The 72089-nt window shown below is 34.9% G+C and overlaps 7 protein-coding genes, 1 long non-coding RNA gene and 1 other non-coding gene across 9 annotated transcripts; 3 read left to right on the top strand and 6 right to left on the bottom strand.

Moving 5' to 3' along the window:
• The first annotated feature begins 1245 nt into the window (after positions 1–1245).
• BNAC06G22970D lies at positions 1246–1949 on the top strand. The gene is made up of 3 exons (XM_013827048.3): positions 1246–1485; positions 1561–1622; positions 1733–1949. Exons 1-3 carry the CDS (start codon positions 1392–1394, stop codon positions 1862–1864), a joined length of 288 nt encoding a protein of 95 aa, XP_013682502.1. The 5' UTR covers positions 1246–1391; the 3' UTR covers positions 1865–1949.
• Positions 1950–2138: 189 nt separating this feature from the next.
• LOC106387227 (GDSL esterase/lipase At1g74460) lies at positions 2139–4239 on the bottom strand. Its single transcript, XM_013827046.3, has 5 exons — positions 3896–4239; positions 3680–3810; positions 3350–3589; positions 3016–3265; positions 2139–2596 (listed from the first exon to the last, which is right to left on the bottom strand). Exons 1-5 carry the CDS (start codon positions 4131–4133, stop codon positions 2343–2345), a joined length of 1113 nt encoding a protein of 370 aa, XP_013682500.2. The 5' UTR covers positions 4134–4239; the 3' UTR covers positions 2139–2342.
• Positions 4240–6945: 2706 nt separating this feature from the next.
• LOC106385364 (probable serine/threonine-protein kinase PBL3) lies at positions 6946–10353 on the bottom strand. Its single transcript, XM_022701083.2, has 5 exons — positions 8854–10353; positions 8119–8441; positions 7785–7920; positions 7438–7698; positions 6946–7341 (listed from the first exon to the last, which is right to left on the bottom strand). Exons 1-5 carry the CDS (start codon positions 8939–8941, stop codon positions 6962–6964), a joined length of 1188 nt encoding a protein of 395 aa, XP_022556804.2. The 5' UTR covers positions 8942–10353; the 3' UTR covers positions 6946–6961.
• A 1402-nt stretch (positions 10354–11755) lies between these two features.
• On the bottom strand, positions 11756–12528 carry LOC106386447 (transcription factor PRE3). Its single transcript, XM_013826300.3, has 2 exons — positions 12180–12528; positions 11756–12093 (listed from the first exon to the last, which is right to left on the bottom strand). The coding sequence occupies exons 1-2, from the start codon at positions 12309–12311 to the stop codon at positions 11944–11946; spliced, it is 282 nt and encodes a 93-aa protein (XP_013681754.1). The 5' UTR covers positions 12312–12528; the 3' UTR covers positions 11756–11943.
• A 15673-nt stretch (positions 12529–28201) lies between these two features.
• LOC106406331 (F-box/kelch-repeat protein At1g74510) lies at positions 28202–30452 on the top strand. Its single transcript, XM_013846961.3, has 3 exons — positions 28202–28432; positions 28531–28578; positions 28979–30452. The coding sequence occupies exon 3, from the start codon at positions 28991–28993 to the stop codon at positions 30272–30274; it is 1284 nt and encodes a 427-aa protein (XP_013702415.1). The 5' UTR covers positions 28202–28432; positions 28531–28578; positions 28979–28990; the 3' UTR covers positions 30275–30452.
• A 171-nt stretch (positions 30453–30623) lies between these two features.
• LOC111210950 lies at positions 30624–32355 on the bottom strand. The gene is made up of 3 exons (XR_002662198.2): positions 31201–32355; positions 30999–31077; positions 30624–30911 (listed from the first exon to the last, which is right to left on the bottom strand). It is a non-coding gene; the product is annotated as an uncharacterized LOC111210950 (long non-coding RNA).
• A 115-nt stretch (positions 32356–32470) lies between these two features.
• On the top strand, positions 32471–34202 carry LOC106405584 (cytochrome P450 98A8). The gene has a single exon (XM_022711753.2). It carries the CDS (start codon positions 32523–32525, stop codon positions 34017–34019), a length of 1497 nt encoding a protein of 498 aa, XP_022567474.1. The 5' UTR covers positions 32471–32522; the 3' UTR covers positions 34020–34202.
• Positions 34203–36408: 2206 nt separating this feature from the next.
• LOC106383613 (F-box/kelch-repeat protein At2g22050) lies at positions 36409–52397 on the bottom strand. Its single transcript, XM_048760015.1, is given in 3 exon segments — positions 36409–36904; positions 36907–37171; positions 51329–52397. Coding segments are annotated over 3 exon segments (1029 nt in total). The 5' UTR covers positions 51814–52397; the 3' UTR covers positions 36409–36625.
• LOC125589463 lies at positions 41081–41188 on the bottom strand. The gene has a single exon (XR_007325650.1). It is a non-coding gene; the product is annotated as a small nucleolar RNA R71 (small nucleolar RNA).
• Positions 52398–72089: the final 19692 nt, after the last annotated feature.

Here is a 72089-nt window from a genome sequence, read left to right as displayed (position 1 = left end):
ATTCCTAATAAATGCTGGAGGAAGCTCTTTTGTACCAAAGTTTAATTTTGAAGGTGAGGCATAGCTAAGATTTACACTGTTTCTGTTGCCATCAATTCCAAAATCTTCTAAAACAGCCACAATCAAATCATTGTAGCTGATATCTTCATGAATCATACTAAGAGAGGATCCTCGTTGATCATCCACTATGAAATCCCAGTGAATTCCATTTATTAGTTTCCATTCTCCACATATTGAACATATTTCGATCATCATAACCTGATTATAAGAACATGAGGATTAAAGAAGGAATGATCAACAAGATATATCAAAAAGAAAAATACATAACACTATGTTCCTCATAATAAAAATTTATAAGGGTTTTATAAATCTGAGATTTGAAAACTTCATGAGAAAAACTTCGTCTCCTTTCCAGAAACCGATCGATTTTGAGAAACCAAGCAAAAATTACAGAAAAGAGACGAAAATCACTATCTATTATCCTCTGACCTTTGTTACGCGTTCGTGAAGAGAGATTGTTCTATTCGTTTAAGCTTGTAGTCTTCGCTAAATCTCGTCGGACGTCAACGTCGTCGGAATAATCAAATCTCGTCAGGAAAATCGCCGGAGTCGTCGAATCTCTCGCCGGAATCGTCGAATCTCTCGCCGGAATCGTCGAATCTCTCGTCGGAATCGTTGAATCTCTCGCCGAAATCGTCGAAGCCGGAATCGTCTAATTTCTCTCGCTGGATTCGTCGATCGATTTGGAGAATTTGAAAATTCTTGTTGGAAAAGACATAGGTTTATGTTTGATTAGATAATGGTATAATGGTACATTACCCATTAAAATTTTAATGGTAAAGTTGAAAAGTGTAAAGTTGAAAAGTGGTATTAGAAAAGTGGTATTAGTGGCAATTCTCCATGTTCATCTCATGCAAAAAGCGGATCTTAATCTAGTGTTTCTCACCAACCAGAATAACTCGAAAGAGGCCATTTAGTATGTTCTGATCAGACATTAATTTGAATCACTGTAGCAATACATACAAGTTTATGTATACACATGTCTAGGTATGTTGTGTGTACATACATGATATTCAGCAGATCTGTATATATTCTTGTGTGTCAGTGTGAGTATTGTATAATACAACACTAGTACTTAAAATAAGAAGAGCTTTTATTTTGATGAGCATCATGTGATGTCTCCAACACAAAAGGCTTGTTTCCACAATCAACGGTAGATATCAAAAGAAAGTGATAAAATTTCCACAATCTCCTCTACTTTAATATCTATATCTTCTTCCACGATAAACCCTGATCTTTAAAGAAAGATCACATATGCTTGTTATATATATCGGACAAAGATTTGCTTGAAGAAACAGAGCAGAAACAGAACACGTCTTCGGTTTTTTAAGATGGCGAGAAGACAACTCTTAAAACTTCGAACATTCTTGGTTTTAGCTGTTCTGTCTCTTGTGATCGTATTGAAGCCTGTCCTAGTTACTCCAAGTCTGTAATATTTCTCTTTTAGTCTCTCTAACCTCCTCAAGTTTCTTTCTTGCTTTAACTTCTTGCTTATTACAGAAACTGAGACACAGATCGGCTATGGAACCAAAGGACAAGAATTGAATGAGACTACCCACCTGGTAAGAAACCACTCCACACATATACACGAACGCATACAAAGACCGTATCTCTTCTGTGTTTTGACTCTTGTTCTTGATTTTTTGTTTGTTTGTCTGAATGGTTTCATTAGAGACGAATTGAGATCGATCCCAAGAGAAGAACAAGGACACGGAGGTTGATGGATGTTGAGGAGATTAACGATTATCCAGGGTCAGGTGCTAATAACCGTCACACTCCAAGATCACATTGCCCTGACTGCTAATTTATTATAATGTAGAGCACCTACAAAAATTGTACTAATAATCACAATTTTATATGCTACGTATCAAAGATTTAACATTATGGAATCCTAATCTAAAAGGCTATGCGAAGATATCAAATATTCTTTTAAGACTCCAACTTTATGAACCCATGTCTAGAAAGGTCACTTTTCGGTTTATGTAATTAAACAATTTGGCAATTAACTTTTAGCTAACGTTATGTCATCCACTGAGCTACTGTTGTTTTAGTTTTATTTGGTGGAGATTGGAGTGGAGGACACAACAACCACCTCAACGCATGATGATATCTTTACTATTATAAGACACACAACAGAATATGAAGATATTACAGAAACAGAACATTATTTTACCCAACAAAAATGGTAATTAAAAATTTAGGACAAACGAGATTCTCCACAACATGATCAACAAAATATACATAAACCGAAAATCATTATATATAATTAAGACATCAATCAGTTAGTTATCGTCGGGAGAAGGAGCAAGATCCGGGGCGGGAGAAGGAGAGTCGGAAGGACCGTCGTCAGCACGCATGAAATCAAACCTTTTGATGAGAATATTAGCAACGAGCTCGTTCGCCTTATCGGTGGGATGATACTCATCCCAAAACACATACTTGCTTCTGTCTTTACACAACGTCGACGCCGGAATACATGTCAGCGCCGGCCGGATTCTGTAGAACGAGCAACACGGCGAATCCGAGTTATCGAATCCTGTGTATACATTGCATACACACAAAACGTATAAATAAGTTAATTAACCCGATCATTGTAGAAATGAACTAAGAGAAAAGGTAATATATATGCAATTAAGTTATCACAACTAGTACTACATTTACTTCTATTAACCAGATTGATTTTTTTATTTTTTTTTTGCATTTTATGATCATAATATATAATCTTTCAAATTATTTTGGTACAACCGTAGAAACTAAATTGTGTGTGTGAATACTGAGATATTTTAAATAAATAACGGTCATGACTTGTATATTGTTTTTCACATCTCAATTGGGTCCCTTAAGCATTCATTACATTTACCAAGTATTCATATTTAGATTAATTAATTATTTAAATTAACGTTATAAATAGTGGTCATGAATTTTATATTTTATTTTGGTTATATATATACATACCGTATTTTTGTGGGTTAGTGATGACGTCGTTGACAAGGTCATAGGCTTCACCAAACTTGTAACTTGCATTTGGGAGCTTGGTTTCGAGATCTTGGAGCATTGTGGCTGCAGCTTTGTTGAATCTCTTAGCAAGATTACTAGCCTTGTTTTGACATTGACCATCGAAGCTTAAAGCTCTTTGAAGTGGGATACAACCCATTGGTCCTAACCCAAACACCATTAGCTTCCTCGCTCCCAAACTATGCAACACCTAAAACACCATATCACAAAGAATATGTATCGGTCGATTTATAAAAATAAAAGTATGTAATAAAGTCTTTGTTTAAATACTAACCCTGAGTTGAGAATCAAGTGTTTCCATCAAGTAGTCGACGAATGTTTGATCATTGTACTTCCAAGAATCGCCATAGACAGGCATCAAGTAGTTGTTAATAAAGTCATTGCTGCCTAAAGCGACGACGTATCGAGCTTGTTGGAAGAATTTGTCTGCTTCTTTTTTCCCTATCTTTGCCACAATTACATCTTGTGTCCCTTGGAATAATTCTATTTGCTTCCATAGAGAAAATCTTTGGATCTTCACAATGAAAGCAACAACACAATAAAAAATCATTTCTTTGAAACTTATTCATTTATTTATGCAAATAAAAATAATAATGAGACTTACGAAATAGCCACCAGTTTCATTCAAGATTCCACCACCTCCTGAAGCATAGTTCACTCCATTTTCAAGTATAACATCTTCATTCATTGATGGATCCAAAAAGGCTACTGGTCTTGGTAACCCAATTTTATCACCTGAAAATTCAAATAAAACCGCTATATAAGAAAGTAATGCACATGATATACCACGTTCGTTATATAACATGCACACATGACTTACCTATAATGTCTGAAACAGTTCGGCCATTAGTGAACCTTCCATTAGGCAAACCATTGCCAAAATCTATACCGTAAAAGGGCAGATTCGCCTGCGCTAAGCTCCTCGGTAGGTTCCTATTGTTGCCTACATCAGACAACGAGTCCCCAAATATAAACTGGACGATCTTGCAATCGTAGCCGTCAGAAGCATTGAGTCCAAGAACGATGAGCAACACGAATATAGCGCAGAAGTACTTCATGTCGCACAACAAAATCAAAATGTGTGTTGATTGAGAACGATTTGTTTGGTGGTTTATAAAAGGGGGTTTGGAGGTGAAATATAAGACAAGTAAGAAAAGTGAAGGTAGATTTTGAGTTGATGAACCAACTGATTTTGTATATTATTTTTTGTTTTATGTTTTATTCAAACCTACTTTCAACTACTCTTTCCTCGTGTTGGTCTCATAAGTTGTAACCGTTTCTTGTCCGTAAATTCGTAATTTTGTTTCTCTTGGGAACTGTTTTGTTTTCGTGGGGGTAAATAACTTCAAAGCTTTTGTGACAACATAATAATTTCAAAGTCTAGTTTGTGAACTCCATAGAGAAAAGCTATTCCGAGTATTTTCTAGAATTTCAATGTTTGGTTCGTCTGTAATTTCTTCTTTTAAGCTACTACTAGATCTTGATCCGCGCTTAGCAAGCGCGGATTATTTTATGACGAAAAATTTCACTAATAAGTTAACAAATATTTTATTAATTTGTAAGAATTTTGTGTATTTATAGTATTTTTGCATTTAAATCAATGCTTTTGAATTCGACCCAAAACTCGCGGTTTAACTGGTTAATCCGGTGATCCGACAATTCGATTTAGATTTGTAAAAATATTCATATTTAAAAAATCACTAAAACCCGAGACTAATCAATTGAAATGATGGATGACCAATATATAATCCAACTTGATTTAAATTGTTATAGTTTCATAATTTGTCACCTTTTAATCCAAATTTTAAAGTTCCTTATTTTGTAATTTTATGAAATTATGATTTCTACAAAATTTTGATAGAGAAAAATGATAGAGATAAAGTAATTAACAACTATAAATATGTCTTGATCATATTGCTCCTTTTACATAGCTTAATTAATTTTATAATGATTGTTTTGTGTAATTTATCTTGGTAATAATTTATATTATAATCGGTTTAAATTGCTGTTAACAATTAGTGTTAAGCATTTTTATTTAGATAACATATATTTTGAACATTTTTCATATTTTTTTTTGTTATTATATTTATTGTACATTGTATAATGTTTATATATATATATATATATATATATATATATATATATATATATATATATGTATATATATATATATAAATGTAATGGCTATTATTGAATTGTTATGTTACTTAAATCAATGATATAACCATTATTTAGTAATTATAAATAATTTATATTATAATCGGTTTTGTGTAATTTATCTTGTTAATAATTTATCTTGTTAATAATTTATTTTTTAATCGGTTTAAATTGCTGTTAACAATTAGTGTTAAGCATTTTTATTTAGATAACATATATTTTGAACATTTTTCATAATTTTTTTTTGTTATTATATTTATTGTACAATGTATAATGTTTATATATATATATATATATATATATATATATATAAATGTAATGGCTATTATTGAATTGTTATGTTACTTAAATCAATCATATAACCATTATTTAGTAATTAGAAATAATTTATATTATAATCGGTTTTGTGTAATTTATCTTGTTAATAATTTATCTTGTTAATAATTTATATTTTAATCGGTTTAAATTGCTGTTAACAATTAGTGTTAAGCATTTTTATTTAGATAACATATATTTTGAACATTTTCATAATTTTTTTTTGTTATTATATTTATTGTACAATGTATAATGTTTATATATATATATATACACACATAAATGTAATGGCTATTATTGAATTGTTATGTTACTTAAATCAATGATATAACCATTATTTAGTAATTATAAATAAAATAATATGTTAATTTAATTAATTTATTATTGATTGAAATGTTTTTGTAGTATTTAAACCTTTAAAAATAAGTTCTATTTATTTTTCGTTGTTTTATAAATTATTTGAATTTTTTTAATTATTTAATCTATCTAAATTATTTGAAAGAAAATTGTTTGAAATATTAAAAATATGAATTCTAATATTTTATATTGTTTGGACATAATATTAATTATAATGTTGTTTGGAAACATGGATAGTAGTATAAAGAAATGAGTATATTGTTTGGAAACATTAATAGTAGTATAAAGAAAGTATTATTAGTGATTTAATGTACGTTTAACTATAAAGTAAGAAGATGCATTTAATTTAAAAACTTACAAAATAAAGTTGAGGTCCACCACAATTTTTCCGTTTTAATAATATAGATTAAATCATGGATCTAATCAAGCCCAATGGACCGAAGATAATACTCTGGCTCAAAGATATTAAGGTTAACCGTTGGACAACTAGAGAAATGTTGGTAAGTTTAGGCTGTTTCCAACCAAAACAGAGTAAACACAAAGGAACTCTCAGTCATACTCTAAAATCAAATGAAAACGAAATAAAGAGTCAATTTTTTGTTTGTTTTGAAATAACCAAATGTCATTAGCTCAATTACACAAGTAAAATCTTAAGACAAAACTTAAAAAAATAAAGAAGACAAAACTAACATTATTATGTTATGGTTTCAGCCTTTTAGGCATTGAAGATTACAAATTTACTCTGACTCTCTGAGAACCTCCTAATAATTTAAATGAACTGAAATATCTTTTGGACCTTTGATATATCAATGCAATCACTTTGAGTAAAAAGTAGTACTAATACAATACACATATGTATATGTTCATAACTTCATATATAAGGATGAAACTTTATTATAAATCATGGGAATCTTTTTATTTATGTTTTCCGAATTGATTATAAGCTATTAGTGAGCTACAAAAAAAAAGCTATAGCCCACCAAAAAACGATCCAAAACAAGCAAATACATAGTGTGTCTGACACGGATTATATATAATGTGGTTGAAGATTTTTTATTCAGTGCGTCTGAGAAACCGTTTTAAAGACAGAAGAAGAGTTGGTAGCAAAACCTTTGCTTCTACTCTTTCTATGTCTTGGATTCGGTACTTTCTCAAGAAGAGACAAAACCTCAGGCATGGATGGTCTAACCTTAACCTCTCCGATACATTGTAAGGCCAAGAAAGACATCATGAAAGCTGCTTTCTGAGGGTATTGACCCACAAGCTTAGTGTCCATTATCCTAAAAACTTTTCGCTTGTCCCGCAAGTAAGGTTTCGCCCATTCCACTAGGTTTTCTTCTTCTCTAGCCCTGCTTTTGTCTATGGCTCTACGTCCTGAGAGTATCTCTAGCAAGACTACACCGAAACTGTAGACGTCGCATCTCGTAGTTAGATGACCTGACGGGGAACAGAACAGAAGCAAACCAAAGTGTTTTAGAAATTTTTGTGTTGTGTTTATTTGTACGTACATGGAATCAGTGAGTAAATAGAAACCTGTAGCTAGATACTCTGGAGCTGCGTAACCTTGTGTACCAATGACTTCAGTTGTCACGTGTGAACGGTCATCTTTTGGACCTTCTCTGGCCAATCCGAAGTCTGAGAGTTTGGCGTTGAATCCTGAATCGAGAAGGATATTTGATGCTTTGAAGTCTCTGTAAATGACTTGGTCCTTAGCATCATGCAAGAAACATAGTCCTCGAGCAGCACCAATCGCGATTTTCATACGTAGTGACCAAGAAAGCACATTGGAACCTCCTAGAAGGAGCATAACTCAGGCCATGAGTAATGAAAAGAAAAAAAAAACATAAGTTTTGGATTTAGAAAAGAGTTTCTTTACTTACTTTCAAACAAATGATTTTCCAAGCTTCCATTAGGCATATACTCATAGATAAGAAGACGGTTCTCGTCTTCCAAGGAGTAGCCAATCAATTTCACCAGATTTGGATGATGCAATCTCCCAAGATAATTCACTTCCCTCTTTTGGAGAAAACAATATAAAAGTAAAACATTTTCAATATATTAGCCAGATAAAATCCAGGGCCGGTCCTATACACACACCATATGATCTCCAAATTGTCGAATTTTTTTGAAGATTAGCCTAAAAATGTTTATAGCCTCCTTAAATTTCAGATCCGGCTCTAAGAAATCATAACAAAATATTGAAAATAAGCTTACCTGCCACTCCTTGTGGCCCTGAAACCCTTCAATTTTAAGCTTCTTAACAGCAACAGCGAGGTCGATTCGAGGTCCACCATTAATACAACCCTTGTAAACAAACCCGAACCCTCCTTCTCCAATGAGACTCTCTGGACAGAAGTTTCCTGTAGCATTCCTTAGCTCATCTAACGTAAAGGACTTCAAATGTTGGGGATGCATTACGTCTCCTTCTCTGCTCGGTGCATGTAGAGCGCTGCTAGCTTCACTCTTTCTTGTAATCAGAGGTTTTAAACTCCATGGATACGAAAGATTCGAGATTCTTTCAGAATCACTATCACCTTCTGAACCATGACAGTGCCACATTCTTACATCAAAATGGGAAATTATGAACAGAAAAGTTAACTACTTCAAGAACATGGTGTCATGGCAAATTAATTAGAGTATAGGCAAAAGAAACATTGGCATATGAGTTAATATACATAAACATAGAGTTCCCAAATTGGTAAAACCAAAATCTTATTTAAATTTGTACTAAATGTTATAGTTCTCAAAATCTCATCACTGATCCTGCATGGGGAATCGAGCTTTGTCTTCTTCTATCATCGTCGAATCCAAAAACTACACATAAACCTAATCCCCTAAATAACCTAAGAAATGCATTAACTCACAAGATTCAGAGAAACCCTAGAAGATTCCAGTATGAATATAGTTAATTGAAGAAGGAGATATATCAAAAGGTTGAGAAGAGCTTACGTGAAAAAGGTTTCAACTTCACTGAGGAGTCAACGTTTTCACTCTTATTATCATTCTTCTTTGAGCAAGATTCAAAGCAATTCCCCATGTTAATCCTATGGTCTAATTATATAAAACCCTTGGACAAATGTAAAACGCTATAGATCGATCTTTCGCACCGTCGTCTTCACCGACGTTCTTCCTCCGGCGAAAGGAAGAACGTGGAGATTAGAGTTGGTGGGATCGAAATGTGTTTGGATTCCAAATTGATACAGAGTGCTTGAAATATTTTGGGCTGGGAGATTAGAGAAGCAAAGAAAATTGGGAAAATTTAATTAAAATTGGATAAACTATAATTAGAGAGAATGCATAGGGAGTTTCCGTGTATTAACTTCCTGTCAGAGTAACCTATTAATTACCAGTTGACTAATCCTTTGTCACGTGCAACTCCCGTGCCCTGACTCTTCCCATGGATTTTCAATATTTTGTTGTTTTGAGTTTACCAAATTATCAACTTCCCTTTAGTTAAAGAACTAAATTATTTATATTGTGATGTAAATCATACATGTGTAACCTATTGCTTTTTTTGGCTCAAACATATTTCTTAAAATTGAAAAAGGCCTCGGGCCCAAAGTTTACCCTACTAATGGGCTTAATGCAGAAACATCCATTAGGACTCGTTTAGCCAAAATATCGACCTCAACATTTTTATCACGATGGTAGCGACGAACGCAGAGGCGATCCGTTGGATGTCATGGAAGATTCCGTAGATTTCTTTAGTTTGCATGTCGTTGTTGATTGCTCGGCTGAGCATTAGATTGTCAGAAAATATGTGTAACCTTTTTCTTCATTTCGTTATATTTTTTGTTATCTTGTAATATATGATAAACGAGTATAGCTATAAATAAAATTAGATAGGCCACGGGCCCACAGTTTAACGTCCATTACTATTTTGTATTCATTCCGTTTCATTAAGCTAGATGTTTTAGAAAAAAAATTTGTTTCACAAAAATAGTCTTTTGTATTTTCTATGAAAAAAAAATATGATGTTCAAGAAAATAAATTGACTTTATTGAATTACTATTGGTTAAAAATTATTGTAAAATTAAAAATTACAAAAAATGATAAATTTATTATAGTGATTTAATGTGTTTCTTTAATATGTGTGAAAACACTAAAAATCTATCTTTGTAAAACAGAGAGAGTAATATGTTATGGAAGATTTTCATGTTTGAAGAGAAATATAATCCAAAATTTTATTATATAAGCTATTTAATTATGGGGCAATATAATTATTGGCTAACTCTTTGACCAAGATAATTTGGACACCAAATACTAAATTAATACAAAATTTTTTTTTATCAAAATTTGTAATTTTCAATCTGTATTAATAGTGTAGTTTAGTCTCGTAACATAAGAAAGAACAACTTTAAAAAGGGATTAGCAAAAAGACCATAAATACAGGATAGTTCTGCAAAAAATACATTCTCTTCGTGCTCATTCAAAAATACAACTAGTTTAAATACAATTTTCAAAATTAAATAAGTATCGTTTTTAATAATGTTGAAAATTTTCACTCTAAAAAATGAGCGTTAATTAAAAAAAAAAAAAGCGTTAATCACTTAAGTTTCAGTATATTACTATAAGGATGATTGATTGCGTTGTAGATACCTACTTTAGTTTTAGTTTTTATCTAATGTCTTTAAAAATAACAATCACAATTTAAATCAATTTCTAAAATTACAGTAAAAAAATAATAAAAATGGTTGTAAAACTTTTATTTTCTAAAATAATATTTTATAGGTTGTAGTAAAAATGTAAAAGCTACAGCAGATACATCTGCAACAAAAATTACACAGCCAATTTTTTATAAATCACGCCCTACGTTGAAGTAGCACTGTAGCAGTCTCTTTTATTAGATTCAGTTTGCCTTGGTGTTAATATTGTCTTTGAAAAGCAGTGCACCAAAATGGCATTTCATGAAACCTCTAACTAAAAAATGCTTATGGGCTACCGTCAAGGACTAATGGGAAAGTGGGTAATAATATACTAGGATTTTTACAACTCGAGAAAAACAATATGAAAGCCACTTACAAGGAAAGAAAAACAATATGAAAGATGAAGTAGGTGTTCTTTCATATGCATGTAATTTTTTTGTTAAATCCTCTCATTTGTAATGTAATTTATTAATATTCAAAAATATCTTGTAAAAAAAAGGATACATATTCGGTGGGAAGGAAATAAGACTACAAAAGTAAAATATATATAACAAGATTGGCAAAAATGAATTAATTAGGTCATGTCATAAAATTTGCAGCTTTTTTTCCTTTTTTTGAGTGCATAGCCTCAAATTCACCCCATACTTTGTTGTCCATAAACATATAATCTTCCAATCCTTCAAGATGCTAATACGCGGATATGACATTGTTTTATCGATGCCTCGATCGGTCCCAAACTAATTAATTACTTTATTAATTAATTACCCCATAAACTCATAATGGTACTATTCTGTCCCCAAAGGTTATGGCATTCGACAATATATGTCGTCAACACCAAAAACTAGCTAGTGGACTAGATTCAATATGTTCTTTAAAAAAATTGGAAATGAATCAAAGTCATTTAGTCGGTATTATGTATCTTAAATTTCTGAATATTTCTTGGTTTTGAAATAAGAATTCGTTAATATTTTCGAAGAATTGTAAGGCTTCCACTCTATTTTTGAACAATTGTAAGGCTTCCTCTTATCGCAGTATAATATAACATGAAATTGTTAGAGTAGTATGTTTATGTTACAAATTCGTCGTTTTATGTAAGATCTGTTGTTAGGACTTGCTTTAAATGACTAAAAGATAACTAAAGGTAGGAATGAAGCCAAGTCTATGGGTGAACAAAACCCTAACAGAATTCGAGAAAGAGACAAACAAATTAACCGAAAATGGGGCAAAGGTTGTATATAGGAAACAAGCGAATATTTATGACCGACACAGAAGTGACTAACTCATAACATCAAAATCTATAAGGTCATATCATCTATAGAAAAACAAATCCACATACTATTATTATTATTATTATTATTATTAGTAGAAAAGAAGAAGAAGAAGAAGATATGAATTATAGGGTAAGTAAGCTTCTGATTAAAGCAGCTTGAGCAGTGTCTGTATTTGCAAGTAACTCAGATAGCCTCTCACTTAGATCATCAACCTCTCTGTGCAGATTCCTTATGTAGTTGCACGTCTCTTGTAACACTCTCGCTGCTGAAACCTGTCAAGATATAATCTATATTTCATCATTTTCATGCCATATATACATATAACGTATATCAAGTAAAATTCTTATATTTAGCCTACCTTGTCGGAGCGACGACTGTCCCTGAGCTCAGGAAGAAGCTGCTGCAACTTGATAATGAGATCATTGATCTGTTCTTCTGAGATCCTTGAAGTTCCTGATACTTGCCTCGAACGTGATCTTCTTCCCGACATTTTCTTTTTTTTAGTTTGAATATAATTCGAAACTAGTAAGAGTAATAGGTACTGAAGCAAACTATACTTTATGGATGAAACAGGTTATGGACTTTAGGACCACGCACAAGTTATGCCGGGAAAAGGAGAGAAAAAGAGAGAGTAAGTCAGTAAAGATGAGAGTATGAAGGAAAAAAGTGAAGTGACGGTAGTATTTATGTAGGCTTTTAAAATATTTGTTAATGAAAAATATAAACAAGCAATGAAATTAGCCTTTTTTATTTTAATTTGAAATATATATGCGAATCTTGTTTTTCAAATATTGAATTATATCCGTCCTGACAACTTTTGTTTATTATATATCGATTTCAGAGAATCTCATAATTTTAATATGTGTATATATATATATATATATATATCTAAGTTTGACATAATGATATATGTGAGCCTAGCCCAAAATTTCCTTAAATTGTAAACTTATTGAAATGTTTTCAGTTTGGAATTCGACACTTGCGTTACAGTTCGTATATATGTTAGATTTTCTAAAGGTATGTTTCAACTAACTAAACTAATTATACTTTAATGGACATAAAATTTTCCAAAGGCTTGTAAACGACAGTCAATACGTTGTATTTCCTAAAGTTATACTTAAGAGTTTTTATTAACTAAAATAATTAATCTTAATTCTCTAAACATAATAAAGGTTTGGCAACGCCATAAAATAATACTTTATTTTTATATACATGATGTTTAAAATTTTTTTATTGTTTCACAATATATAATGTTTGCACAAAATTATTTAACTTTAACTTTATTAAAAACAGTATAACCAGTTGTATTTATATTATTTATTTATACTTAGTTAAATTAATTTTAAATTATACTTCAATGTTATATTTTGATAACTGTAGTGTTTCAAATATTTATGCATTATGATAAAACATTATCTAATATAAAATAGATGGAGTATTAGTTAGTGAAATATGTATTTGGTAATCTCCTTTACAAGAGCAGACAGACCCCGTCTATGATAAATATGTTGTTATATCTACGGTAAAAATGTTAAACTAAAAGAAGATAAATTTTTTTTCTGGGATAGTTTTTTTTTAGTTTTTGTCACAAAATATATTTCAATGAGAAAAATAACCAAAAAAATTTTATTAAAAGGCAAAAATATATTTTAATTTTAGGGTTAACTAATCTAGACTTAGAGTTTATAGTTAAGGGGTGAGTTTTGGGGATAGAGTTTCAAATTTTTTAAAAATAAAAAATTAAAATTAAAATTTTCAAAGTAAAAAAGACTATTTTGATCATTTTTTTAGGGCTATTTTTTTAACAAAAACTTAAAAAAAAAGATATCTGAGAGAATTGCCCAAAAAGATACGTAATTGAATTTTGTGCGCTTATCAAGAGAAAAAACTATATTTTCTTAACTATAATAAGCATATCCATTCCTCGATCTCTAAATCTACATTTTCGATATTTTGGGTTTCGTCCACCCGTGTATTTTTATTCAATTATTATATTTCCTCTGTTTCATTAAGATATATTTTTTAGAAAAAAAGTTTGTATACATTTTTGTGTTTTCTGTGAAAAAATTGTAAACTTCAAAAAATTAATTAATTTTATTGAATTATTATTGATTAAAAGTTGTTAAAATTTAAAAATTACAGAAAACAATACATTTATTATGGTAGTTTAATGTGCTTTTTTTAATATGTGTGAAAATATTAAAAAATCTATCTTTGAAAACAGCGGAAAGTATTGATTTCGCTTTTTATTAAAAAAATCAAAGGATTATTCTGGAAAATGACATTTTTCTCCACTTTAAATCGAAATGTTGACAGCAAAACCGTATTAATTGTCAACAAAACAAAAAAAACCGTATTAATTATTATTTTATTTTATTATTGACTCAGAAATGTATCTCTAAAACCTTTTTTCTACGTTACTGTCTTAATTAGTTTCGGGTTATTACTTAGTTAGTTTACATCAAAAATATAAAGTTAAAAATATTAATTCAAAAACATGACACAAAATATCTAACAAAGGAAACTTTAGTATTTCTTTTTAAGAATATTATAACATATAAAGTTATGTCATCTAGTCAAGACCTGATTTGAGAATTTTAAACTCTTACACATTTATTATAAAATTTTATAACTTCTTTTAAATAATTTGAACATCTGTTTTTATGTTAAAAGCATACAAAAGTTTTAGAAATCAATACTAATGTTTCATTGATCTTGGTCTAAAAATCCGGCCGTGCATGTAGTTTAGTGGCATCACAAGCTTTGGAAATTACTTTAGACTTTGATCATGATTTTTAAGTTATATTTAAGAAAATATGGAGATCCTTTGAAACACTATAATACTCACTAGTCACTAGCCATGGTTTTCTTTTGACGTCTACGTAGACACAGATGCAACTGTGTAAGCAAGACTCTAAGGAAAGGGGCAAAGTGTGAGTTGTTTGACTGGTCAAAGCGTTTACACACTCAAACGCACGCACACGCCCATGTTCTTTGATTAACAACACACACGTTGCATTTCGGGAGGTGCGTACACTTTCACCAACCGAGGTGAACACTTAAAAAGTTTAAATTCATAAAGATTTTTTTTTCTTTTTGGTTTAACCTCGAAGCTATCCCAAAAGACTCATACTAATCGGATATGGTACGGTTCACAGATAGACTTTCTCACTCTAAATACTTGAATAAAAACTAAAACATGGATACATAATTACGTAGCCACAGAGTAAAATGTAATGTAATGTATTCGAATCTGGATTGCTTAGCATTCCAGAATCCGTCTAAAGACCACGCACGACCTTGTAGTTAATTTATATGAGTTCATTATTAATTTATTCATGTATGCACTAATCTGTTGCAGCACAAAAACTCGTATCAAATCCTTTTTTTTTATCACGATTCATATCAAATCACCAAAACACAGAAAATCGTGTAATTTTGCTTTTGTTATCAACTCCATGTACCTACAGTTTTCTCTTTGTATATTGATATTACGCTAGCGCAAAAAGTTTACGGACAAACTTTTTCTGCCAACTTTGTGTTTCTTACACGCTTCATGTCTACATGGCTACATGTATATGCTATTAACTTGATACATTCCTCCTAGTTCCGAACCTGAAGAATACAGTTTCTCCTTTTTACCATATACATTTTTTCAGTCCAACATAAGCGAAGAAATTAAGGAAATATGTTTTGAAAAGATAGAGTAGAAACAAGAAGAATCTATGAAAACTCGAAGTGTGAGCTGTGGGGAGCAAAACAACAAATCTCAGATTTTAATACATTGGAGAAATATATGGCAATATACTTTTGATTCATTAGATGCAAATTCCTTGTATCTTGAAGCGAGCCTTAGGTAAAAGTCTTTTAGAATAATTGTAAAATCTATTTTTAAAAAAACTTAATTGATACTGCTTTATGTACAAACTGAACTCCGTTATTAATCATTAGAACAGTAGAAAGCCGATAAGAAAATATGGTGAAAAGGTAATAACTATATACGCTATTATAGTGGTATATAAAAATGTACTGCTTATATACATTATTGAAAAATATATTTCGTTTCAATTTTTTTCTGTTTTACAAAAGTATTATTTTATCATATCCTCTATAATTTATTAATAAGAGATAAAATATTAAAGAATATTACTTGTGTATTGATAAACACTGTATTAGATTTCTTTTGATATGGTCTTGAACTTCAATCTCAAAACATGGCTAACAGTATATTGAAGAAGAATTCAACCTCTAGTCCTCTAATCCAAAACGAAGATAATGAAATTGATGGTATATTACACGTCTTTCATTTTTAAATGAATGGTCATGTCCCCGTGAGACTCAGATTAACCTGCTAGGTTTCTGATCCAACTGCAGGGTCGGATCTACTTGTTATAGGAAGGAGGCAGTTGCCACCAGTAAAATTGTTAGATTAATGCAAAGTATAAAGGTTTTCAACTGATGCCCCCACTCATAATCTTTGTTATGCCCCCACGTATCTTGAAGCCAGATTATTTCTGGAAAACTGAAGTTTAATGTCCAGAAACGCTTTTGGTATTAACCATTTAATTTGTAAAGTTATGTCAAATGTTGAATGTTTTTTATATAATAGTTTCCTTAGTCTTTTCTTCAAATCATTTTTAAATTGGTAATCTTTCATTCTATTCTTAATTAGGATATACATTTATGAATTTCCATTTAATATACACTTTTTATTTCTGTTTATTGTTTAAAACTTTAATGTTTTAGCACATCTTACATAGACAATATATACATAGATACCATTTATAGCTTTACTCATCTTACTATCAAAAATGTTATAATATATAATAGATTTAATACTAATTATATTTATTAGTTTTTATATGTTATGTTTGTATTTAAATGTTAGATTGCATCTACAAATATAGGTTATTGTTAAGTTAATTTTCATATATTTACTCTATTTAATAGATTGCATCTACAAATATAGGTTATTGTTAAGTTAATTTTCATATATTTACTCTATTTAATATAAGCAAGAAACATACACAAATACTAAAAATTAAAATTAAAATATAATAATAACATGAACATTCAATTTTTATATTGTTATATATAATATAATTTGTTAAAAATATTTTTGCCCCCAGTAAAATTTGATTATGGATCCGCCACTGATCCAACTACTTGGTTCACTCATTTATATTCTTACGTGTCTTATCAAGTTTTCATCTTCTAGATTTGGGAACGTCATATCCGTCATAAGTTCAAGGGTATATATAAATTCATCTGTTTTATTTTGAATATTGATAATAATGGATAGCAAAATTATAAATAAAAATATCGCAGCTAGGGATATTTATATAAATAATGTAGAACATACACCTGCTTTTAATAAATATGATATTTGTTATATTTCATAACACATTATTTTACATATATCACACTTTTAAAAATCATACGTAAAAATATACGCAATTATTTTAGTCGATAACTTACTTCAAATAGTATTAAAACATATTTTGTTTCCAAACTAGTACACAAGAATCAAAATAACCAAATTAAGTTATATTTAAAAGATAAATGGTAATTTTATCTTTTTCAGAGATATATAAAAATAAATAAAATATTTAAAATCAAAAAGTTGATTTTGTAACTTTTTGATTTTTTTCTCAAATATTTTTAATTTAATGCAGAATAATTTTCTTAAAAAAGTTTAGAAAGATCTTTTCCTGTGTGTATATATCATATTTTCTTAAACTGAATTACATGCATATTTAAAAAAATTACTAAAATATGTATATATCTTCCAAAACTTTAGAAATATATTGATATATATGCGTGATATCTTCATAAACTTTAGAAATTTGTTCATATATGTGTATTTAAAAGTACATTCATAAACCTTCACTAATATATATTATGAATACCTTACTAAATCTGAATTATATGGACACTTACCAATATATGCTTGAATATATGTAATATCTCTCTGAATTTTTAAGATGATATTAATGTATTTAATATCTAAATTTTATAACGATATTATAAATATTTAAAAATATCATCGTAAAATTTTAGAAATTTTTTTTATATTCAGTAATATTTTTTAAATATGCATTTAAATCAATATGTCCAGTTACACGTTTTTGAAGGCATTGATGAATGAAAGAAACAAACTGAAAATATATTTCTGAAAAAAAAAATCAATTTTAGTATTTTAACTTTTAATATTTATTTATTATATATTAAATAATTAAGTAAAATTGTGATTAAATATATAATTGTATTTTTATCCACTACTGAAAGTTATTTTTGAAAACTTTTGTCCTTGAAAGCTATTTAGAGAACAAAAACTAAATACTATATAGGAAAATATTTTTATTTGCAAATTGATTTTTTGACCTGAACTCTTTTTGACCCAAAATTTCACGATAAAAGCCAGGGCTCTTAAAATCGTTAGGATCCTTAATAGATTATTATATATATAATTCATTACACAATTAAAAGAATTGTATATTAACATAATAAATTTTCATTGACTAACTTAATGATTATATCTATAAGAGTAACCAATTTTATTATGTATTTTATTTTTAGCTTTGTACATTTATCGAAACATATACAGTAGAAACTCTATAAGTTAATACTCGATAAATTAATAAATTTTTTCAGTCCCAAGTTGGACCGGTTTAAATATGGCACAAATCAATAAGATAATATTTTATTTTAGTTTATCATATGAAAATAATTTATAGAATTTTTTTCTAAAATAACAATTTTTAGATTTTTCACCAAAAGAGTTGTCAATAAAGAAAATGACCAAAATAAGTTTCATTAAAAGATAAATAGACAGGAATACCCCTATGGTTAACAAATATAGATTAAATGTTTTGATTTGAGGGGTTGGGCTTCGGGAGTGGGATTTAGAATTAAAAATAAGATAATAAGTATTAAAATTAAAAAAATAATATTTTTAAAATAGTTTCCATAATAATTTTTCGGCTTTCTAAATAATTTTTAATATTTTTGGAAAAAATTGAAAAATGTTTGAATTCAAAATTATATTATTTGAAAAAAAATTATTATTATTATTATTTAGATAATTATGTATATTTAAATATCTATATTGTAAGGGTACAGTAGTCTTTTACCTCTGAAATGAAACATCTTTTAATCATTTTTTTCTCTTTGGAAGTTTTTTTGGTGATTTTTTAAAAATTTTATTTGAGAGAATACCCTGAATTTATATGTATATTACAATTTATATAAAAACATTGTGTGATAGATTTTAATATATTTTTATGATATTTAGTAGAATTATATCTAAAACTACATTTAAATTCTATGAAACATATTTTATATACACCAAATCATATGATAAAAGTTATATGAAGGTCGCATTTCAAAAATTTAATAGTGCATATATAGTAAAATCAAATATATTTTTTATTTTATGAAATTATATGTTATAAATTTATAAAATATTATACTTTCAACATTATTAATTTATAGAATTTTTACTGTATCTCTATATTCAATATGTGTTCAATTTTATACATTTAGATATTTTAATATATACTACTTTAATTGAGAGTGAAATTATCACGAAATGGTTCATATATCGAAATTAGGTGCATGTGACTCATTCAAATGTGTACTTTTAAATCAAATAATGTTTGGTTTATTTTATCAATTGCTGCTACACCACCACTTAATCCTCACTCGGGAGCTGACATGGTACTGTGAAAACCGATCATGACGAATTAAAGCCCGGTTTCTCTTCACTTCATACTTGGAACTATTTCAAAACAACGATAGTGCCTAGACATTTCTTAATGGCATAGCTTGCTTTTCTTACTCGCTTATCAACTGGTGACAGAATGAGAACATGGGGATCAAGACTGCATGCTCGGTGGGAGGATAAATGAAACTAGAGACCACTTGTTTTTTTTGTGCCCCTATTCTTTTACCGTCTGAATGAACACAACATGAGGATTAATTGGAGAAGTCATCACACCTGATTGGGATGACACGGTTGCTGCACTCATGATTCCAGCTCGGTCTCATATTGACACAATTCTCATGAGGATGGCCTTCCAGACTGTGCTATATGCTATCTAGAGAGAAATCAATTTAAGACGTCATGGTGGAGCTTGGATTTCGGAAGATAAGCTCAGCAGAAGCACTGAGAAGATGATCCGCAATCTTATCTTCTTACTGCACTACGCCGTGAATCATCCCATTGTTTGAAGTTAACTTAGTATGAGTTTTCACATTGTTTCATTCTTTTCTTCATAAGTTATCTGTTGCCCTCATATTTTTGTAAATGTGCAATAATCTTTTGATCAATAAATTTGGTATTACTAAAAAACATATACGAAAAATGATGTCTGCATGTGCGGATAAACAATCTAGTATATACTATTAAAAATTATGTAGCAAATTAATTTTAGTTCTATAATTTTTTCATAGTATTATTGTTTTCAAAATAAAATAAATTTTATGTGTATATTAGGAAAGATAGTAAAAGATATTAGAGACATCTTCTCGATTATCTTTTTTTTTTGACAGCTCTTCTCGATTATTCTATATCAAAACATCCAACAAATATGATATTTATTGTGTTAGGATTGAACATGATAAGAGAATTTTGAGTATCTAAAGATAATTTTTTAAGTAGGAATTAAATAGCAGACGAGTATAAATATATATACAAGGTCAACCAAAGTAATCAATCGCAAAATTTATTGACTACGAAAAGTTAAATATATTTAGAACTGACTACTTTTGAGAGAAGATCTAATTGTACATTTTTATTAAAAAAAGAAAAATCGATTTCTGTTTATATTTAAAAATAAAACAAAGAGAGCTCAGATGAGTTAAATGGAGGTCAGCGTGTCTCTCGGGGCACATGATCTTTAACTCACAGCGAAGATTAAGCTTAACTTCACGAGCATTCCATTCTTGCACACAGGGCCGGCCCCGAGATTTCGGGGGGCCTTAGGCGATATTCGTAAAGATTTCATTGAAAAAAAAATTTAAGAAAATTCGGGAGCTTTTTAAAAAAATTTAGAGACTTATGTTTATGTAGTTTTTTTCAAAAAATTTGGGGGTCCTAGGCAAATGTTTCATACGGATTTGCTCAGGACCGGCCCTGCTTGCGCAATCTTTCTTTTTAGTTAAAAACTTAAAATCTTTTTTGATTTTTTCGTTTTAACGCTTGTTTAGGTTCGTCTTGTTCCCTCGTTTTTTACGTTAGACAAGAAATTAATGCATGATATTGAATTGAGTATAATTTATATGTTTTATAATAAACATATATATATATATATATATATATATATATATATATATATATGAATCCATTAATTTTTATTGTATTTCGACATTTTGTTGTTTCTGACAGATTTGGTTATATAGACAATAGATATAGTTATAAAAGTTTTTTTTTTTTTGGTGGAAACTATATTAATACCTCTAAATTATTGATGGGAACTAACTCCAGAAAAAAAATGACGGATTTGGAGAGGTTCTAAACACTTTGAATTAAAAATCTAGTATCTCACATATTTGTTTATGTGCTCAGACGGTATGAATATTCTATTTCTACAGCAAAACTGGGTCTATCTAACGTTTATAGACAAATCTAAAAAAATGTAGTTGGACCACGGCTCGGCAGACATCTTCAGATTATCAAATTTTTTAAAAATATTTTTATAGTACATAGAAATTATTTTGGTTATAAAATTATTCGTCGATGTTTCTAATTAAGTAATCAGAACATTTTATTGTTTTCTCTTAAATAAAATTTTCATCTGTAGTAAAATATAAATTAAATCAACATTTCCTAAACTAATGATTTTTTAAATTATAAAATAAATATATATATGTATAAATTTAATATAAAATATGATTTAATACATGCTAGTTAGAACCAACAAATTAAATTATTTTATGTCCTTAGTTTAGAAAATATGTTTTTCTTACTACAATATATATAATTTAAGTAAGACTTTTGTCAGAAATTTTGAATCTCATATTCTGAATGCAAAGATGCTTAAATGGTAAATATGATTTGATCTGCATTTAACTCTTAACTAAGCTCGGGTGTCCTGTATCTGCTCTTTGACACCGACCAAAACAAGCTTAATCGTATAGTATTGTTACAAAAACGTGATCCAGCTATATATATTTGCTCGTACTCGAACCATATTATTAAAGTAAACCATTTTTAAACATAACAATTATCATCTAACAGCATATTTTATACTCTGTACTGTTTTCTTTTGCTTAATACTATTTGTCGATCAATAATAAAAACTGTACTGTAATGTGGCGAATAGTTTGAAGGTTGAAAAGGGCAACCAGCAAACTCCTTGTTATGCAAAAGAACTGGCAGACTCCATTTATAGGATGCGGTTAATTATAAGTTTATGACTTAGGATGAGTCCCAAAAGCCTATCTACTCTGAATTTGCACATGGAGTTAATCAACCAACAAAATCATTTTTTTTTTCCAATGCGTTTACGACGAAGAAGGCAAAACAAAACAAGACACTTTCATCATATAGAGAAGGAATTTCAATATGACATCTTGTATTCTAGGAATTGTGTGTGTGCTTTAGTATTAGTGGAGTTTGTGTTTCTGAATTAACCAATCGTAAATCATGGGTTACAATATCATGACATACTTAACAAAAGCGTCAGTGACTCAGTTCACAATCTAGCGGTACTAAATTTGATAAGATGTGTTTTTTTTTTCTCTCTGTCAAATCCGATAGAGCGGAGAGTTGAAACTGTTATTTGCTTATATGTAGCTGCCTAAATAGTGATCTCTCTATGCTACTTCAGTATATAAGTATTGTGCTTTGCAGTAATTAATAATTAATAACTAAAGTATATATATATTTTACTCTCCGCCTAAATAGAGGCAATTTCTCTCTCGTTCTTCTCTCCGCCCAAGCCTCTCCTCCTCGGCCCTTCTCCTCCGATTCCTTCTGGTGGTCGGCGGTGGGTCGATTCCCGTTGGTCCGCCACCCCTAATCTCCCCGCTGATCGAATTCCTTTCCCTGTTATACTAAGGGCTTCTCACTTCTTCCTTGCTCTTCCTCCTCTGGTTCTTGCTGGATTGTGGCCAGATCCAGTGACCAAATTGATGACTGGTTGTGTACCTAGTGGCTGTGGAGAGAGAGCGAGGTTGTGGCAGTCTGTTTGTTTGCAGGAGGCGCCGTCGATTGGGTAAATCTAGGGTTTGTCTTGTGCTGGTTCTGGGTCAGTTCCGGCGCGGAGGCTCACCGGTTTGAAGTGCGTCTCTGCCTCTTCTCTCCCGGTCTTCAGCCTCCTCTGCTCTCCCCTATCTCCTGCTTTGGTCGCAACTCTTAGAGCTTCCCCGTCTAGTTCCCATGGTCTGAGACGAAGCGACGAGACTGAATAGCTCGTTGGGGACCTCTCACTTAGTTCAAGACACAACAACCATGGCTTCCTTCGGTGATGTGTTCGTCTCCTCCTCTTTGCTACCGACGTCGTCTGCGAGGGTTTGAGGACAACCCGATGTGGTGACTCACTTGCTCTTAGGCGGAGTTCTCTATCGTTTCTAGGCTGCCTGTTTTCAAGACGCGTTATGCCTCCTTCTGTGCTTCATGCCCTAGTGTTCATAGCTCCGACGAGTTGACTTAGTGTTCCTTCGGGTTTATGCTGTATCTTATGTGTCGTGTGGGTGGTGTTGGAGCCTGTTGTACCGCCTATGCTTGCCCGTAACTCGAGCTTCCGCGTAAGCAGTGTTGATACGACTGAACTTTTGTCTCTCCGTCGAGATTGCTAGGATTTGTTGGTCGAGGCCCTCCTCCAGCGAGGCTCCGGGGCGTAAGCCAGGTGCTTCCGTTGATGCCTGCTCGGAGCTACTTTGGTGAGTTCTCGACCAAACTTTCTCTAGACATTCTCTTGTTTCATCTGGTTAGTTTCAGGTACGGTAAGAAGCGCTTTGAATAGGGTGATTATACTGTTATTCTGCTTGATCTTCTGTCTATTACTTTCAAGTTTTGTGTGTTTGAAGCTTGGAATTAATCCTTATGTATCCTAGTGGTTTTTTTTTTCGCGGTCACTATCAACTATTTCAGATTGTGGTTTCAATTAATCTTGTAACCAAACTTTCATTTTCATTAATGAGATTTACCATTTTTTTGTCGATTGTATTATTAAGCCTTATAGGCAAAAAATTCTAAACAATGAGAATTAGCCAAACAAATATAGAAAAATGATACACCAGTAGGGATCGAAAGTAAACTAACAAAAATCTATCTTGCGTGTGAATGACTAAAGATTTTTCATATGAAAGCTCTATATTTGCTTTTGGAATAGTTGAATCTCAAGGGAGATAATCTTCATATTAATCCAAAACCACCACGTTTCAAACTGAATTGGGAACGACTGCCACTCTCTTTTTAATACTCCAGTAGGACTCACAGAGACGAGACAAATTTTTATATTGCTCTATTGAAAATAACAGAGTCCAAGAGATTACAATTCCATAGAATTTTGTGATGCCTTTCGAAGTAACCATAGTTTGCAACAAGAATTCAATCACCATCAAATGAAGAACCATCAACGATTGAAGCCGGTAAGACCCGTCGTCACCATCCGCAGTAAATCTGTCAATTACCTTTTCTAAACGGTTCAATTGAACCGAAGTTTTTGTCTTACTAAATCCATTGGAAGAAACATATAAAAGAACAATAAAAAACTTTGTCAGATTTAAAATAAATTGACAATCAAACAAATCAAGTGATAGAAAGTAAAACAAACCAAAGAAAAAAAAGCAAAGTGAATTAAACGCCGATGTTGGAGCTATAGAAGCCTCCGGCCATCGGCTTGAAACTAAAAAAAATCTCTCACTTTTTCTCTTGACGGCTAGCCTTTTTAAATATTTAGTTATAACATCTTATATTTAGCAAAAAAAATATATAATATAAGACTAGTCGTGTTAATTCCGTAATAACTCTAAAACTAGGAAAAAACTCTAAGACTAGGTGTCTAGCATATAGCCATATAGTGATTCAGTTATTTGACATGAATATATATGTGCTCTACCGAAACAAATCATTAGCATATATGTGAATAGAATGAAGAATCATGTATTAGAAACGATTATGCTGATTTGTAAAACTTAAAAATGTAAAAAAATTGACCGAAAATAAAGTCTAGACTGCTTCCAAACGTAATTTATGTGTTTATGTTTGTGTTTATATGAAAATATTTGATAATTTTTTCACATTGTTGGAATAGGTTTTCATATTGCTGTATAACATGTAAAACGCCAAATACTAAAATTATACTTTCTCTCGGCTTGTATTTGGAGTAAACGTTTAAAACTAACAAATGAATTTACCCAAAAACTGCCAGGCGAACGAGGTGAAAAACGCTACAAAACTCAATGCATGCACATTTTGTAAAAGAGAGTGTCGAAAAATATTCTAAATGTTCACGAAATTTAATTTATGTTTTTGAGCATTATGTATTCACGAACGTTATGGTATCATGCGTTGTAATTCATAACTTCCCCTAAATGCTACACTTCTTGACATTCTAATTGGTCACCATTCATAAATCATAATAAACAATTAAGACAGTAGGTTACTGGTTTTAATGTGTTTGATCTAAACAACACAAATCAAAACGCGGTCGCTCTACGTCATGCAGATTCTCATTCATAAATCATAAACAACCAAAATTAAGACAGTAGGTTACTGGTTTTAATGTGTTTGATCTAAACAACACAAATCAAATCTCGGTCCCTCTACGTCATGCAGATTCGTTTTCTATGTTACAACTTGGTATTTCTTTTTTTTTGAAAATAAGAAGGTTAAATTCGGATCTATTAAAAACACATATCTAATCCTCAGGTAAGAGGTGTAGCCCACAGATAGACCCTCTTCCGGATATTCAAATGGGCTAAAATACAGTAACCCATATCCGTGTAGGATGATCATGAAAATGTGACTTAGTTTCGTAACGAAACTAAAATGCGGTGAAATCCCGAATTACCACTTGACCACACGTTTCCTGTCTACAACTTGGTAACCCCAAGTTGCCATCATTTTAATATTAATATGATCGACAACGTCCACCATCGTCTAAGGTTCTTTCTTTTCACAATTTGCAATTTTTTAGATTACATTAATCAATAATTAATCTCCTCGATTATGTTTAAATGATTGTAACGAGACAAAAGAAAAAGAGTCCTAAAGCAAAGTAGTTGCACAGGGTTCCATGTACTCGTGGGGGTAAATATTTATTGTGACTTAATCTATAGTCTCGTTCGTTTTAGTTAAAGAAACAAGATTTTGTCGCGGATTGGTCATATTTATTACAAAAGTAATGCGGTGTTTAGAAGATGGAGGTGTAGTCCTAGCTCAAGTCATCAGAAGTAAAATTAAGTGGTAGGTCAAATAACATAGCATAATAATCTTTCTTTGCTACATAAAAAAGCAGAAAAGATGCTATACCTTGCAGAATATTCTCAGTTAACAACATATAGGCTATTGCAACCTGCATCTCTAGACTTTAGATTTAAGTGGAAATAAATTAAAGCACTATTGCCTATTAGTAGTGCGTCATCAGGGGTGTCAATTCGGGCTGGTCCAGTCTAGTCCAAACCTGCTAAACCCGTAGGCCGGAGGGGTTTATTGCACAAAAACGCCGGGACGCAGGCTCCCGAAGAGGGAAGCCCATTCCACCTCTTAGAAAAAAAAGAACTTAAATCAAAATACTTAATAGCATGGCAATACATTTATACAAAACTTCTATTCCGAGCACACGCAATGGAGCCGTAGACAGTCAAGTGAAATCCAATCCACAAAATAACTTGATTTTGAGTCCAGCCCGGCCTGGTCCAAAAATATTTGGGCCTAGAATTCAAAGTCCAGCCCGACTTTTATAGGGCTATAGGATTTTTCGTGTTTTTTTTTTTATTTTTCGAAAAATAATTTGTCATTGTCACATTCATCATTTTAATACATGTGAATTTTCATAAAAAAATAGTTTCATCTTTTTATTTTAAAATATAAAGCGAGTTTAAACTTTTCTTCTTTATCAATTTTTTTTTTAATTTTTCGTATGCTTAAAAAACATATTATAAACAAACTAAATCTAATAAGATTTAAATAATCAAATATAAATTAAAACTAAATATATAAGAGAATAAAATTTCTGATAAACATGACAAACTTTTCATACTTTGTATTTTGAAATAAAAAAAACATTTTGTACATAAAAGAAGAAAATACATTTGCAAAATTTAAAATGTGACACTTCTAATGATCAAACAATAAGTGTGAGGGACATGAGACGGACACGTGGCAACACATGACTAGTCTGGACCACTTATGTGGTGCAAGAATACCCCTGTATAATTAAAAAAAAAATGATCAAACAAAAAAGTGCATTAACAAATTTTATATTTGCTTTATTAGAATTTGGACAAAAATATTAAAATAATATGTCAATACTAATAATGGTTTTGATTGTACAATAATATTTAAGATAAAGTATAAAGTTTCGGATATTTGGACTGACCCTATCCCAAACGGGTTTAGACCCAAAATACACAAAGCCCAAATGTACTTACCCCGAAAAGCTCAATTTTTTGGGTTTATAAAACTAAGCTCAACCTCAATTTTTTGGGTTGGACGGCTCGGGTTACGGGTTTCGGTCTAATTGAGATGTCTACAAGCTAATAAGAAGTCATGATTTGTTTTTCACTTGATTTAAATATTGTTTTGAAAATTACGGCAAAACTGATGAGATAATAAACGGGCTAAAGCCTAAGAATAGATCCAGCCCGTTAAAAGAGCTAGCAGGATAGGGTCATAAATGGGCTGTAAGACCTAAGTTGGTTTCATATTCTGATCTCAAACTCCTGATTGGTTCAATCCAATCCAAAAGACCGAAACTCAAAATCAATTATGAAGAACCAAACATTTTATATATATAGATTTATGCTTTGTTTTTTTTGGTCAAGTGATAGGGATTCTCTTTGCAAATTCAGTAATATGTATAAAAATAAAAACAATCAGTATTATTTTCTGTTAATGAGATGATTTCATGATAAAATTAAGAAAATCTAGTTTTTATATATATCTTTTTGTTTATCCAAATGTTAATTGTTAGAAGAGAAGAGAAGAGAAGAGAAGAGAAGAGGAAACAAAATAGGATTAGGACAAAATCCAAAACAAAACATTGACGTGAAAAAAGCAAAAAGGAAGAGCTTTAGTTGTCCGAAGCAGAAACACGTGTAACAATCCGCCGTTAACGCCCACTACCAACGGCGTCGTCAAACTTTTATCGTAAATACCGAAACTACCCTTATTCACATTACTCCTTGTCATCTTGGTATAGAAAAAGTAGTAAAGAATATAAATTCATCAGCTTTATTGTTGATTTAATATTGTAGAAATCACCCCACTGGTTCATTCGTGCATCTTTTTATAACCCCCAAAATTATATATAATAAAATAAATAAAAATGTAAATCACAGCTCAAATAAGCTACCAATTCAGCTAAAATGTGGCCGTGAATACAAAGATGATGAATGAAAATCATCCCTAGCCACTCAGAAGCTGCTGCATCCACACAAGTTTGTTTTTTTATTCTTTCTTTCTTCTTATTTTATGTGTCTGCTCGATTTGTTGAAAACCATCGGATCTAAAGTGGGGTTTTGTCTGAATATTTCAGATCTTCAATCGACTTTGATTGCAAGACGAAACGGAGGGTTATTCTCAGGTGAGCTTTGATTTTTTGTGGATGACCCTTTGTAAAAGTTCAGATCTTTTTTAGATTTAGTAAGTGGGTTTTAGAATTCGAGATCCGAGGAAATGATTGTTCTTTGATTCCATTGGTGAATTGCTTCTGATCTGATCGTATTGCTTGGTTTAGATCTTGTCTTGTGGATTGTTAATGATTGCCTTTTTTTTCTGATGATGTCAGAGCTAATCTTTCACTGGTCAAGAACTGTACTTTTTCATCTTACTGGTCTCACTCAAACGTTACTATCATCTCTACAGTTAAATGAATTTTCATTGGATCATTGATTTAAAGAAACAAGATTAATTAGATTATAAATCATCTCTTTTCTTTGTTTCTTGGATGATTAGATTGATGGTTCTTTGATTGTCTTTCTTAGCGTCGTCTCATCATGTTGGAGGCTCCGAGTTATCTGGTCTCAAGGGACTTACCCTCTTCATGCGAGGAAGAGAGCAAATGGATATACAACGCACACTGCGTGCTTCAGCTCTCCTTTAAGAAGCGTTTGTTGGATGATACAGAAGGAAGTTACAGGAGCAAAATGCTACGCGTTGATGAAACCTATCAGAGGTCTAACCAAAGTCAGCAAGGTGGTGGTGATCAACAGATTCCACCAGTAACTACGCTTGACCAAAACGCTCTGCTCAACTGCCTAGCACACTGCTCCTTATCCGACTTCCGCTCCATCGCCTCAACGAACAGAACCTTCCGCTCGCTCATCAAGAACAGCGAGATCTACAGGCTGAGACGAGCAAAGGGCATTGTTGAGCATTGGATATACTTCTCATGCGTGCTCTTGGAATGGGAAGCTTATGATCCAAACGGAGACAGATGGCTGCGTGTGCCCAAAATGACAGTCAACGAATGTTTCAAGAGCTCAGACAAAGAATCTCTTGCTGTCGGCACAGAGCTTCTTGTCTTCGGTAAAGAGATCTTGTCCCATGTGATTTACAAGTACAGCATCTTGACCAATACGTGGACGTCAGGTATGCAAATGAATGCTCCTAGGTGCTTGTTTGGATCAGCGAGTCTAGGTGAGATCGCTGTTGTAGCTGGAGGATGCGGCCCTCGTGGGCAGATACTGAACTCTGCTGAGGTTTATAACTCGGAGACTGGGGAATGGACCGTGATTCCAAGCATGAACAAGGCGAGGAAGATGTGCTCGAGTGTGTTCATGGATGGGAACTTTTATGTTCTTGGAGGTATCGGAGAGGGGAACACAAAGATGCTTATGTGTGGTGAGGTCTATGATCTGAAGAAGAGGACATGGACAGTGATACCTAACATGTTACAGGGAAGCAACGGGGGAGGAGGCGGAGGAGATTCCTCTGCAGCTGCGGTGTCAGGGGCGCCACCGCTTCTGGCGGTTGTGAAGGACGAGCTTTATGCAGCCAACTATGCGCAGCAAGAGGTGAGGAAGTATGATAAAAGGTGTAACGTGTGGAATAGAGTTGGGAGCTTGCCTGAGAGGGCTTCTTCGATGAACGGTTGGGGAATGGCGTTTAGGGCCTGTGGAGATCAGCTGGTGGTGGTTGGAGGGCCTAGGGCACTTGGTGGAGGGTTCATAGAGATCAATGCTTGTGTCCCAAGGGAAGGTGAGGCGCTGCATTGGAGAGTTCTTGCTTCAAAGCCATCAGAAAGCTTTGTGTATAATTGTGCTGTTATGGGATGTTGATGAAAACTTGAGAGCCCATTTCAAAAGTTGTTGACTTCTTTATTTAGGGGTTCTTACATGTTATTTTAAACACTTTTGTTTTGTCTTTCTTCTTTGTTTTTGTGGGGTTATTGTTGTTAAGGCATAATCTTTGAACTGAACATGTTTCAATAAAATTTGAAGAAGATTTAAGAAGAAACTTCATGTTGTCTTTATCTCTCAACATTGTAAATTTGGTTCCATTATTAGTACTTCATGTGGTGAGATGTTTAGGTTAACTAGTTTTACTATTAAAACAAAAATTTAATTTGACCATACACAAAAATAACAAGTTTTCCATCTCTTATCTTTAGATTTCTCTCAATATGTTTTATATAATGTTAAATAAGAAAATTAGTATACAGAAATATTATACTAGTAGACTAAAACAACTTGGACTTTTATAGAACATGAAGCCATAAATAAGAAGATTATAATTTAAATTCAAATATTTATTTTAAAAGACGAAGATCATATCATTTTTTAGGAGTTAAACACGATAGAAATCCCGTTTTGGGTGAAAGAAGAATCTTATCCATCTTTCTCTTCATTTCTTCCTCATTTAGTCCTTCTCCTTGCACGATAAGTATGCTGTTTTCTAATTCTACAGATTTAACTCCTAATTAACAAAATGAGAAATTCATTAGGATACATTAATGTGTCAATATTTTGGCTTAAACTTAATCATTAAATTGTGTTAGTGTACCTTTGTAATCAAAGATATAATCTAGAGCTTTCTTCCTGGCTTTTTGACAATCAGAATTAAACTGGAATCTCACTTCTTCCTGCAAGTAATGAAATTACAATTAAAACTTTGAAGAACTTTTTATATATAACCAATACTGGTTCTGAATGTGTAAACTATATGTATATGATTTTTATACTACCCTCCTCACAAATTAACTAACCATTTTTGAGAACTTTGAAAGTTTGAAATTTGAATAGAAATGATAAAGAACAATGTGAATTTAACTTAATTGGCAGCGTGTTTATGCCATCTATTTATATAGCACTATTAAACTGAACAATTTTGATATATTTATGTAGTATTGCATGAATGTGATACATGCTAATACATTAATTTAGCTTCTGATATTACTAGATCCCCAAAACTTATGTAGTCTTGCATGAATGTGGCACATGCTAATACATTAATGTAGGATCTGAAACATAACAGCTTTAGTTATTACTGCCACGAATATCTAGCACAAAGATAAACAACCTTCCAACTAACTATCTACTTCATAATTCATATACAATCTTTGATAAAGCTTATAAAATAAAATCTAAAAGGAAATGAATGTATACAATACATAACAAAGGTACAAGATCCCAAAATCAAGCATTTGTCTTTGCATCACATATTCACGTTAACATGTTCTACATTTAAAGTTTCGAGAAACATATAAGATTAGACGCTTGCTTTTAATCAACAAGAAACATGTTATAGTGTTCCTTAAGCATGGGATAAATAATGGTGATTTAAGTACCTATTTGATCGCTAAACATCAAATAGCTACTTAACCATTTTAATTATGAAACAACTTTTATCCTCAACTTCACATTTTTATTCTCAATTCTTATTATAAAGTCACCATAATTATGAAATAGTCTTTATCTTTCATAAAGAAAATTATCTTGACCATATTTTTGTTACAAAGGAATATCACTTATAATTCAAATGCAATTTGTACCTATTTTAAGATTAAAATTAGTTGTATAATGCTGTGATCTTATAAGTGATTTTATTTATCTCAAAAACTACTAGTTAAATAGATGTAATTATTAATCTTTTTTTTTTTAATTTGTGTGAAAATGCCAAAATGATACTCCTCATAAAACCAAGGGCATAATTAATTTTCTACATACATATTTATGTAATGTAATCAAACAAGGTAGATATGTGACAAAGCATCTGCCATCTAGCATGCTGGGTTTCACTAGTCTTGTTGATGTGTTGTATCATTCGGATTTAAACTCGCTAAAACGCATTTTGTTGATATAAATCACCAAATTGACAATGCAAAGAGTGTGAGAGTATAAAATGCATGTTTCATGCGCATGTCAAAGTTGTGTGTTGCTATCTAAAACAAACGTACGCAAAAATGCTAACATAATATATAGTTTCTGAAAAAAAAATATTTTATAATGTGTATAAATAAATCTTCAGCGTGAGGTAAATGTTATAATCTATCAAACTTGTATATTTTCTTCCACTCATAAATAGAAAATGGTTCTATATCTAATTATATCTGTAATCACCATCATCATCACCACTAACATGCTTTATCAAAGGTGGTGGGCATCCAACATACCTCCAGGACCAAAGCCACGGTTTCTGCTCGGAAACATTCATCAACTGAAACCACATTGGACTCATTCTTTCTCCGAATGGTCAGAAACTTATGGTCCCATCATATCTGTATGGTTTGGAACAAACCTCTCTGTCGTTGTCTCTAGCTCTGATTTAGCCAAACAAGTGTTGAAAGACAACGACCATCATTTATGTAATCGAGAAAGGGTCGCAAAGATGACTCAGTCAGGTCATGATCTTGTTTGGTCTGACTACAGTCCACATTACGTGAAGCTGAGGAAACTATGCACGTTGGAGCTTTTCTCTTTGAAGAGCATTGAGAGTTTCAGATCGTTGAGAGAGATGGAAACAAGGTCCATGGTCGAGTCGGTTTACAAGGACGTGATGATAGATTCAACAGATGATCAGACAAGAAAGCCAGTGGTAGTGAGGAAGTATCTAGCTGCTGTTGTTTTGAACACAATCTCAAAGTTAATGATTGGGAAAGAGTTCAGCACCGAGGAAGGTAAAGAGTTCAAAGAGATTGTCCACAAAGAACATTATCTTAGTGGCTCAGGGAGCTTGTTAGATGTCATCTGGTGGCTCAAATGGGTTTCGAAGTGGCTCGTTAGCGACAAGGACTTCTTGGCGCACATGGATAGGAGGACAAAGTGGTTTAGAGGAGCTATAATGGTGGAAGAAGATGTAGCAGTAGAGGATCACGAGGGGTTTGTTAGGAAACTGTTGGTGTTGAAAGAGAATAAAGAGCTGAGTGAAGAGACGGTTCACGGATTGATCTGGAACATGTTCACCGCAGGCTCAGACACAACAGCTGTTGTCCTAGAATGGGCTATGGCAGAGATGATCAGATGCCCTAACGTTCAAAGAAAGGCTCAGCAAGAGCTTGATGCCGTGGTTGGATCAGAAAGGCTAATGACTGAAGCAGACATACCAAAGCTGCCGTATCTACAATGTGTTGTCAAAGAAGCACTGAGACTTCACCCGTCAACACCAACAATGCTTCCACACAAAGCAAGTGAAACGGTCTGGTTAGGTGGGTATACGGTTCCTAAAGGAACCACGGTTTATGTCCACGTGAAGGAGATTGGTCGGGATCCAGTGAACTGGATAAACCCTGAGGAGTTTAGACCAGAGCGGTTTCTCCTAGAGGACACTGATGTCAAAGGTCGAGACTTCAGGGTTCTTCCGTTTGGCTCGGGGAGAAGGGTGTGTCCAGCTGCACAGCTCAGCATGAACTTGATGGCATTGGTGATGGGGAACTTGTTGCAATGCTTCTCGTGGAGTTCTCCTATTCCTCCGGAGACTATTGACATGAGCGAGATTCCTGGATTACTTTGTGTCATGAAGACTCCAGTGGAAGCACTAGCTTCGCCGAGAGCTGCCACAAGAGCTATATCTTTAAATATGGGTTGAAAAATGGAAACTCACCATGATGACTCTCATTAGGGAGAAGAAGATGAAGTCATGTCAAAAACACTAGAGGCATGGCAAAGTTTACTACATTTTTTTTTCTTTTTTTACTACATAGTTGAAACTGGTTTCATAAAATAAAAATGTAGCTGATGTATATGGAAAATAAAAGTATAACTTACCTCATTATAACAGTATCCAGACTGTGGAGATTGACACACCATAGAAAAGAGAATAACATGATAAGACTGAAAATGAGCTAATAAATAGGTGAGATGATTGGACCAAAAGATATATATGCTTGCTACAAAAAAGGAAATTTAGAAAGTTGAGGGGCATGTACCAAGCCGCTGGGTTTCATCTTGGTTCACTAGTGACAAGGTGTCCATGAAAGCATATGGCTGGGAGAATACATTGGTTTAGACGAGCTGTTATGGAGAAATAGGTAGATGAGAAACTAAAAGAGAAGAATGACGTGAGCGAGGAGACAGTGATGGGACTGGTTTAGATCATGTTAACCGCAGTTGCCGACGCTATCAAAAGAGCAATGGCAGAGATGATCAAACGCCTGAGCAGAAAATTACCATTCTTGACATGTATCTCTATTATTCTTCTTATTTTTTTAGTTTTTTTTTTCTTTTTTTTTTTTTGATTAACTAGGAGGAGTTTCGGATCTTAGGCCTGACTAATTTCATTAGGTCAGGTGCGGTTTTTGGCGATATCCGATGATATAGACGTTATTCTAAACTCTAAATTACTATCCCAATACATCGTTGGTAGTCTGTTTTTCCCTATTTTACATGGAAACAGAAGAGAGTACGTGGAAGCGGAAGCGTAAGGAAGCGCAGAAGCGAGATTTTTTAAAATATTAGGAAGCGGATACGTATTGAAAGCGTATATCCATATATATATATATATATATATATAATTTTTTTAAAAAAAATTAGGACTAAAAGTTATATGATTTAAATTTGAAATAAAGCATTTATTCATTTATAATAATTTTGAAATGATTTTATATTAAAACTGTAAAAATACACATAAATTAAGTATACAAAAAATATTATATTAATTATTTTTAATATTCATAAATAATTGACACAATATATTTTAATATGTGCTATATCTTTAATAAAAATTCTCAAAGCATAAAGATAATTTATAGTATTATTTTTAATATTTATATATTTATAACTCAATATTCATTACTATTAATTTTTTTAATTTTATATAGATTAAAACTATGGTTTTATATTTTATTGATATACATTGCATTTTTTTTTAAAAACGGAAGCGTGATTCTAAAACGGAATCGTAAGCTTCCAATAGGTTTTTAAAGAGAATATTTTAGAAACGTTTTGCAAGCGAGATTCCGCAAGCTTCCACAAAGTTACGATTCCAGTTCCGAATCGGGAAGCGGACGTCATGAAGCTTCCGTACAACGTAGGTTTTTCCTTTTCTCTAGTATAAATAATCAAATAACTGTATTTTATGGAGTTTATAACAATGTTTTAAATTCAAGTTTTTTTTAAGATAAAGAGCTATAAAGGTTATACGTACTTAAAAACATTATTACTAACCATATTAATGTTGATCCCACTGATTTTTTTTTTTGAGCTCCCCCACTGTTTATGAGTACATGTACATCCATCATTAGCCGATTACTGTTTCAAACACATCCAATTAAAGAAAAGTTAATACTTATGTATGCATGAATCTTTTACCTTTCCAATTTACTAAATTACCATTCCTACTTCGAGTATAAATAGGAAATAACATTCTTCGATATAAAACCATTTCATTGAGCTCTCTTCTTCTTATGTTGGTCTCCTCCTCATATAATAACCTCTCTCCATTAAACAACGAGTTCAGCCATGACGGAGTACACTGATTTTGAGTATAGTGTCTCTCCTCGCCGGCGCCCGGCAGTCAAGTACCACTCCACTTACTGTCAAGCTAAAGTGCACCGAAGTCCGCCGCAGAAAAATCCGTTACCGCAACGGTGTAATAACCTCATCACCGTCTCTTCCCGACAAAAGCACCGTCCATCAGTCCGATTTTATTCGCTTAAAACAATCCAACGACGACGTCGCTGTTGAAATTGCTCGTGGTCCTAACGAAACCACCGTTACGTCCAACTCAAGCGAACCCACTATTAAATACTCGCTAGACTGCGCTAAGATTATTTTGCAAATCTTGCGCCGATTCGACATCACCAAATAAGTTAGACAAATATCATTATCTTCCTCCATGGGTGTAATCATCAATGATGTAAAACTCAGTTAGATTAATATCAACTTGAATAACGATGCAACCAATACGAGGAACAGAAAAAGAAACCACCTTGCATTTTCTTCAATAACACTCATGAGTTTAAACAAAACAAATTGAGTTGAACAAAAAAAAAATCAAAACAAATTGCTTCAAGAACACATATACTGTGATCAGTCAATGGGAAACAGCTAAACAATGAAGAAAACGAAACATATATGAGACTGTAGCCACAGTACCAGACCAATCGATTGTCCTACAAATCTTTTCTCCAGCTCTGTCCAGTGAGACAAACATACACCGAACACTCTTGAGTAACGGGGACATCAAATATATCTTCATCCCCCCATATACAAAACCACAAGCCTTCCCTCGTATTCCGCCATGGCACCCGCATCTAAGATAAACGTTAGTTCCTTCCCATCACGACCAAACAAAGTTCTCCACACATTAAGCGTTGTATCGAACCACATCAAACCAGTTTTGTTAAAGAAAGCAAAGAGAACATCCTCCACCACACACACCCAATGCGCCATGTCATTTAACTTATCCTTGCTTCCACCACCTTCCGAGAGTCTCTGGCTTACCATCTGAACCAACCGTTCTCCTCCTCCACCTCCTCTCGGATTGTGTACACACTTGTCTTCTCGTAATCCACCATGTACACCTTCTCCTCCACCGTGGCACTACAGTTTGAAATCTTACGCGCGTCCTCTATCCCCGCAACCTCCCAAGTTTTCGATTCTGGATCAAAAACTTCGACTTGATGAAACAACCATCCGTCGATGTATGGTTCGCCTCCGAGTACGTAAATCTTCCTGTTGATCACTTCCACAGCTGCGTTGCGCTGTCTTCGAGGCACGCTCATGCTTGGTCCTTGTGTGTGTTAGTTAGGATATGAATATCCAATCTTTAGAGAATCAGAATATTCTATGTATAGTTGTGATACGTAGATATGATTACGTTGTATATATATTCTCTTGTGATCAATGAGAAAGGTATCGAGTCTTATACACTTTTATGGTATCAGAAGCTTTTCGATCCTAGCTTCCCGATCTCTGCGATATCTCATCTCCTTTTCTCCTTTTCTTCTCTCCACCTATTTCTCTCTCGCAGATCTCTCGATGGCCAACACCACACCCGCTGCAGATCCATTTGAAAAGCCTTTGGGCATTAGTCAGATTAGAGCTTACATTCCTATCAGGCTCGATCTTGACAAGATGAATTACGACGTGTGGAGGGAACTTTTCGAAACCCACTGTCTCACCTTTGGGGTTGACGATCACCTTGACGGATCGTCTGTCGCCACTCCAGCAACGGAGAAAACATGGAAGGAACGTGATGGTCTGGTTAAGATGTGGATTTACGGTACGATTACTGACTCGCTCGTCGAGACAATCCTCACACCAAAAAGCACCGCACGCGATCTCTGGAATACGCTGGAGAATTTGTTTCGCGACAACAAGGAAAACCGAGCTCTTCAACTAGAGAACGAGCTCCGTACAATCACTATCGGTGATCTCTCTGTCCAAGAGTACTGCCGTAAACGGAAGTCTCTCTCAGACCTTCTCGCCAATGTCGACTCTCCAGTCACAGATCGACAATTATTCATGCACTGTCTTAACGGCCTCAATGACAAGTTCGATGGCATTCATAATGTCATTCGCCATCGTAGCCCATTCCCATCATTCCACACAGCTCGGTCGATGCTACTTGCTGAAGAAGAGCGCCTCAACAAGCATGTCAAACCTGCGATAGCACACAGTGATACAACTTCATCGCCAAATGTGCTGCTTGTTGACACCAACTCCAACTCCTCTAGGTCTCAGAATCAATCATACAACAACAACAACAATAGAGGATCTCACAACCGCAACAACCGCAACCGTGGGGGACGTAACAACAATCGTGGACGGGGCCGACACAACAACGCTCCTTACAACTCTGCTCCACGTAACTATGGATATCCACCGTTGCAATTTCCTCAACCACAGTGGCCATATTCGTACTATCCAAGTGGACCCAAAATGGCTCAATATCCACCACAGTTTGCTCCCATCTCCCCGAATGCAACACCTCAACGACCAAACATCATTCTTGGACCGTATACATCGCTAGAGTCCCATGTTGCTCAGACTGTTGCGGCTCCTGCATACATTCCGACGATGATACCTCAGGCTCTTGCGTCAGCGTTCAATACAATGAACCTGCAGGACCCGACTACATCTCAGTGGTATATGGACAGTGGGGCTACCAACCATATCACTGCTGATCAAGGTACTCTCACTTCCGTTTTTAGTACGAGCATGACTCCTTCTGTTCTTGTAGGTGATGGTTCTCTTGCGCCTGTTACCAAAATCGGTACCTCAGCCATTTCTTCACCTACCAAAACTCTCTCTCTTAAAAATGTTCTTGTTTGCCCATCTATTATCAAAAACCTTATATCTGTCCGTCAATTTGTTACCGATAATAGATGTTCTGTTGAATTTGATCCTTTTGGTTTTTCTATTAAGGATCTGCTCACCCTCCGATGTGACAGCCCCGGACCTCTCTACTCAGTGACTTGATATACCATGGATTTGACCCATTTTTACCCATGGTATATAAGTATTTTACTATCTATATACTATATATTCTATCCTATTAGGTATGTTTTCAGGTTTATAAGTATCTTGGAGTAAAATGATGATTATGGAGCATTTAGGAGCTTAAAATAGATTTCATCCGAACTGACCATCAGAGGTTGATACGAAGAAGAAACAATCAATCGATGCACATCCAGTGACGTTACAGAAGAGAAGCCTCGATTGAAGATTATGATCAATTGATGTACATCCTGTACCATCGATCGATGCCGAGACGCGGAAGCACGACTTGGTTTCAGCCGACTTTAAACCCAAGACTTCACCAAATTACAAGATTACCCCTGACGAGTTTTTAACCTAATAGTTATATACTTGCCTAAGTGTTAGGAGGCAAGGGAGCTTTTGGCCACCTTTGTATTCTTATTTTCAGCAAAGAGTTTTAGGAGAGAAGATCATAGAGAGATTTGTGATTGGAACTCCATTGATTCATCTATTCTATTCTATGCAGTTTTTATTTATATTTTGTGTCATGAATAACTTAGCTATGTCTGAGTAGTTTACTTGTTAGATTCAGGGTTCAAATAGGTTAGAGGGATTAGCCCCAACTATAGATTGCTAAGTTGTGGTATTCATTGATTGATTGTTCTTAATGCTTGTTCTAGATTAGCTAACTAGAATATTGAACCTAGGAATCTGCATGAGTCAAGCATCCTTGACCATCCATTCCTGAAACTAATCTGTCATACTAGAACAACTAGAAAAAAAGGCTACCGCTGAACTAGACAGCTAGTGAGCATTATCAACATGCGCCTAGGGCTTAACTTGAAGCATCAATCGATATTGTTTTCTGACAATCGATCGATATTTGTGAAAGGTGTATCGATCGATATCCCTATAGGACCATCGATCAACACTTTCTTGTGATCAACAGACGACAGTTGAGATCCAAGATCTAGTTAGTTAACCAGTGAAGCATTGCCATCGCTGATCACTGTGTTCAAGGGGTTGAGCTCTAATATATCATGCATGCAACTGATAGGCATCTATAGGATTATAATCTCCAACACTTGAATAGAAACCCTGCATCTAATACCTTTCCAATAAGATACACCCCCAATCATCTTATTAGTCGAGCAATAGAGTTGCTCAATTAGGATTGCTATTTAAATTTAAACCATAAAATAACAAACACTTAAAATTAATAAATTACTTGATTTAATAGGTTCCCTAGCACCTTGTTGATTCGATCCCTAAGTACTACAATTGAACCTCTTATTTGAGAGGGTAATTCACTCCTTAGGGTAATTTGAGTGGTATCAAATTTGGCGTCGTTGCCGGGGAGCTTTGATCGCCTTTAGATTTAGTGTTATTGATTCTTATTCTTTTCTTTACCCCCATTCTGACCCAACATTTTTTTTCTTGTCTTTTCAGGTACATGTCCAGCAGTAGCAGAAGCAACAAGGAAACACACATGCTATTCTCAGAAGATCCTGCTTACTTGGAACGCTCGATCTGCAAAGACCAACGTTCCACATCGCTCGATGCAGCAGCTTTCACGCCGACTGATTCTCGCACCCACCCATCGACCGACACCCGACCTTCATCGTCGACCGATCCACATTGTTCGACATCGATCGATACTACACCACTTACATCAACCGATCCTAAGTCGCGAAACATGGTTGCGATTGTTATTCTCAGACAGGATGAGAATTGAAGCCTGTATGACCAGGATGGTCATCTGCGTAATGCAACAGGTCAGAAACTAGACACTCAGGGGAATGTAATCCCTGATGCTGATGCTACAGGAGCTACTCAACCTGTAGAAGAGGCTGCTCAACCAAAGGCACTGGCCGACTACAATCGTCCAGACGAGTACTACACCAACATATCAGCTATTCGCCTTCCAGAGATTTAGAAGGAGAATTTTGAGCTGAAGCCTCAGTACTACACACTCGTGTCGCAGCTACCCTACTATGGGTTACTGCACGAGCATCCTATGGACCATCTGGAGAGGTTCGAGGATCTTATCGCTGCTATTCGTATGGATGGAGTCCCTGAGGACTACCTATTGTGCAAGCTCTTCAAGTATACTCTGACTGGAAAAGCGATGCATTGGCTTAAGCAGCTACCCACATGATCTCTAACATCCTGGGCCGACATCAAGAATGCTTTCTTACGAAACTTCTTTGATGATGCACGCGCTGAAGACTTGAGGAGCAAAATTGCCACATTTGCGCAGGAGACTGGAGAGTCTTTCAAAGATGCGTGGATCAGATTCAAGTTCTTCCAGCGAGACTGTCCACACCACAGATTCAATGAAGTGCAATTGCTGAGCACTTTCTTCAGAGGTATCGCCTTGAGGTATCAGATGGCTCTTGATACAGCTAGTGAGGAAAACTTCAACAATCCGGTGGAGGCTATGAGACTGATAGAAAATCTAGAAAATAGCAGCAACACCAAGAACACTGACTTCGAAAGGAAGAAATCTGTTGCATCCTTAGGAAAGGAACAGATGGACGAAGTTAGAGCAAAGTTAGATGTAGTTCATGAGCTTCTTAGGAAGCAGGTCTGCTCAGCTGAAGGAGAAGTAGCTGTAGACATGGAAGGAGAAGAAGATGTGAACTACATTGGAGGTACTGGATTTCAGAGGTCTGGAAACCAGGGTGGAAACATAAACTACTTTGGCAATGGTCAGAGGAGTAACCAGAGTTCACAGTTCCAGAAACCTTTCAGCAATAACAACAGAGGCTATGGAAACTCATACTACCAAAATCCACCACCACAGACTCAGGAAAGCAAGATTGAAGCAATGCTTGACAGAGTTCTGGAAGGACAACAACAACTCACTGTGGATTTCAATGGGAAGATAGATTCAGCCTACAACAATCTGAACACAAGGATTGAGACCTTAGGGATTCAAGTGAGAAAGCTTGAAATGCAAGTGGCTCAGACTGGAGACACTGTAAAGAGGCAAGAAGCCTTGGCTAGAGAGAAGCAAAACACCACGTGAATGCCATCCTAGATGATGATTCCTGGCAAGTGGTGAAGCATCAGAAGCTTGGAGAAGGAGATTTCGAAGTTAAAAGCTCCATGAGTTTCGGCGGATCACAATGGTGTCGACCGATGTCAATGGATGCACATCGCTCGACAGACCAGGACGAAGATCGATCGACAGATTACTCTGGACATCGATCGACGTCATCTGCTGAATCGACTGCGGATTGTAGTGCAGTTCGAATCATTACTCATGAGGAATTCGCAGAAAAACATCTTCACCCAGCCTCCCCTTTCTACGCCAAAATCGATCGACCGCATGAGCCAGCCATCGATCGACAAAGAAAGACCGACATCGATCGACCCCCCTCACCTCACATGGATCGACGGGCACCTCTCACCAACCGAGTGCGGTTACCATCTATTGATAGTAACCGAATCAACGCACTCAGACCACCACCTAAACCTTTAGCAAACCCACCAGAACCTACAACCAACCCTTCAGACACTATGCCAGAGCCTATGCAAGTTGATGAGGCAACTGAGGGAAGAGTGTTAAGGAAAAGGAAGGAGAAGATTCCTAAGAACCTTAAGAGGGAAGCTAATGAGAAGGAGATGGATGGTTTCACTAAGAGAGTCCTCAGAATCCCAGTGGAGAAACATTTTGATGAAGTTTATTACACACACCGGTTGTGTATGTTCTTCAGGGAGACTAAGGAAACTGAGGAGGACATTAGGAGAATTTTTCATCATGTCAGGGAAATGATGAAACTAAGGATCACATTGAAGAAGAAGAGTGATCCTGAGAAGTTTACAATACCATGTATGGTAAAATGTATTGAATTTCCCCATGCACTTTGTGACACAGGAGCATCAGTCAGTATATTATCTAAGGTTATGGCAGACCAACTGGGTCTGAAAATAGAGCCCTCATCAGAATCTTTCACCTTCGCGGATCTTTCAGAAAGGAGCTCAGGAGGCATCATAAGAGACCTTGAAGTACATATTGGTAATGCCCTTGTCCCAGTAGATTTTCATGTCCTGGACATTAAACTCAACTGGAACTCTTCACTTCTGCTTGGAAGAGCTTTCTTAGCTACAGTAGGAGCAGTATGTGACATGAACACCAACAGATTGTGTCTGACATTGATTTCCAGACGTCCACTATGACCTAGTTCGAGTTGTGAGACAACAGGTCAACGTCGTGGAGCTTGGAAATGATCTTTGCTACATTGCAGCATGCCATTGTGGAGCAGAGTACGAAATGGAGTACTCGGAATCGATCGACACTCACACTGTCACATCGATTGATTCCAATGAGTCACCGACGACTGATGAACGCTATTCCACGTCGCTCGACGGGAATCAACCAATAGACCACTCCACATCAACAGATCAGTATTATCCAGACTTTGTCTTTCAACAACCCAACAAGAAAGAACGAGATGACTATTCCATAGGCAGTTGGGCAGATAATGGATTCCATGAAAGTTTTGCAGTGGAGACTGTGATTTTTTCATCCAATGAGGATCCTACTGAGGAGTATGATGAGGATTACTGGAAGGAAATAACTACAAAGATTGCTATGCAGGATCAAAGATATTCAACTCATTCATTCAACAACACGCCTCCACCATCGATCGACAGCGTATACTCAGCATCGGTCGATACCCACCCTCATCCAGCAAAACGATTTTCTGCATCGATCGATACCACACCTGGTACGTCGATCGATATTAAGGCCGCCGCCTTAGAAAAGGAAAAAGGGAATATTCCAATTCCAAGTAGGTTTACCAATACCTACATAAGGAGTTTTGCACCCCAGATTACTTCTCACGAAACATAAGCAGAAAAGATGAATGCTCCCACAAATCAATTAGAAGGAACATCCAGAAAGAGCATTCGATCCAAAAACCCTAATTCAGCAGACAAACATCTACCATCGATCGATACACCAGTATCAACATCGATCGATTCTCATTCTAAACCTAAACTTTCTTTATCTACTAAGAAGAATATGAGTATTGATTACGACTTTCTATTGCCTGATGAATTTGGTATTTTCAAGGACCAAGATGGCCATGCAAGAGCTATGGATGGAAGGATTCTACAAGTATCCAGAGAGGACATAGCAGATATTCTTCAGTTGGCCAATGGATCAAACAACTTGTTTATGCAGCAACGCAGCATTCCAGACAACAATCCCGCTGTTCCAGACGAATATCCAAGGGCCACCACAACAGGAATTGGTTCACACCAATCGTGCAGACCTGTTGGCCAAGCATCGATCGACGAGGTTGCTTCTACATCATTTGACATAGTAACACCAACATCGATCGATAAGGCACCTTCACTGTCGATCGATAGACGTTACGAATGTGGACGTCGCGCTTATGACAGCTATGGAGCCAGAAAGTTCAGATGGGAACAGAAGGACGAATATGGTGTCTACAGAGATGAGTCTGGATATGCAAGAAGCATAGCTGGTGAGATGATCCCTGTTACCAAGGACAACATCGGAAAAATTCTGGAGAGAGCATTCCTATTTGAAGAAAGTCACATATGTCTTCCAGAACATGCCACTTCCTTCACACCTACAAAACTGGCACCAGAGATCTACACCAAGGATGAGATCAATGAGATGGTGACTGGTCTTTGTGGAGCTCAGGAAAAGCTAGGAGATGAACTCAAGACATTGGTAGATGACACTTATCAGCCTTTGGACAGAGGTTACAATGGGCTTTTCAGAAGTATGGCAGAGATGAGGACAGAGATTGAGAGTATGCAGCACCGCCATGAGAAGGAAGCTACGACATCACCATCGATCGACACCAACAAAGCAACATCGATCGACATCAAGCCACACACATCCCAGATTCCTGCAGAACTGAAAAGTTTGGCAGAGAAGAAGGATGAATGGGATATCACATACATCAACACGAGGATTAACGACGTATACAACCCTCTCAACAACAACGTGGACTGGTTGAGCACGAGAATTGATCTGCTACAGCAAGAGCTGGACACCATTCGCATGAATGATCCACAACCAGCCACATCGATCGATATTTGCAACATCACATCGATAGACACAAGGTTCGCAGCCATGGAGGATATGTTAAAATCTTATGAGGATATGCACGACCGCTTCACCTCACCTATCATGCGATACTTGGACACCTTGTCTACACAGATGATGAATGTCCAGAAGGACATTGGTAAGGTTAATAATCAACATGATTTTCAGGAAGAAGGTTCAACATCGATCGATAGGTTCCGAAGGACATCGCTCGATGGAACCTACAGAACATCTTCCCTACACAGCAGCAGAAGTTGATCAGATCACATCAAAGCTTTACACAGCTATAGACACCTTGGAGGAACGACTTGAGAAGCGATGTGATGACATCTACTTTCCATTCAACGTCAAACTCAATGGACTGGATAGCCAAGCAGAATGGCTACAAAAGGAAGTCAAAGCCATTCAGAGGCAACGCGTATCTCAACACCAGATATCTGCATCGATCAATAGAGCACACTCCAAATCGATCGACAGTAAAGCACCAGCAACGATCGACATACACTTGATCGCATCGATCGACACACACTTGGTCGCATCAATCGACACCACGTCTACACCAGACGACGAGCAGCTGATACAAAACAACATGGAGTCAATGGTGGAGCAACTGAACGAGCTATCAGCATACGCCTACAGCAAGATAGGATGGCATCAGTTCAGCATTGACGACATCCTAGAAATGCTACAGAACATCTCAAATGCAGTACAAAAGATGGATGAGAGATGGACCAGAAATGATGAGGCCACAAGAAGTTTCATTGCAGCTTGGTCCCGAATGTGCAGAGATGAAGTGGATGCTTGTTTCCCAACAAGTAGCTGTTTTTCCACCAACTAGTCACATACCTCCAAAGTCAAGCTAATGACTATAACAAAGCGCTGAGTGGGAGACAACCCACTATTAGGTAATTTTAATTGGTTTTCTTAGTCATTAGTATTTATGTTCGTTTTTATTCTTTCAGATTTATTGCAAGACCCAAGTAGGATGATTACCAACATATCGACCGTGGACGAGACGTCGACATCGATCGACGTACACACACACGACGATCGATGCATACCTATGCACATCGATCGATTCTCACTCCGGACAGGTTTATCTTCCTAACTTGTTACATTTGTACTTATGATTTATTTCCACCGTAACTCCGACTATGTTACACTGGGACAGTGTAATTTAAGTCTGGGGGGAGGTTTACTGATATAGTTTATTCTGATTCTAAAAATAAAGATTTTAATAAATTATGCTTAGCTATGTGAAAGGGACTATGACCTTACTTATACTTGAATGTCTAACCACTCTTTAGCACCATTCTAGATTTACTGATTGCAGATAGTACTAAGATGCTAAAGTGGATCAACATGTCAACTATACACACTTGCATTGATTGTTTGAAGGAACTAAAGCTGACCTCCAACACTAAACCTGACATAATTGCTTGTCTTGGGGCTTGGTATACATGGGATCGGATTCTTCAGACAAGTCTGGAAGGTAAAGTCTTATGTAGATTTATTTATCACAATTTTCTCTCTCTATTTCGACACTAGAGTAGTTTTTATTTAAAAAAAAATAAAAATAAAAATAAAAACAAATCCGAAAATAATTATTTAAATAGGACTTTGGATTTAGTTAGGTGGAATCTGTACATGACTTGGTGGCTACAACCATTAAGGCTTGCTTCATAAAGATTCCAATAAAATAATTCGAACGGGACTTGGAGGCAACAATCTTCAAAGCTCGCTTCACAAAGAATTCTTGGATATAGGTCAAAAAGAAGTGAACAGGGCTTGGTGGCAACCACCATTAAGACTTGATTCATGGAAGCCTGTCCAATATTGGTCACTGATCCTGCAATGGAATCAGATTTTGACTCAAGAGAGAAATGAGAGAGAGAGAACTAACTTTTACCTGCAGTTCCAGATACTTGTCTGAAATCCTTGCATCCTGTGATCGATACTCCCAAGGTAAAGCATGCACTTTTATATTTATGTTAAGAAATGAGGTTAGTAGAGGGGATATGCCAAACATGATTTGCTAAGTTGTAGACCAGTTGAATTTGGTTGCTAAGCTAGGATATTGCATAATGTGCTTTTGTGATTAGGACTTTTTAGATGTGGTTTGCGAAATTGTAGAGGTGATGATTTCTATGTTTTATATCTATAAGTCCCTGCTGTTTTCAAACCTCTTTCAGAGAGACTGCCTGTTTGTTTTGCTTGAGGACAAGCAAAAGGGTAAGTCTGGGGGAGTTGATATACCATGGATTTGACCAATTTTTACCCATGGTATATAAGTATTTTACTATCTATATACTATATATTCTATCCTATTATGTATGTTTTCAGGTTCATAAGTCTCTTGGAGTAAAGTGAGCATTTAAGAGCTTAAAAGAATCAGAGGTCGATACGAAGAAGAAACAATCGATCGATGCACATCCACTGACGTTGATCGATACAAAAGAGAAGCCTCAACGATTGAAGATTATGATCGATCGATGTACATCCTGTACCATCGATCGATGTCGAGACGCGGAAGCACGACTTGGTTTCAGCCGACTTTAAACCCAAGACTTCGCCAAATTACAAGATTACCCCTGACGAGTTTTTAACCTAATAGTTATATACTTGCCTAAGTGTTTGGAGGCAAGGGAGCTTTTGGCCACCTTTGTATTCTTATTTTCAGCAGAGAGTTTTAGGAGAGAAGATCATAGAGAGATTTGTGATTGGAACTCCATTGATTTATTTATTCTATTCTATGCAGTTTTTATTTATATTTTGTGTCATGAATTGCTTAGCTATGTCTTAGTAGTTTACTTGTTAGATTCAAGGTTCAAATAGGTTAGAGAGATTAGCCCCAACTATAGATTGCTAAGTTGTGGTATTCATTGATTGATTGTTATTAATGCTTGTTCTAGATTAGCTAACTAGAATATTGAACCTAGGAATCTGCATGAGTCAAGCATCCTTGACCATCTAGTCCTGAAACTAATCTGTCATACTAGAACTGCTTGAAAAAGGCTACCGCTGAACTAGACAGCTAGTGAGCATTATCAACCTGCGCCTAGGGCTTAACTAGAAGCATTGATCGATATTGTGTTCTGACAATCGATCGATATTTGTGAAAGGTGTATCGATTGATATCCCTATAGGACCATCGATCGACACTTTCTTGTGATCAACAGACGACAGTTGAGATCCAAGATCTAGTTAGTTAACCAGTGAAACATTGCCATCGGTGATCACTGTGTTCAAGGGGTTGAGCTCTAATATATCATGCATGCAACTGATAGGCATCTATAGGATTATAATCTCCAACACCTGAATAGAAACCATGTATCTAATACCTTTCCAATAAGTTACACCCCCAATCATCTTGTTAGTCGAGCAATAGAGTTGCTCAATTAGGATTGCTATTTACATTTAAACCATAAAACAACAAACACTTAGAATTAATAAATTACTAGATTTAATAGGTTCTCTAGCTCCTTGTGGATTTGATCCCTAAGTACTACAATTGAACCTTTTATTTGAGAAAGTAATTCACTCCTTAGGGTAATTTGAGTGGTATCATGGCCCCATCAACCTACTCACCTCACCATCTCGCCCTCACCGCAGGTGTATCTCTTTGGCATCGGCGTTTAGGTCACCCGGATAGTACTATCAATAGGTCTCTTTCTTCTTTTGGTTTTTCTAATAAAATTGCTGACTTGACAACTCTGTGTCATGCATTCAAAGTGGGCAAACACACTCGCCTTCCATTTGTTTCTTCTTCTACAGTTGTCACTGAACCTTTTCAAATTATCCATTCTGATATTTGGACTTCTCCTGTGATCAGTAACTCTGGGTTTAAATACTATCACTTATTTTTGGATCATTACTCACATTTTGTTTGGGTGTATCCTCTGCATAGAAAAAGTGACAGCTTTGCCAAATTCCTTAATTTCTCAGCATATGTTCGGATGCAGTTTAACGGACCTATCCAGGCGCTGCAATGTGATAACGGTGGCGAGTACACAAGCCGAGTCTTCCTCGATCATTTGGCTTCCACCGGTACCAACAGTCGCTTCTCCTGCCCATACACATCACAACAAAATGGACGAGCGGAGCGTATGTTGCGCACTATCAATAACCTCGTCCGTGCATTGCTGATTCAAGCTAACATGCCACATTCATACTGGGTTGAGGCATTACACACAGCCATTTACACCTTAAACCTTCTTCCCTCTTCTTCTATTCAAAATGACATTCCTTACACTCGACTGTTTCAGCTTCCTGTCTCTTATTCTCATTTACGAGTGTTTGGTTGTTTGTGTTACCCAAGCACAATCTCAACTTCCCCTCACAAGTTGGCACCTCGGTCAATCGCATGTGTCTTTCTCGGCTACCCGACGAACCATAGAGGATATAGGTGTTTGGTGCTTGCCACACGCAAGATCATTATATCACGCCATGTCAACTTTGTTGAGGACGTGTTTCCCTTCTCGGTCATTCCTTCTCAACTGCGACTTCCTTCTCACTCGGATGTTGTACCACCTCTTACACCTCCTCCCATTAGTGTGCCTTCAAGCTCACTGACGGCTCCTCCTATGCCGCCAGCTCCTACCCAAAATAACCACCCTATGGTCACTCGAAGCAAAACAGGCATAAGTAAACCTCGTATCCCTCTTTGTCTTCATACCGATTCCATTTCTCCTCTTCCTCTTTCTCATATACAGGCTGCAAAGGACCATCGCTGTAATGGATCTATGATTGAGGAATACGATGCGCATATTAAACGCGGAACGTGGGATTTAGTACCACGTCCTCCGGGAACTAACATAATTCGTTCTATGTGGTTGTATTGTCATAAGTTTAATGCAGATGGCACGATTAAAAAGCACAAGTCATGATTGGTGGCTAATGGAAAATCACAGCAACTGGGGATTGATTGCTTTGAGACTTTCAGTCCGGTTGTCAAGCCGACATCCATTCGCACAGTCCTCCACCTTGCGCTAGCTTGGAATTGGCCGCTGCGTCAACTCGACGTCAAGAACGCCTTCCTCCATGGTGACCTTGAAGATACTGTGTACATGCATCAGCCACCTGGTTTTGTCGACAAGTCAAAGTCTGAACCACGTCTGCCTACTTCGTCGGTCTATCTATGGACTGAAACAAGCACCTAGGACTTGGTATTCTCGGTTTGCGTCGGTCGCCAAGAAAGTTGGGTTTGTTCAAAGTTGTTCTGATCCTTCATTGTTCATCATTAATCAGGGTTCGAACATGGCGTATCTCTTACTATACGTCGATGGCATCATTCTCACAGCATCAAACCCGGCTCTGCTTCAGAAGATCATCTCAGCTCTCTCCAGCGCGTTTGACATCACAGACCTTGGACGGCTACATCACTTCCTTGGCATTGTAGTAACACACAATGACAAGGGTCTATTCCTCAGTCAACAAAACTACAGTGCTGACATTCTCCATCGGGCCTCTATGACAAACTGCAACCCGTGTTCTACACCAGTTGACACAAAGACGAAGCTGGCGGATAATGATGGCCGACCCGTAGCTGATCCCTCCTTATATCGGAGCTTGGCAGGTGCACTTCAGTATCTCACTTTTATGCGGCCAGACATCTCATATGCCGTGCAACAAGTATGCTTGTTCATGCATGATCCTCGCGAACCTCACTTCGCGGCGCTCAAGCGTATCTTGAGGTACATCAAGGGCACTATCTCGCACGGTCTCCAGCTCAACAAATCTTCCAACACAGACCTTGTTGCTTACTCTAACGCTGACTGGACAGGGTGCCCCTCCACAAGACGCTCCACATCAGGATATTGTGTCTTCCTTGGTGATAGTCTAATTGCCTGGTCCGCCAAGCGTCAACATACAGTACCAAGGTCCAGCGCTGAGGCAGAATATTGCGGTGTTGCGAATGCTGTTGCAGAAACCACTTGGCTACGTAACTTGCTGCTTGAGCTTGGATGTCCATTAACTAAGGCGACCATTGTCTACTGCGATAACATTTCTGCAGTCTATCTCTCGTCGAATACAGTTCACCATCAACGAACGAAGCACATTGAACTTGACATACATTTTGTTTGAGAAAGGGTCTCCCTTGGTCACGTTCGAGTTCTTCATGTGCCGACACATCTTCAATATGCTGATATCTTCACCAAGGGCCTCCCTACACCATTGTTCACAGAGTTTCGCTCCAGCCTGAGCGTTCGACAACCTCCGCTCAGTCTGCGGGGGAGTGTTAGTTAGGATATGATAATATCCAATCTTTAGAGAATCAGAATATTCTATGTATAGTTGTGATACGTAGATATGATTACGTTGTATATATATTCTCGTGTGATCAATGAGAAAGGTATCGAGTCTTATACACTTTCAGTGTGATGCTCCCAGTTCGGGTATCAAGGATCCACAGATCAGTGAAAGGTTCTATAGATCCACCAACGAAGAAGATCTTTGACCCCACTGCAACGGTTGAAGAACCGTATTTATGAGGAGGGAAGGTAGTTGGATTCGGAACTAACCCATACTCCGTTGTTGATGTTTCGTTCAGAGTAAACCAGTGGAAGGATGAGTTGTCGTCATCATCATCTTCTTCCAAACATACATAGAGTGAGCTCTTGGGGAGGCTGGATCGCAAGACGTTGAACTCAGGCGAGCGAACAAGGGATCTTAGGTCTTTTGAGACCCATGAGATGTTTAGGTGATAGCTTCTTGGGACGCGGACCAAGCATCTCAAAACGATGTCGTCAGGCAGTGAAGAAAGCGACGGCTGCGTAGGAGTGTATTTTTTGGGTGGCTCGTCGTCGTCGGCGTTGGAGTTGGACATTGTTTCAACAGGAGAGGCTGAAAATTTTCGGTCTTGCATATTTAAGATGATGATGATGAAATCGAACAAAGCGGACTTTATAAAAATTTACTCCGTTACTTTTTTGGGGCTAGGTTATGATTCAGATATGGACAGCATTTATAAAACATTATTATTTTACTTTTAAAACTTTTAAAACATTAATTTTAAAAATGCTAAAGAATTATAAACGTTAATCAACAACAAGATTTCAGCACACGTCTGTATTGAGTTTTGTCTTACTTCGAATATGGTACGTAGAAATTGACCCGTTTCAGCTTTTAATAAGACCTTGACCAAAAAAAAGGCAACAAGATCTCAGTTTTATTCTAGTTGTAACTTCTCAAAGCTGATGTTGCGGGGTAAGTATTAATGTAATAGATTTTTGATGAGAGGATTTAATTCCAATTACATGATGCATTTTGGCCCAAAAAAACTCTAGGCTAATAAAGACTATAAATTGGCTGTTAAAATTTTGACTGTTGGTGGGTTTTTGAACTATTTAAAGTATGACTTCAGAAAACAATCTAGATTAGAAAAGGAATTTAGAAGTTCTGGGAAACAATTTTTCTATTGCTCTTTTTGTAAAGTAATCACTAGATTTTGATCCGTGCGATCGCACGAGTATTTATTTTCTGACGATGTATTCGTAATATTTGGTTGTATTACATTCACTAAGTCATGATTTTTTTTTTGTATTAAACCATCTACGTATGACAAATAATCGAATTTGATATCATATAAACAAATTCAAAATATATACCTAATTAGAGATTTGTATATGATATATAGAAAACAATGTTTAGGAAATTAAAATATGAAGAAATAAATAATTATGACTTAATATGCCATATATAAATTATAAATTATGTATACATGATTATAAAAAATACAATGGTTTTTCAACTTCTATAAAATCTTTAATATATAAAAACGGCCGATTAATTTTTATAATTAAAAAAATGTGAATGTGAATAAAATTTTATTAATAATAAATTATTTATGGGCTTAGTAAACATTACGTAAAAATGCAATTCTATAAATTGTTTCCATAAAATCTTGTTGTTAGCGTATATATAGGAAATTGCTTGAGTAGCAATTATTGAGAAAATATTTAATTTATTGTTACGTATTCCGCAAGTCAAATGATGATGAATATATTAGGAAACAAAATATAGATAATATATTATTTTCTTAAATATAATTGATAACGAAAATGAGGGCTATAGTTTGGATGGTAAATAGTTACAATATCACTCATTTACTATAAACTGTTCCCGAATGAAGGAGGAAAAATTTATTTGGAAACATAGTTGTTGATTTCGTAATATCAAATATTTTAATTGCCTGGGTACGTTTTACTTACTATATTTTATAGGTATAATTAATATTGGACATTGTTTGAAGGTTTGGATATATGAATAAAGATATTCAGTTTTGATTCTAAATTAATTTATTTGGTTTGTTCAGAATGATTAGCAATATCCCTTATATATTAATTGAGAAGATTTTGAAAAGTTATAACCTGAATTTTGTAAGAATTAAAAAAGCCTCATTCCTATGTAGCAGTTTTATAGAACTTAAATAATATGACGTCGTGCTTTATTAAGAGTTTCGGTGGAGCATAATGTAAAAGTAAGCGTCGTAGGAAAATATAAGTTCGAATTGATATGGACAGTCATATATATCCTGGTAAATGTGGACAGTCTTATATATCCTGGTGAATATCATAACGTTAAATATAATAGCTCCAACGACGCCGGTTAACTTGAAGTCGTTTTCGATGGAGCTTTGGTCGTAGATATATGTGTTGCAAATGTTCTGCTTCTCAACTCTCTCCTCATCTCTGTTCTCCATTGATGTGTGTCTGTTGTGTTCTTGGGTTCTGCTTCAACCAATTTAACCGTTTAATTGATTATTCATTATGTAAAATAAAAAAATATATAGAAAAACATAAAGTTATTAGTAGTCTTTCTTTTTAATTTGTTGAACACAATTCATATTAGTCTATGTATCTATATACGTGGTACGTGTTTGATAGAAAGATGTTGATGTCAATATGTCAAATTTAAAGTGTTTTCATTGTGCTGGCATGGTCGCAGGTCAAAACATTTCAACTTTGTACCGAGTCCAAATCGATGATATAATCAGAGCGGTTTATAATATTAAAGTTATCATCAACATTAATACAAAGACTAATACATCCAGTTTAGGCAATATATAAGTATGATTGATTATTAAAAGGTTCGCGTATGAAGCATTGGTCGTATTTGTGTGAGTTTATTAAAAAACGAATATATTTTCCTAGCTTAGCAATTCAGTTTATGTTGAATATGTATATATTGTATTAGCAATTCAGTTTATGTTCCATCTATAATTAAACCTAACCTGAATGGAAAACTGTTCGTGTTAATCTAATGAAATAGTTTTCGAAATTATTTGTATTCAAAGAACCAGTGGCCGAAGTTGAGGTATAAAATATTGTAAGAATTAAATGTGTCTTGATAAGCATTGTAGATGTTAAACAGGGAATTTTCGAGTAAATACATGAATACTATTGCTCCAAGGCTTCGATCGGAATTAATGTGAAGTTAGATAAGGAAGATACATTAAGGATTTGCTGTTGATATGACAAGTCAAAAGTACAACCTTCCGTATAAGAGGTAGAAAATATTATGCGAATTATTTTGCCTTCATAACCAAGCCTGAATCTAAAGAAATGTAAATTGTGTATTTAAAACACGGAAACTTTGGCACCAAGTCTTACATTGAAATTAATTTTGCGTTAGATTCGGAAAATTCAATATGTCGATTGAGTATCAATTAATGTGAATTTATTCGTCGAAGTTAACCTAAAAATATTCCTATATAAACGATTCCTAGCACCAATTCAATTCCATCATCTTACAAACAAGCAAATCAGCAAAAAAAAAAAGTCTGTGCTAGAAATAATGTCTATCAATGCTGTTGTCGATGTCAAGCCTTTCAAAACTATGTGGAAGATCAAGGTGAAAGTGATTCGGTTGTGAAAACAGTATTCAGCTGCTGGAGGTGAAACCATTGAGATGGTTCTATGCGATCTTAAGGTGTCGTGTTTTGTACGTTTTACTTTGAATACTTATAGTTTGTCGTTTTTGAATACTGTTAAGTCTGACACGCTTTGTGTTTTTATAATTTTACAGGGTGGTAAAATTCATGCCACGGTGAAAAAAGAATTGGTTTCTTGATTCTCTCCTTTCTTAATCCAAGGAGAGTCGTTGATGCTGATTAGTTTTTCAGTGACTCATTCATGTGGTTCCTACAGAACTACAAACCATCCTTACAAGATTAAGCTTCCTGTCCACGACCTGTGTTCGATCGTGTGAGAAATTGCCTGAGGATTTAGCAGGTTTCGAGCCAGTGAAGTACACAGAAGTGCTCGATGGAACTCTAAACCCCGATTACTTGGTTGGTACGTATTGGTAACATTTTGAATTTTGAAAACTGTTTGTATAAGTAGATGTGATAACTCTTTTTATGTTCTTTTTCTTCAGATGTTATCGGCCAGATTGTTGAAATAAGTCATATTGAGCATATTAATGTGAATGGGAAGGAGACAGAGAAGGTCTCCTTAGAGTTGCGAAATTCTGAGTAAGTTTTGGTTTTACTTATACTTATACATTACTTTAATCTATCGCATAGCATATTTTACATATAACTAAATAAATAATATAAATTTTTGGTATGTTAGTGATGAAAGACTTCCAATGGTGCTTTGGGGTAAATTCACCTCTGATGTTAGCGAGGCTATGCAAGTTCGCGATGAACATTCAACTGTCTTGGTTTTACGCTTTGCAAAAATCAAAGTGTGGAAGGGTAAGATACATTCCTTCATAATTATATACCTATGTTTTAAGTGATACCCTAACTGACATGTTGAAATTTCTAACAGAAGAAAGAAGTGTGAGCAATGCCTACAATGTCAGTGAAATTGGGTTGAATCCTCCGATGATTGAAGTTGGGAAGTTCATTGCAAGGTATTTTATATAGACTCTTGGGTTGAATCCTCTGAGTGCTTATGTGATTTGCTATGTTCTTTATACATTCAATTATATCATATTGCAGTTTTTATAAACTTTTCTGGTTTCTGTTTTAATAGACAAAACAACAGAGTAAAGATCGTTCATTCTAACCTGATTAGTAGACAGCGGCTGAGCTTTCAATCTACAATCTTTCTCTTGATTGTCAATCTCTCTGCAATATAACTATTATCCATTACAGAAGCTTTTAAGATTACATATACTGACTACCAAATTATAATACTTATATCGGCAAGTACACTTTATTTATGTTTCGCTGTTTAATCCGAGACCTTTTGTTTGTCTAATCCAGTTGAAGAACACAATTACGGAGTTTATTAACAATAAGAACCGATGAAATGTTTGTAGACTACAGGAAAACATAACACATTTGTTTTAAAGATGGCCCTTTTCATCTTAGATTTGGAGGAAATTAAATCCTACTCTTTCCATTTCGCTTTGGATTGTGCGTTTGATCTGATTCAAACCCGCATATTCTGTACAGAACATACCTTATCGACATCAAAGGAGTGAGGATTTGTACATAATCTGAAGGTGTTATATGGAGCCGATCCAGGGAAAAGACACATGTTCTGAGGTTGAAAGAAAAGAAAATTATGTCAATTGAAATTTCTGTTTTTGAGTGTTTGTTATGTATTTGCAAACCTACTGAGGCAATGAGAAGTTAGCTGAATGATTGAAGCTCCATGTGCTCTTTTGCCGCATCTTCTCTTATTTCAGAACAAATATATCATCTCCATTAACAGACACCGTAAGAGTTTGATCTGATTTATTTGTATATTCCCAGGGATCTGAAGCAAAAAATAATTTCACAGATGAATCAAACTTCGATAAATTAAGAACAAATATTCCAGATCTTTGGGGACAACACAATGAGACTAACCTTATAGCTTTTGATTGACGGAGCTAATACATAACTCGGTAGAGTACATACAACCTTCGATTCATTTCACTGAAGATCTGTGGAAGGTGAATTCATTTCGCATGCAGGTTCGAAGAATATTTGAGCGTTGTTTGTTCCGAAGCGATGAAATGGAGACGAAGGATAGGGTATATTCCGAAGAAAAAAAAATTGGTTAATTATGTATATGGAAAGTATAAGTGGATTATAACATTGGGCCTCAAAAATATCATATTACAAAATTGGCCTAATGAAATATCTTGCCTTATGATTTGGCCCAGAATCAACAAAAATAATTTTTTTTACTAATTTGTTATGTATTTATGTTTATTACATTAACAATTTCTATTTAATGATGTAAAAACATTTTTTAAAATTCCAAATTCTGAAAAGTCGTCTTTTAGTTTTTTTAAATCATATATAAATCAGATAAGAAGATCATTTAGTAAAAAAATTGGAACAAAGTTTTATTTCTATGACTTCACATATTCAACAAAATCTGCGAATGAATTTGAAATTTCAATGAAGCTCCACGATCCCAGTTACAATTAATTCCCCCCCTCCACCCAATTTATAAAATATTATTTAAACAATATATTTTATCTATTTATATATACAACAAACCGACCAACATATCATTTTTCTTTTTCTCATAACCGTATTACTTTTTTCTTAAACTCACCCCGCCCAAGGCGCAGGTCTTATCCTAGTTGAATAGTATAGATGGTTGAGAAATTGCGAAAATACCACAGTCATAATACTACTTTTTATTTTTAAATTAACCATTTTCACCTTCACTTTTAAAGAGGAAAAACATATTTATAACCCTATGGTTAACTAATCTAGACTTAGGTTTAGAGTTGAGGAAGAAATAGGGTTTTTGGAATGTGAAATTTAAGATTTTAATAAATATATAAATAAATATAAAAATAATATAAAAAATAGTTTCAAAAAGAAATTTCGATTTTCAAAAAGAAATAATGAAAAAAATATTGAATTTTTTTTATAAGAAAGTTCGAATTTGAAAATTATAATTCGAAAAACATAAAAAAAAATATTTATTTTTTATTTTTTATTCTTTTTATTTATTCAAATAATTATTTATTATATAGAATCATAGATATAGAACAAATGTATAATAGTATTTTGCCTCTTAATGAAAAATATATTTTTAAAAATATTCTTTTTAATGGTGATAAACATGAATAATTGTACCAACAAAGGTGTAAACATGAAAATTTCTCATGATAGTTTAAATATTATACATAAAGAAATATGGAAAATTGCCAAAAATACAACATTTATAATATCACTTTTCATGTTTATCTTAGCCATTTTTACCCTCATTTTTAAAGAGGAAAGTAGACATTTATTACCTTAGGGTTAACTAATATAGATTTAGGGTTTAGAGTTAATGAGTGAAGATGTGTCTGCATGTTTTTTTTATTTTGGAAACAGGTGATAAGTAAGTTGGAGCATCGTACAGTTGCGTATCAGAGCACTTCCAATGGGGATTCTATCCATTGGATTTTAAAAATTTCATATATATATATATTTAACATCTTTCATATATATATATATAATTTGTGGGAACCGAAATTCGCACTGTCGATTTCCGTTTAAATTAGGAAACTAGGAAAACCCTACTTTCTTAGAGGTCCCGGAGATCTGTTAATACCACATGCTAAGCAATCAGAACACGAGATATCAACGACAAAGTACAAAAATCGTAAAAAGAGAGCAAAATAGATCTTATTCCGAATCCGTGTTTGAGCATTACAACAAGGTATAAGCCTGAGCTCGAGAGCTGTCGGCGAGATTCCTAGTTCTAGCAACCCTAAAACGGCTAAACCTAATTGAGTCGCAGCTCGAAATAACAAAAACGAAAATATGCCTAAATCGCTCTAAGTGCTAAGTTTGCTCCGAAAAAAGTCTCTCTTCATGCCTCTCGCCTAGGACTCCTTATATACTGGCTCCTAGATCGATTTACGCTTTTCCTCTTCTGCCTTTAAGCCGTCATAGCATAAAAATGGAGATATTCTATTTTTTCCAATCTTCGTAATTGTCTTCAAAATTTCATATTTATCCGCGGAAACTTGACATTTATCTTTCCTTGCGAACCAAGCGTAAACTGTCATGCTGCTTACGGGCTGTTGGTTAAGAAATCGTAAGTTGGGCCTCGAGTCATGTCTTAGGTCCCTTTGGGCCGTCTTCTGACTCGAAGCGTTTATTACGGCTTCTTTCGATAAAGAATAATCTTTCCGCGGTTTTTACCGCAAAGTTTGATCGATGACTTAGAATGGCGGGAAACATGAAATGGGTTCGCTACGGTCTTCGGGAGATAGCATCGAAGGGTAGACGAGAATGCATGGACTAATGTCGTATCGACGTTTCGGAAGAGCTTGGTTGCTACGTAGCGACCGAGCGGAACGGACACTCGGTCGCTACGTAGCGACCGAACTTGGCTCTAGCTCAGTCGCTACGCAGCGACCGAGCAGAACGGACGCTCGATCTCTACGTAGCGACCGAGCGGAACGGCCCGAGTTCGGTCGTTACGTAGCGACCGAGCGGAACGGACGCTCGGTAGCGACCGAGCTTGGCTCGAGCTCGGTTTCTACGTAGCGACCGAGCGGAACACGCGTTCGGTCGTTGCGTGGCGACCTTTTTCGAGCTCTTGTCTGATGTCTCATGTTTTCTCCGCAAAGCTTTTCGTAAGAAAGAATCTATTTCGAAAAAGTATTTGTCGAAGAAAATTTTCATTTTCTTCTTCGGACGTTTTGAATGTTAACTTCGTCGTAACCATTTTTGACCCCAACATAATTGTAGGATCCATCACTTTACGGGAAACCCAACCCAAAGTTTCTAAACTTTCATGTTTTATGACAAGCTGTAATGGAGTAAGAATATACATGTAAAGGAGAGACTGAGAGAAGAATGGGTTAAGCCAGCCGCACGGCCAGTCTTGGGCATAATACCTGAAACATTGGTCTAAATTCCCCAATTTTCTTACAACAATTATATAGATAACTACCTCCAAATTTGTAAAAAATAATTTATAAATATCTCTAATATATAAAAAGAACTAAATTAGAGGATTTCTAGACATGCCACATTAGCAAAAATATTCAAAGCCAGTCATTGTCACATGTCAGCTTAATTATTATGCCATTTTGTCTTATGTCGAAGCTCAAATGATGGCCCACCAAAACCATTGAGTTGTAGTAACGCTTTCATGCATTGCTCTTCATCTTCCTCAACAAAACTCTCTCAGCTCAGCCGTTTCGGATCTCCGGAGTAACGCAAGTCATCCACCACTCCCACTCACTTTTCTTTATTGTAAAAACTAGATACTTTGTCCGGGCTACGCCCGGATTTATTCAAATAATGTTGTTTTTAATATCTATATTACTTCTATGTTATAAGAATATAAATAGAAATTGAATTTTTTTTTCGTCATAGAAATTGAATTAGGAATGAGTAAAACTTACAATTTATTTTTGTACTATCTAAAATAAGTATGGCCATGGTAAACAAATGCATAATTAATAAAGAATTTGTTACTCTGTAGTTATTATCCAAAGTATCTTTTTTTTTTGTCATCTACTTTACGGACTCATATAGACTCTGTGAACCAAACTGAGAGATCTTGATCCATGTGAACTACAAAAGACGTTTCTTTCCTAGCGCTACGGGCTAAGCTATCCGCCTGCTTGTTCTGCGTTCTTGGGACATAGAAAATCTCTGCACAGGAAAAACTCTCCTTCAAGCTGTTTATATCCTCCAAATAACTTGCAAATGCTGGCCAATCCTCTGGTGTTGAAACCATCTTCACCAATTGAGAAAAATCCATTGCAAACGTAACCTGAAATTGTCGTAAGTTTTTCATACATTCCATTGCCCATAACAAAGCTTCCATTTCTGCATGAAGTATCTTTTCTTACATATTTAGGTTATTAAGTAAATATATTATTAATCTCCACATCACATATTTCTTTGTTATATATATTATTTATACGTTATTTATATCTTATTTAATTTTTTTTAATGATTCTAATCTTTTTTTACGATTTTAAAGTAAAGCTAATTTAAATACTCATAGCTTTAAATAAGACAACTTAAAAAAAACTATATGTGTTAAATACACTGAAAATGTTAAATATAATATTAAATATAATATTATTTGTCTATAAATTTTTAATGCTAAATATAATATAAAATATCAATATATAAATAATTAATTTTACTTTTTGTTATATTATATATATTTTTATTTTTATATAATATTTGAAAAATTAGGATGAAATATTTCGAAAGATTGTTTTTGTTTTAACATCATTATTTATATTTAGTGTATATTTTAGGATGTAAATTCGGTTTGATTATTTTGGTTTTTGGTTTGATTTGAATAATAATGTTAGGAACCTGATAAAATTTGAGTTCATTTCGGTTTTCGGTTCCTATTTTTGGATAATTTTGAATAATTCGTATAAAATCACATTTTGGATTTTGTTTTATACAATATCGAATAACTCTGATAAATTTAAATATTTTGAATATTTTTTTCCCGGGAAATTACGAAAATTTTAAATATCTCGAATAAACAGTAATAGAGTAATCCATTTTTGGGTTGTTCGGTTATAAGTATTAGTGTTAGAATATTTGATAATTTTAGAAATAAAGCTAATTAATATTTTTAAGGTGTATAAACTGTATTTAAGATATTCAGGTATCCATTCAGTTTTCAGTTTAGATTCAATTTGGTTTAGGATTTTCTGTTTCAGCGATATATGAGCTGTTAAGGTATTTGTTAACACTGATTTAGTTTTGGTTTTTTTTAATGTTATTTCAGTTCGGTTTTCGTTCTCAATTTATATGCCAAAACTTAATTCTTTTTGTACAATTTGTCTTGTATTTGATAAATAACTGATTTAGTCGTATTCTAAAAGCACAATTTTTATTATATTAAATTCCAATTTAAAAGAAGTAAAGATTTGTGAATTATAATATTATGTGTTTTCAAATAAGAGGTATCTACTATATGTATATATGTGTACAATGTATATGTTTGTAAATTCTACCATTTTAATCTTGGGCGGATAGCCTAGCACGCAGTGTCAGGATTCAGCCATCTTTCGTCGTTAACATGGATCAATATCTCTCGGTTTGGTTTACAGAGTCTGTATGAGTCTGTAAAGTTGATGACAAAAAAAAAAAATTTAATCTTGGGCTTTGATTGATTGTGCTTATTTTTGACAAATGTAATTTCAAATAGTTATAATTACTTACTTGTTCATTATATATATAATATATTATATAAATAAAAAACGATTTTACGTTAATAATATTATATGTATACGTTATAGTAGATAATGACTTGTAAATAAATATAACAAAGTCTTCAAAATAAAAAATTATAAAAGAAGAGTTCTTATATATATATATATATCTATATATTGTGTTGTTATCTGAAAATAATATTTTTCTATTATAAATGTTTAAATTAAAATATAAAATAATATATAATTAAATATTAACTAAGTAAAATTTTTTTGATAAAGATATTTTCTATAATATTTCTAATCTATGAGTGTATTTAAAATTTCAATACAATAATAAGTATATAAATTTTATGAAATTTTTTGTCATATATAAACAATTTAATGTTTGATTCAAACTTTTTGACAACATAAATAATAACCTATCATGCTGATTTTTTAATTAATAAGACATAAATTAATAAATATTCGTCTTTAAAATATTTCGGCATGTGAGGAAAGAACACGTAGTTATGATAGTATATCTTAACCAAAATATAGTTGCAGGCAGTGTTTTGAAACCCGACCCGGACCCACGGTTGAACCAGTAAACCCGATGGCCCAGAAAAAAAAATCCAGTTTTGGTTTTGTGAAAAACTCAATATTTAAAAACCCGCAAAAACCCAGTAAAACCCGAAACCCGATACCGGTTGAACCACCGGTTGAACCAATAAATAACTTTTACTTTTTTAAAGTTTTTAATTATGTTTTATATTCTAAATTTCCAATTAAGAAATTAGGTGCTGACAAAAAAAAGTTAAGTTTTCTCTTTTCAGTTTGATTTTGTGTCTTTTTAGATTTTGATGAAGATTTCACTATGTCATTTGAAGGAAATGAAGTGAACAATGGTAGAGAGAATCAAAATTAGTTGATGTGATTTGATGTTAGTTTATTTATGTTATTGACAATTTATTACAATGATCTTTTACTTTTGGTTTATTTAGTATTTGAAGTTTAATTTTTTATTCACATTAGACATTTAAATATTTGAAAATTTTATGTTTTGATTTTTTTTACATTTCATAACTATTACCTTGTTAGAGATAATTTTAAATTGTTAACTATTTTTTGATATTTTGTAAGTGAAATGAAAATAAAAATATAAAAATTAAACTTAAGTATTTTCTAAATGTTTTTAAACATAAAATGTATACATATCCAAACTATTATTTTATGTTTTAAAAAACATTTAGAAAATATTAAACTTTAGTTTCTATATTTTTATTTACATAGCTGATATATGGTTATATAATAAAATTAATTCATTTATTAACCCGCGGTTCATCCGCGGTAGACCCAGTGATCCATCAACCCGGTAAGGCGTCCGGTTCAGTGTCCGGGCGGGTTTAAAAACATTGGTTGCGGAATTAATAGAAGAAGATGTATATAAGTAGTAAATTTAATTGGAGAGAATTATGGAAGCAAATATTGTTTATAGATATGAGTCCATATTTTTCTTTCAATTATTAGAAATAAGTATATATTGTAAATTTTTTAAACTAATTTGCGAGTATGATGTGATATACAGAATTTTTTAAAATATGTTATACGATAATTTTTTTATATATTTGTATCATATATGTGGTGGAGTTATTGAGAAGTGTTTTTGGATATCAATATTATTAGTATCATATATGTTCTACTGGTTAAAATTATTATTATATAGATATTTGTTTGCTAATATATATGTCGTGGGACAAAAAAAGATAAAAAAAAGTCAAATATCATATGCTTTCTCTAAGCATGAAACTAAACGACGTGCATTTGATCAAGAGACTCAACGCTTGAAACATGATAAAGTTTATAGGGAGGTAGAGCAGTTCTAATTTTAGAACATATTATATACTACATGAGTTGTTGGTTTCCGTTTACCAAACATATAACATATAACCGGCTATCAAAACAATAAAACAATATGAGGAGTGAGTCTCTTAATGGCGATATATAAGGGAATATTAAATCATCTCCACCTTGCAAGAACAAATACAGCATTAGCAATGTAGAAGATGGAAACGCTAAGAAGCTTTTCGGAAGTGGCCAAAACGATTACGTTTGCTCTACTGTGTCCCATTTGTCTGTCACATTGTATAAGAGATGAATTAGCCAGTTGCTAACACAACGCAAAGAGGAAAACAACAGGACCAATTCATAATATGCATTTTGGGGGAAAGTGAGTAATCATACAACGTGATGGAAGGTACCTTTTGTTGTTGAAAATCTGTGAAGGAGGTACTTTTCGTTGTTGAAAATCTTCAGTACCCGAAGTGTTAGAAAAGTCATCGAGTGTATTTGTTTGCATAATCATAGCTTTGTGTTAAAGACCATTGACACTGAAGCACTGCAATATGGAACAGGTGCGAGTAAAATTCATATCAAATAACAATGAGTTTATCAACAAAAGAGAAAATTGTACATACAATAAAGTCCATGTTTCAAAGAAAGAACAATTTTATTTTTAAGCAGAAACACATACACAAAGAAAGAGAATTACCATGGAGAATAAAAGATGCAAAAGGACCTGCGCAGAAGATCTTCTCCTCAGGACCGGGTCATATAAACAGACAGAGGCACCAATGTGATGGAAGCCTTTCAAGTTATCAAGACTCAAATACGAATAAACTGAGCCAAATCCCGTACATACAGATAAAATGGTTAAAGATTTGCTTCCTTAAAAGACTTGAGTCAAAAAGGTATGCATGCAGTACTAACGTTGCTTCAACATAACAATTTGGGAAGGAAAAGAACCTATTGAATGTGAAGCCATTGTGGAAACATAAAAAGCTTACACTTTGAGATCTTTAAAGAAGGGTAAAGATACCAATTCACTGAGAATAAAGCAGAGTAATTGAAAGCAAAACGGAATAAGTACGAAACGAACCCATTACGCAAGAAGAAACACAGCGACAGGAATCATAAAATGAAACAAATTAGGATTCTTAGCAAAATCAAATATAGGGTTGTCAAGCAAAAATTAATTCGAGCTAAGAAGTATATACCCAGTCGCCGGCTTTCTTAGTATCATCAATCTTCTCCATCTCGATTGGGAGCCTTGATTGATTTCAATCTTCTCCATCTCGATTGGGAGCCTTGATTGATTCGCCTTCTCTCTTAGCACGAGAATCAGCAGCGACCATGACACCTTAGAAAAAAAAAGCGAGTGTGGTTGTTCCTCTTTTCGCAGGCTTCACCATCTGTACAACTTGTTTCTAAAACCCATCAAACTAAACCCAAAAATTAAAAAAAAATTCAACCACCCACATGCTTAGCGGATAAACACAAAAGATCTCATCAAAGAATAAAACCCACATATGTTGTTTGGGGAAGATCAGAGGAGGGCACAACAGAAAAACCATCAAGCATATTGTTTCTAGACCCAAAGCCAATCGTAGGCATGGATGTCTCGAAACCAATTAAATCAAGCTTCATCTTTTAACCATATAAAATCTTTGAAATCCCACAGTTGAAAGTGATATAAAATCATAAGCGTCTTAGATCAAAACTGGACCCGGCCGTGGATAGCTTCACTGGTGACGTTGCTCAGCGACGTATGTCAGCCGACTATATATGGAGGTAGTGGAAGAGAGAAGTTATGGTGCGCACTGATTCAAGACGACAGCTGATTTTGATCCGTCTCGATTTGAGACCAAAATTTTATGAGGATTAAAGAACATATTCTCTACAAAAGGATTTATATAAGAGGAATAACGAAAGGAGGTGAAATGATAGCGTGGCTCAGGAGTAAAGAACTGGATTGAATGATTGAGAGTAATAACTCAAAGAAACGGCTATTTGCAGAATCGGTAACGACGATGGTAAAGTGGAAGATGCGAGTTGGGCTGATTTAATTGGGACTACTACGAATTATAGAAGCTCAGAATGAATAGTCTCGGGAAAATCATGCCTCGACTAAAGCAGGTATGACATGGAAAAATAGAGCATTCTTATTGGACGAATTAATTTGAAGACGTGGCAGCCTCACCATTGAGTATATGCTGCTTTTAGTATTGCGATCTTATGGCAACCAAACTCTTCAATTACCCTAACTTCACCTATATATATAACTCGCTTCTCTGGCTTCTCATCGAATCCACAAACCCGATCATCCAAACTCACCGCATCCATGGCTAAGAAAACGGCGAGACCAACTACAACGGCCTCATCTGCTTTATTCTTCAATGATTTTGTCCATGGATTAAGAGAGACGAAGATTATCTCCACAGAAAGACTTAGTGCATCTAAGATGATGCTACGGGATCCAACCACCGGATCCACTTTGTTCATCGTCATACTGTGATGGTGTGTTGCTATCTAACTTCCAGGTTACATCTGTGTAGCTAAATCTGAGGCCAGAAGTTGTGAAAGGTATTTAAGAAAGCATCATATGGTTCCTTTTTAAGTTTCTGATGTTAAAACTGCATCTAAGATATTTTTCATTTGGCTTCTTCGATGAAAGGACTCTTCTACATATAAAAAGTGCAGGACTGGGACTAACCACAATGATAGGAAGTCCGAACAATGGGAGGCCACCAAACGAGAACTTTTGTCTTGGCATGGAACTCAAGGATCTTATCATCAAACCTGATAGAGACTGCATCGAGGATCGGGGAACGGTATAGCTACAGAGACTGCATCGAGGGTCGGGGAACGGTATAGCTACAGAGACTGCATCGAGGATGGACACAAGTATAAAGCTCGTGATTCCTACCTAATGGGGAGGTTTGTGGTTCTTCTTATCTTTGTTTTTAATTGGTTAAAATATCACTACAAGAAAACACATGCTTAACGACGAAAATTAACGAGGAAAAACAATCCTCGTAAATTTGCGTCGAGTTTACGACGAATTTACGTGAAAAACTAAAGTCATCGTTATTTCCTCGTAACGTAACGACAAAACTGTTTCGTCGTAAAGTGGATGTAATTTTACGAGTATTTTACGAGGAAAAACTATTTCCTCGTAAATACGACGTAAATTTTGCGTGGTATTTACGAGGGAATAGTTTACGTGTATTTAGCGAGGACATTTTTGAATCCACCAACTTCATAGGTGTTACACGTTTTTTTTTGCCCACCTAATTAATTTTCGTCGTAAATTCATAGCAAAATTACAACTACCAGATTCGAATTTTCCTATAAATATGGATGTTTGAACATCATTTTAAACACACCAACAACAAAAAACGTGAAAGAAAAAAAATGGCTGGCTCCGGGACTATTTACGAGTTGCGGAAGTGGATGTATATGCATAGAGATGCTAACGGGAGAGTGACGAAAGAATACCTTGCGGGTCTGGAGACATTTATGCATCAAGCAGATTCAACACCGCTCGCCCAAGAAAGTGGTAAGATGTTCTGTCCTTGTCGGAAATGCAACAATTCGAAACTGGCAAACCGTGAAAATGTTTGGAAGCATTTAATAAATAGAGGTTTCACGGCAAATTACTATATCTGGTTTCAACATGGAGAAGGTTTTAATTATGATCAGAATGAAGCTAGTAGTAGTAATAGCAATTTTCAGGAAAAAGAACCGGTTGATCATCATTTGCATAATGAACATAGTTACCATCAGGAGGAGATGGTAGATTATGATAGGGTTCATGATATGGTAGCTGATGCATTCGTAGCTCATGATGAAGATGAAGAACCTAATATAGATGCAAAAAAGTTTTACGAAATGTTAAACGCGGCGAATCAACCACTTTACAGTGGTTGTAGAGAAGGTCTCTCTAAATTGTCGTTAGCTGCTAGAATGATGAATATTAAAACTGATCACAATCTACCTGAAAGTTGCATGAACGAATGGGCGGACTTGTTTAAAGAGTATTTGCCGGAAGACAATGTGTCTGCTGATTCTTATTATGAGATTCAGAAACTGGTTTATAGTCTTGGGTTGCCTTCGGAGATGATAGATGTTTGCATCGACAACTGCATGATCTATTGGGGAGATGATGAGAAGCTAGAAGAATGTCGATTCTGCAAGAAGCCACGATTCAAGCCGCAAGGACGGGGACGTAATAGGGTACCGTACCAAAGGATGTGGTACCTACCAATTACAGACAGATTGAAAAGATTGTATCAATCAGAGCAGACTGCTGGAAAGATGAGATGGCATGCCGAGCATACTCAGACGGATGGTGAGATGACTCATCCATCAGATGCAAGAGCCTGGAAACATTTCAACAAAGTACATCCAGATTTCGCTAGCAATATCCGGAATGTGTATCTCGGATTATGCACAGATGGATTTAGTCCGTTCGGAATGTCAGGGAGACAATATTCATTGTGGCCAGTCTTTCTTACTCCATACAACCTGCCACCGGAGATGTGCATGCAACGGGAGTTACTATTCTTGACCATATTAATACCTGGTCCGAACCATCCAAAAAGGTCCCTGGATGTTTTCCTACAACCACTGATAAAAGAGTTGAAGGATTTGTGGTCAACAGGGGTGAGGACGTATGACTGTTCAACGAAGACGAATTTTACGATGCGAGCGATGCTTTTGTGGACCATAAGTGATTTCCCTGCCTATGGGATGTTGTCTGGATGGACTACACATGGGAGATTAGCTTGTCCATATTGTAATGGAACGACAGATGCGTTTCAACTGAAGAATGGTAGGAAGACAAGTTGGTTTGATTGTCACCGTCGATTTCTTCCCATTGGCCATCCTTACCGAAGAAACAAGAATTTGTTTAGGCACAAAAGGGTTGTGAGAGACACTCCTCCTCCATATCTAACTGGAGAACAAATTGAAGCGCAAATCGACTACTACGGAGCTAACGAAACAGTTCGTTGGGGTGGTAATTGGCATGTCCCTCGTAATATGCCAGATTCTTACGGTGTTCATCACAACTGGCACAAGAAGAGTATATTTTGGGAGTTGCCATATTGGAAGGATCTTCTTCTGCGCCACAACCTCGATGTGATGCATATAGAGAAGAATTTCTTTGAGAACATCATGAATACAATATTGAATGTCCCAGGGAAGACAAAAGACAACATAAAATCGAGGTTGGACTTGCCGGATATTTGCTCAAGAAGCGAGTTACATATTAAAAGCAATGGACAAGTTCCCGTTCCGATATTCAGATTATCTTCAGAAAAAAAGTCGGTGTTGTTCAACTGGGTGGCATCAGAAGTGAAGTTCCCCGATGGGTATGTTTCGAATCTCTCTAGATGTGTTGAAAAGGGTCAAAAGTTCTCCGGGATGAAGAGTCATGATTGTCATGTATTTATGCAACGACTACTGCCCTTTGCATTTGCGGAGCTACTTCCAACAAACGTACATGAAGCACTTGCAGGTACGTAGTGTATTATATCACAATAATTTACAAAATAATATATGACTAACAATGTGTTTAATTTTTTTTGAATATAAAAGGCATTGGAGCATTTTTCAGGGATCTGAGCACACACACTCTTAAAGAAGAAGTTGTGGAACAGCTTCAGGAGAACATTCCATCTTATTGTGCAACTTGGAGAAGATATTTCCTCCCGGATTTTTTGACGTCATGGAGCATCTAGCTGTCCACCTCCCATATGAGGCATTGCTTCGTGGACCTGTACATTACGGATGGATGTATCAGTATGAGCGAGCCATGAAATATTTGAAGGGAAAAGCAAAAACCTCGCCAAAGTTGAAGGTTCTATAATTGCTGGAAGTTTGACGGAAGAAGTTTCTCACTTCACATCGTACTACTTTGCGTCAAAAGTACGTACACGGAGAAGAGCTCCAAGAAGATATGATGATGGTGGTGTTGCGCCAACATATGCAGTTGCTGGTGTTCCAGACATCTTTAGCCAGATTGGGCGACTCGGTGGGAAGTCTAAAGAGGTTTGGTGGTCGAGTGAACAAGACGCTCATAGTGCACACACCTATATTCTACTCAATTGCGAAGATCCATTGATGCGTTATTTTGAAAGGTAACATATATTGACACTTCGAAACACATATAAGTATAATTAATTGTATAATTGCGAGAGATTCATTCCTATAAAATGTGATTTTACAGCCTATTTGTTTCTCAAGTCGAAGAAACATTTCCTGGTATATCCACAAGTGACGTAGACAAAAGGAAAGATCAACACTTCATTAAGTGGTTGCGGAATCAGGTATTAACTAAAACTTTTTTTCATACATTATCTGTATTTCATTAACATTCTCTTTATTTTTGCAGGTTGATTATGACGACGACGATGCAGATTATTCTAAGTGGTTACACGAAGTAATTCAATCTCCACTTGTAAAGGTCACCACATCACAGATGTATTTCACACGAGGCTATACTTTTCATACATATGACTATGGTAGACAGCGGGCGACCAGTAACTATGGAATATGTGTGAAAGGGGAAACAGATTTCTACGGGATCTTGACGGAGATTATTGAAGTCGAATTTCCAGGGATACTGAAGCTGAAATGCGTCCTCTTCAAATGTGAATGGTTCGACCCCGTCGTCAACAGAGGTGTTCGGTCTAACAAATTCGGTGTAGTTGATGTCAACGGTGGACGAAGGTACAACAAATTCGAGCCTTTCATCTTAGCTTCACAAGCAGACCAAGTTAGCTTCCTTCCATACCCTCGGATGAGAGATTCAGGTATAAATTGGTTAGCAGTAATCAAAGTTACACCTCGAGGACGAATCATCAGTGGAGAAGAACCACCATTGCAAGAAGAACAGATAAATGAAGTTGAGGAACCTGAACAAGAAATTGATGACATCCTTCTCATTGATCCGCATAATCACGAGTACGAAGATCTTACCGATGATGCCACAGACGAAGCTGTTGAAGACGAGTTTAATGAAAATGATGATGTTTCTAGTGATGACGAGAATGTCGATGTATCCGATTGATGTATTTGTTTTATGAATAAGATAATGTGGGGTTTGTTTTATGAATAAGGTAATGTGGGAGTTTGTTTTATGAATAAGCAAATGTGGGAATTGTGGTTTGGAATGGAAATAAAGATGGGGTTTGGAATATATGAAGTAGAAAATAAGGAATATGGGGTTTGGGGTTTCGGGTTTCGGGTTTTGGATTCTAGGAATTTAAACATAACAGTCGTTAATTCCACGTAAGCTTAAATCGTCGTAAAGTCCTCGTATTCCAACGAGTAAATAATGACGAAGGACTCGTTAATTCCACGTAGGACTAAATCGTCGTAAATACCACGTAGGATGAATTCGTCGTAAAAACCACGTAGGATGAAATCGTCGTAAATATAACGTAACAAAACGAGGAAATAACGACGAAACCTAAAAATAAATATGGGGTTTGGAATATATGAAGTAGAAAATAAGGAATATGGGATTTGGGGTTTGGGGTTTCAGGTTTCGGGTTTCGGGTTTCGGGTTTGGGTTTGGGGTTTCGGGTTTGGGGTTTCGGGTTTTGGATTTCGGGTTTCGGGTTTCGGGTTTTTGGTTTCGGGTTTTTGGTTTCGGGTTTGGGGTTTCGGGTTTAGGGGTTCGGGGTTTGGGGTTTCGGGTTTTGGATTTCGAGTTTCGGGTTTCGGGTTTTGGGTTTCGGGTTTCGGGTTTCGGGTTCTAGGGATTTAACCATAACGCTCGTTAAAAATAACGACGAAACTTAAAATTAAATATGGGGTTTGGAATATATGAAGTAGAAAATTAAAGATGGGGGTTTGGGTTTCGGGTTTCGGGTTTCGGGTTGGGGGTTGGGGTTTGGGGTTTCGGGTATGGGGTTTCGGGTTTCGGGTTTGGGTTTCGGGTTTCGGGTTTCGGGTTTCGGGTTTCGGATTCTAGGGATTTAAACATAACACTTGTTAATTCCACGTAAGCACAAATCGTCGTAAAGTCCTCGTAGGATGAAATCGTCGTAACTACCACGTAAAATGATTTAAACAAAACACTCGTTAATTCCACGTAAGCACAAATCGTCGTAAAGACCACGTAAACGGATTTATACATAAACCCGTTAATTCCACGTAAGTACAAATCGTCGTAAATATCTCGTAGTGTACAAACTTGAAAAAAAAAGGAAA

The sequence above is a fragment of the Brassica napus genome, chromosome C6, assembly GCF_020379485.1.
Source record: "Brassica napus cultivar Da-Ae chromosome C6, Da-Ae, whole genome shotgun sequence".
Taxonomy (NCBI): Eukaryota; Viridiplantae; Streptophyta; class Magnoliopsida; order Brassicales; family Brassicaceae; genus Brassica; species Brassica napus.
The sequence above is the reverse complement of the archived record's forward strand: the minus strand, read 5'-3'. Positions and strand labels throughout refer to the sequence as shown.

What these genes read in the sequence shown, in the direction of transcription:
- LOC106385364 (XM_022701083.2), bottom strand. Translation starts at nt 8,941, where the DNA reads ATGGGGAATTGCTTTGAATCTTGCTCAAAGAAGAATGATAATAAGAGT. An exon ending in GAAGTTGAAACCTTTTTCAC is followed by an intron (nt 8,442 to 8,853) that starts GTAAGCTCTTCT and finishes GTCATGGTTCAG; the next exon opens with AAGGTGATAGTGATTCTGAA. An exon ending in TCCAGAGTATCTAGCTACAG is followed by an intron (nt 7,342 to 7,437) that starts GTTTCTATTTAC and finishes GTTCCCCGTCAG; the next exon opens with GTCATCTAACTACGAGATGC.
- LOC106386447 (XM_013826300.3), bottom strand. Translation starts at nt 12,311, where the DNA reads ATGTCGGGAAGAAGATCACGTTCGAGGCAAGTATCAGGAACTTCAAGG. An exon ending in ACAGTCGTCGCTCCGACAAG is followed by an intron (nt 12,094 to 12,179) that starts GTAGGCTAAATA and finishes ATATCTTGACAG; the next exon opens with GTTTCAGCAGCGAGAGTGTT.
- LOC106406331 (XM_013846961.3), top strand. Translation starts at nt 28,991, where the DNA reads ATGTTGGAGGCTCCGAGTTATCTGGTCTCAAGGGACTTACCCTCTTCA.
- LOC106405584 (XM_022711753.2), top strand. Translation starts at nt 32,523, where the DNA reads ATGGTTCTATATCTAATTATATCTGTAATCACCATCATCATCACCACT.
- BNAC06G22970D (XM_013827048.3), top strand. Translation starts at nt 1,392, where the DNA reads ATGGCGAGAAGACAACTCTTAAAACTTCGAACATTCTTGGTTTTAGCT. An exon ending in GCCTGTCCTAGTTACTCCAA is followed by an intron (nt 1,486 to 1,560) that starts GTCTGTAATATT and finishes TGCTTATTACAG; the next exon opens with AAACTGAGACACAGATCGGC. An exon ending in TGAATGAGACTACCCACCTG is followed by an intron (nt 1,623 to 1,732) that starts GTAAGAAACCAC and finishes TGGTTTCATTAG; the next exon opens with AGACGAATTGAGATCGATCC.
- LOC106387227 (XM_013827046.3), bottom strand. Translation starts at nt 4,133, where the DNA reads ATGAAGTACTTCTGCGCTATATTCGTGTTGCTCATCGTTCTTGGACTC. An exon ending in CACTTGATTCTCAACTCAGG is followed by an intron (nt 3,266 to 3,349) that starts GTTAGTATTTAA and finishes ATGGTGTTTTAG; the next exon opens with GTGTTGCATAGTTTGGGAGC. An exon ending in CACTAACCCACAAAAATACG is followed by an intron (nt 2,597 to 3,015) that starts GTATGTATATAT and finishes ATGTATACACAG; the next exon opens with GATTCGATAACTCGGATTCG.